Source organism: Panthera onca, chromosome D3 (assembly GCF_046562875.1).
Source record: "Panthera onca isolate mPanOnc1 chromosome D3, mPanOnc1 haplotype 2, whole genome shotgun sequence".
Lineage (NCBI taxonomy): Eukaryota > Metazoa > Chordata > Mammalia > Carnivora > Felidae > Panthera > Panthera onca.
In genome coordinates, this window is record NC_138350.1 from 10390048 (window position 1) to 10459863 (window position 69816).

Below are 69816 nucleotides of genomic sequence, written 5' to 3' on the forward strand. Positions count from 1 at the left end.
TATCCAAAAACACAAAGAAAACGTAGGCACACACAATCCTGCCGCTGTTATTGTTGTGTCGTGCACATGAACAGTGGTTTTCGTTCCCCTCTATGCTCGAATGAAGGCCGTTGCATTCAAGACGACCGAGAAGCTGCTGGGCACGGCGGTTGTGGCGTCTTTGACTTACAATGTATCTTAAATACCCCTTGGGGCAGAGAGAGGGAGACACAGAATCCGAAGCAGGCTCCTGGCTCTGAGCTGTGAGCACAGAGCCTGATGCAGGGCTCGAACTCACAAACCGTGAGATCATGACCTGAACCGAAGTCAGACCTCAACCTACTGAGCCACCCAGATGCCCCTCCAGTTTTGCAGAATTTTAAAAAATCATGACGAATGTCCCAGAAAATAAGTACGATGCACATTCCCAATTACTTCCTTAGGACCAAATTCCTCAAAGTCGAATCATCAGATTAACTGATTGGCACAATTTTAGGGCTTCTGATATAGTTTGCCAAGTTCCCCTCTTAAAAGGTGTATCTATTTTTTTTTGGGGGGGGGGGTGCCTGGGTGGCTCAGTTAAGCATCCGACTTCGGCTCAGGTCATGATCTCATGGTTTGTGAGTTCAAGCCCCGCGTCCGGCTCTGTGCTGTCAGCTCTGAGCCTGCTTCAGCTCCTCGGTCCCCCCGTCTCTCTCTGCCCCTTCCCCACTGGTTCTTTCTCTCTCTCTTTCTAAATAAATAAATTAATTAACTTAAAAAAAGAGATGTATCCATGTTCATTCCAGCCAACAGTTTCTGGGATTTCTTATCTTCTCATTAGAAAATCGGTATCATTATTCGTTAAATATACATTTGCTAACTCAATGAATAAAAGTTACGTCTCACTTGCATTTCATTGAGGGAAGTCTGTCTTTCCAGGCATTTATTTAGCATCTACTACAGTAAGCACTTTACTGGACATTTCTATAGATCCCACCCACTTAAAGTTCACAACAGTCCTTTGAGGCAGGTGCCCTTATCCCCTTTCAGTGAAGGAGGAAGCTGAGGCTCGGGTAAACTGAGGGTCCCTGCTGAGCTCGGCCACACACCAGCAGTGAGGCTGGGGGGTGTTCCCAACCTCTCTGAGCTCAAGAATACTAACGATCTGAATCTCTGTGAGTCCTGGCGATCCTTCCGGTGATCCCAGAACTTTTGAGTCTCACGCTCACATACCCCGTGTTGGACCAGAAAGCCAGGAGGACGCTGTCCCACTCCTCTCTCAAGTGCAAGGAAGCCCCACCAGCTCACAGATCGAGACTGTCCTCTGGGAACTAGCTGGAAAAGAGCCTAACACCATGAGTAGGCGCTCAACGAGGAAGGGTGTCTACCACATAGGGTGGGACCTTAGCAAATGCTCGTTGAATTAATGAATATAAAGAAGGTCATCACTACCCACTCATGAACGCACGGCTCCTTCCTTCATCGCCATTTCTGCCTCAGGACCTTTGCACAAGCCGGAAGTCCCCTCTGCCTGAAATGCTCCTCCTCCCAACTTTTTACCTGGTTAATTCCTACTCAGCGTTCAGGGCTCTGCTCAGAAGCCACCTCCTCCAGACCGAGTTAGGACCCCTCCTCTTACCGTTTTGTGACCTCACGCATGCTGCCTTCGACGGTCTTCCTGCCTCTGCAATGCACTGATTTTGCAGATGATCACCTAAGGGCTGTTTCTCTCACTGGACCGGAAGTTCCAGAAGGATACAACCTCTGTCGTCTTGTTCACTACTGGGAACATATTGCACACGTCCAGTCCAGAGCAAATGTCCACCAAATACATTATGGGAACAGAGCAATTTACATCGCGTCTCCTGACATCTACATAATGATAAAACTACACGAATATTTAGATAGGACGACCTTAACCCTACCAATTCGGTGAGAAGATCCTCGGTAACCATTGTTTGGAACCCAAAGCAGTTCACTTGCATCCGTTACGGAACGAGATGTCCCTTCTCTGATTTATGAAACTTGCCCCGAACATGTTTTTAGTGATTTTCCAACGCCAGCAACTATTTGAGTGCTGTGCCCAGGGAGGGGGCTGGTGGTGTGAATTCAGTACTCTTGTGACGTTCTTGGGAAGAAATAAGACTGACTGCCTGCCTTGTACAGTTGGGGAATTTGTTTGGGAGGCTAATTTTTCCAAAGGCAACCTTTTTGTTTCTTTCTTTCTTTCTTTCTTCAGAAGAAATACCTATTTAGAGCACAATCAGAATTTATTCGGCGAAACTTCACTAATTCATTCTCTGCAGGGACACGAAGGCCACGGACCTAGTTTGTCCGCTGTACCTAAAAGAAGCTGAATTGTCATTTCTGTACAATTAATTCACGCTTCTTGGGAGTTCTCTGCCTAGGAAAGGTTGGCGGGGGGTTGGGGGGGGGGGGGAGTATGATTAAATGAATAATTTGTAATCAACAATCTAATCGTTCCTGTTTCAAGGGGATGTGATCTCTTTGATGGTTCTTGATCATTTGAAAGGCGCAGGCATGGAAATTATAAACGTTTTTAAACATTGCGCCGTGAATTCACTCGCGAGTCTGTAGCTCTGTTCTGCCTTATAGGTATTCTACAGGAAGAACTCACAAATCCTCAATGTGTGCGTTTTAAATAAATATCCGTGGAAGCCCCACAAGGTCGCTTGCATCGGGACCTCCGGAACACTCGCTTCCAACAATTAAGGTCAAAGAAAGAGATCCTTCCGAAAACTCCAGCACGGGGTGTTCTATGCGGTACGACCGATACTTTTGATCAGCTGGGATTCCTGACGATTTTTCTTGTCCGACGTCGGCACGAATTCAGTGCAAATCAATTAACTCCATTCCAGGGACACAGGCCAGTGGATAAATATATTCACAGCTCCACCACACTCACGTACGAGATCCCACACAGTTCCTGAGAGCAGGAGGACAAAGAAAACGGGACGAAAAACGCACCTGCAAGACAATTTCTTCCTATTTCCTCCACCTAACTTCCCCTCTATTCAATCAGCAGAGAGAACGAGGAAAATAAAAGGGGGGATCCAAGTCCCTTATACTTTTTTAAGCACATGGTATTTATTAGGCATTAATTGGCGCACAAATACACGAAATGGTTACTTAATTCTCACCCCACCCCCGTAGCAACATGAAAAGACGTAATCGCATGAAGACACTCACGTACAAACATACACACTCGCTCATACTTGGACATACTTAGCCTCACATATTACCCTGTTCTCTTTATTAGGGTCAGTTTAAAAAAAAAAAAAAAACTTTTTTTTTTTTTTTAATCAAGAAAGCAAAGCACATTCGAAAGAGAAAAAAAAAACGCAAACTTGGTTTTGAGTATTCATAAAATTAAAAGCTCTTGGCCAGCTCCCATGCTGGATTTCATTTCATGTTATTACTTAATTAGAATTCCTATTTATAAATAAATAGTACCAGTAAAATATTACATCTGAAGAACCCTGCAATAACATTTTACTTACACGCTTATTTTTTTTTTTTAATACTGTTTTCTGCTTTCAATAACCACAGTTTGGTGTCGGCATCTGGCGTTGGTATGATCGCTTTGGAGAAAACCAATCGGCGAGCACGTCTCGCCCTTTCTCTAGGAACGGCGGGCCTCGCGTGGCGTCCGGGCCGGGTCGACGGTGACGGACATTTGGAAGCTTGGGGCTGGCTTTGTGTTTTATCAGGACGAATATTTGCTTTGGCCTTTTTGCAACGCTTGTCGGCACAGAGCTTGCTCCTGGCTTATCACAGTTCTGCCCGCGTGTAACCCAAGGCTTTTTAAGTTTTTCAAAGCAAGCTTTCCGGTCGGGAAGCTATAGGCCACGTCTTAGCGACAGACGGCTGGAAAGACAGAGCTGGGACGACGGGAGGGCTGAGTAAGATAGGAGGCCAGACGGAGTGCCACGCTATGCTGACTCCGCTGGTAAAGAAGGGCCAAGCGGGGCTCCGCGAGGCCCGGCAAGGTGGGAAAAGTCGGACAAAGGCCAGGACGTAGGGAACTTTCTCGAGAACATCACGTGGCAGAGGTAGGTAATTTCTTAGTCAAGGGCAGGGTGGCGAATCTCCGGTTCCGGCCGTGGTGTACGTGAGGGGAACCCCCACAAGTACATACAGGAAACACACTTGCCTCAGACCTCCCCCCCCCCCATAAGGGACTGGGTCCCATTAAGAAAATTGAAAGAAAAAATATATTATTATTTATTATATAACAACGTCAACATTAACACTGAGACAGGAAAGACTCCAGCCACACCTTTAGGCTAAAACCCTCGATAAGGCAAAGGCCTTTTGGAGGCCAAAAGAAGGAATCACGGAGGACTCCCGGAGGTGGCGTGAACATGGCCGGCCGACGCGTGGAGTGGTCGTGGCAGGTGGGGCGCATCTTGGTTTTTTTTTGTTTGTTTGTTTGTTTTTTGTCTTTTTTTTTTTTTTTTAAGTGTTGAAACAACAAAGTCACCTTTTCTGAATTGTGGTTTCGAGCTACTGATTAGATCAGCGTCCAGGGCTCTCGAGGGCAGACGTGAACACTGCAGAGGAGAAACGCCTCCCGCGGGGGTCCTCTCTGCTTCCGTCTGTCTCCCGCTCTCTCGCTCGCTCTCTCTCTCTCTCTCCCCGGCCAACGTCCGTGACGAAACAGCCCTCCCTTTAGCTGTTCTCGCTCCACTCTGGCACCATGCCGACCCCGTGCACAGGGTGGTACTGATGTGGGGACAGGGTCCTCGGCACGCCGTGAGGATACAGGAACTCGGACGGCTGAAGGCCGCCGGGGGACTGGAGGCCGGTCTGAGGCCCGCACTGCCTGACCGCGGGCTGGTGGGCCGCGGAGGGCTGGTGCTGGAACATTCCCTCTCCGAGCTGCGGGGAGCCGTGGTTGGCCACGCCAGCCAGCCGGGGGACCAGGGGCCCCGAGGTGAAGTGAGCGGAGAAGGGCTGGTAGGGTAGCCGGTCCATGGGCTGCACCGTGGTGACCGTGCAGCTGCTGTAGGAAGGCATGCCGGACCACGTGTTGCAGCTGATGTCCTCCAGGCTGGGCACCGGCTCGCTGGGGGGCACGGAACTCGCGTACATGCAGGCGTGCCGCTGGGCCGACTCTGTCCTGTAGGAGGCACTCAGGGCCTGCTGCTGGGGGTAGCCGGAGCGGTAGAAAGGGTCCTCGGGGCTGGGCGACGTCTCCATGTAGGGCTTCTTGTACGGGTGGTCCGTGGTAGAACATTCGTCATCTGCTAAGACAGGAGGAGAGAGACCAGTGAGGCCCCGGGACCAGCCACCCCTCATTCTGAAGGCGGAGGGGGAACCTCGGGCCCAAGGAGCGAAGAATCAAGTCCGGGAGAGTCAGCGCCAACCTCCTCTCTGATTAAAAAAAAAAAAAAAAAAGAAAGGAGGCGCCCGGGTGGCTCAGTCGGTTAAGCGTCCGACTTCGGCTCGGGTCACGATCTCGTGGTATGGGAGTTCGAGCCCCGCGTCGGGCTCTGGGCTGACGGCTCAGAGCCTAGAGCCTGTTTCAGATTCTGTGTCTCCCTGTCTCTCTGACCCTCCCCCGTTCATGCTCTATCTCTCTCTGTCTCAAAAATAAATAAACGTTTAAAAAAAAATTTTTAAAAAAAAGAAAGGAAAGGAAAGGAAAGAAAAGAAAAAAGAAAAGAGGGAGGGGAGGCGCCTGGGTGGCTCAGTCGGTTAAGCGTCCGACTTCGGCTCGGGTCACGATCTCACGGTCCGTGAGTTCGAGCCCCGCGTCGGGCTCTGGGCTGACAGCTCGGAGCCTGGAGCCTGCTTCGGAGTCCGTCTCTCTCTCTCTTTCTCCCTCTCAAAAATAAATAAACATTAAATAATTTGTTTTAAGTAAATAAGAATGATAAAATAAAATAAAATAAAATAAAATAAAATAAAATAAAATAAAACAAAACAAAACAAAATAAAATAAAGAGGGTAGAGACCTCGAGCAAACAGGCTGACCTTTCTGAGCTCAGTTTCATCTATAACATGGAAAGGACAGTAACGACATGCTTCTACTTTTCCACTTTTCATGGTGAAGGGAGGTGTTGAGAAGGAGACGGAAAAATACAGATTAAGCAACTTAGTCCAGAGCTTGGTACAAGAAAGAAAAAAGAAAAAAAAAACAACACCCAATAAGTAACAACTATCACTATTTCCTTCCCTCCGCTCCGGCGTGTATGTTCCATGAAGGCGGGACAGTGTCCTACCCATCGCGATATTCCCAGATTCCGGGACATTCTGCATGCGCAAAGAAGTAATAACACCGTCAACAACAACAGTAAAAACAAACGCCAGCAGCGTTTCCCCTGCCTGGTGCTGTTCCAAGCTGTCTCCGGAAGGTACCCCGTGACGTGGGTTCTGGGATTATCCTCATGCTGCAGATGGCAAAAAGGAAGCACACAGAGGTTCGGAAACTCGCCCGAGGCCTCACGCCCGTGGCTGATCAACCGGGGAGCGAGGGTTGCAATTCAAGGGAGCGAATTGCAAGTCTCTGCCCTGCGGTACTACGCTACCCAAAAAGCCACGCGCTAAAATACCCGTGCGACAGATGGGAAGGACAGACAGACACGTCGTGCACACACAAGGCTGGGCGCTCGGACGCCTCCCCAGCTCCTCTCCCGATGCCTCCGTGAGCAAGGCTCAGTTAACATCTGCAGAGCTGGTACAACGTAATGTCAGTCCACTCCCTTCCCCAGACACCAGTCCCCGGCGTAGGGCAGTGGAGGTACTTCGGTCCCTGGAAGAGGGTCTCCCTTCGTGACTCTGGGGTCACTGCCTCGTTTGGGAACAAAAGTGCGGGGCTGTGTCCCGGAAAAATCCACTGAAATACAAAGTTTGGAAAACGGCACGTGCCTGGCACAGCTTCGCGTGCAGTTTGCAGAGCTTCCGGATCCCCTAAAATCCAGACCCCGAGTCAAGGAGCGGAGACGTATCTGAGTTTCGATCTCGTTCTTCTGCTTAATGCCTGTGTGACACCAGCAGGGCGTCTGCCCTCTCGGAGACTCGTTTTTAGCGTCTCTGAATCCGAGTTAATGCTACTTACCTCACCAGGCAGCTAAGAATTAAATAAAATCAAGCATGTAAATCTCCCGATAGCTTTCGTCAAGAGCAGCTCTTGTTGCAACGGTAACACCACCAGTTGGTCCCTCGGCAGACCTGAGGTAGATTAACACGCCTCCAGGTGTTTCCTTTAGGGAGGCAATATTTGAGAATTTCTACCAAGGTGTAAACCCCAACACAGATTCATTCATTCCTTAGCTGGAATTTCAGCCCCCAGCCCGGAGATTTTCCGTCCTCATCTTCCAATCTCTTTCAAATCAATAAATGTTAAGAAATCCTGTCGTGGGGCGCCTGGGCGGCTCAGTTGGTTGAGCGTCCGACTTCGGCTCAGGTCGTGACCTCACGGTTCGTGGGTTCGAGCCCCGCGTCGGGCTCTGTGCTGACAGCTCGGAGCCTGGAGCCTGTTTCGGATTCTGTGTCTCCCTCTCTCTCTCTGTCCTTCCTTGCTCGTGTTCTGTCTCTCTCTCTCTCTCAAAAATAAATGTTAAAAAAAGAAAGAAAGAAAGAAAGAAAGAAAGAAAGAAAGAAAGAAAGAAAAAGGAAGGAAGGAAGGAAGGAAGGAAGGAAGAAAGAAAGAAAGAAATATGTCTGTCGTTGGGGGGTGTGAAGAAGAAAGAAATACTGGAACATTCCTCCCCCTCACTGTGATGGCCGACGGCCTGGCGGGGAGGGCGAAGAACAAAATGGGAGGAGATACGAGTTATTATTTATGTAGCACGCCCTAAGTGACCTTACCCTAATCTCCCAGTAATTCTTCAGGGTGGCTGCTCTCCAGCCTGTCTCAGCGGCAGAAACCGAAGCTTGGTGAAGCGACCTTCCCGAGGTCACGCAGGGAAGGGGCAGAGGCTGGACTCGAGGTCAGGTCTGGCTTCCTTGGCCAACCACACCTTGCTTCCAGTGCTCCAGATTTCTCATATCCAAGGCCACTCACCCAGTCATCCAACAGAGATGTACTGAGCCCCTACCAAGTGCCAGGCGGTGGGTGGATAGAGAGGTCCATAAACAGTCATGGTCCTGCTCAGCGCACATGGCGGGGGTCGGGGTCGGGGGGGGGGGCCCTCTCCAGCCCACCCTGAACAGTGAAGGTGGGAGGCTAACAGCCTGTGAGCCCGTGCACGGGGGGTGGTCCTTGCTAGAAAGCTCCAAGTGACTCATTCACCCCACAGGGAGTCCTTTGGTTTTCCACTGGATTTTAAAACAGCTCCCCAACTCGGATGGGATGGCCTGAGTTTAGGTTCCACCAAACACTTGCCCTGGTATCAAGCTCGGGAGTGACCCTCACAGGTAAGTAAAAAAAAAAAAAAATCTCCCCAATCAAAACACATCTACGCTGGGATCGTACCCGCCTCACAGCAAGCGCGTTAATTGTTAGCTAGACTCTTTCTGGGACACATCTGGGCCCCAGAGGACGCCCACGCCTGTGTCCAAAAGAAAGGGAAAAAATGCGGCCGCTCTTCCAGGTGCTTTATCTACATCATGCCAACCGTCTGAATGTTCGAAGCCATCCGGATGAGCCGGTGGCCCCATTTCTCACCTTTCCACGGGGCATCTCTCTGGCATCTTGAAGACATTGTTAACACGCAACCTTTTCTGTCCTCCCCACCTCCTCCCTTGGTCCCATCGTGCCTCCATGCTTCCTTCCAACCCCACCCCCACCCCCGCCGCCGGATCCATAAATCTGAATGTTTCCATTGTTGCTAGAATCATAACCTTTGGGTTTTCCATTTAACCAGGGCGTTCCCGTTTTCAATAATAAAAAGTACAGCTGCAGGGTACCCTTGGCAAGAGAAAAAAAAACAAGGCAAACTAACCATTCCCGAGTTTCTGATCCCCTTCCAGATTTGTTACAAGTAAAAAAAAGGAAGAATAATATGAAAAAGGCCGAGGCGCATTTTGGAAAATCGTAAAATTACACATTCCAGTCTTTAATAACCCAAAGATCTGATGCAGAGTCCTAAGGAAAAGCAAAACGCTGGCTTGTTCATGAAAGCGGGTCCTGAACATTCTCACATTCCTCTTGGACCTCATCACATTGTCGAGAAATTCCGAAGCACGGATCCAGATTTCAAGTGGGTCGCGATAAATGGTTTGGATGTGATCCCTGTGTCCTTTTGGGTTACGGCTCGATTTCCTTCTCTTTCTTGGGAGCCTGATAACCAACCGGTCAACTGCAAAGACCTCTTTCCCAGCCAAGCCTACTTTCCACGGCCCGGGAACGCGCTGTAGGCAGGCATCAAGTCTTCCGTGAGACGGGTCCTACAGCTCAGGTTCAGGAAGTTGAAGAACAAGAATGCTCAGTTGTAGTCCACCTGTCCTGAGCCCCGCTGTGTCTCCTGAATTACGGGAAAGCTCTTACGGGATGCTGAGCACCCATCACCTCACTGCCCCGTGAAAATACCCGGCCCCTTGCGTCTTTCTGGCGGCTTTTGATGCTGGACCACGTGGCTTTGATGATAAATCCAGACCACAGATTTTAGGGCACGGTCACATCTCTGACTCTCCCTCAGCTATGTGACCTTGGGCAAACCACTTTACCATCCCAATCTCAGTTTTTGACTATATAGGAGGCTGATACTTAACTTTCTTGTAGGAATGCACGTAAGAAGTGTGCTTTAGTTTCTATCCTCCTTGCCCATCATGTGTTCAAATCTTAGCTGTCCAGGGACGACGGGTCTACTCTCCTTTCCCTCTGGAAGATGGGACAGATGGCCCTGGGAAGGCTGTCCCATGCTGCAGGGTGTCTGGGTGGATTCGAGCCGGAAAACCCACAAGCCTGCTTTGAAATCGCTATTCCCGTTAAGGACATTTGTCACTGTTCCCAAACAGGTCACTTCCCTCGCTGACTGGGTTCACTCGGATGAAAGACCATGGTGACCAGCCACTCCTCGGCGGAGTGACCTTTAGCAAGTCAGAAGCGGAACTATAGTTCAGTCCCTCCGGGTCACAAAATCGTGCTCTTTCAGACAGAGGGCCTAGCCTTTCAGCTTTCACGAAACCCACTGTGTTCAGAAAATACGAAAGGGTGGTAACCTTGACCTGGATGGATGGGTGGGTGGATGGATGGGTATAGATGGGTGGGTGGTTGGACGGATGGATGGACAGATGGATGGATGAAGAATGGTGTGTGTACCCATAATGTTAGCTCTTAGCCCAATGTGGAAAGGACTGGAATGGTACTGTAGGGAGATCCTCAACTGGGAACCAAAAGACCCCAGTCTGCCCCTCACTTAACCACCACCTGAAAATCATAAGTTCATCCACTTGATTACTATCTGTCTCCCCAATGACAGTACAGGTTTCGGGAGAGCAGGGACCCCGGTCACCTTGCCCCCCCCCCGGCTTATCCCCCATATTCAGCACAGTGCCCCGGACAAGTAAGTGCTCAACTGATATTTCTTTCACGAATGCGTCCCCGATCTGCCACTCGCCAGCCCCGTGACCTTGGGAAGCGAACCCAACCTCTTGGTCCCCTGTTGACCCTGCAAAATGTTGAGCCCCCTCCCCGCTCAGGGGCGACAGCGCGGGTCCAAGGAAGGAAGCGATGTGAAATTCCTCGAAAAAGCACACAGCGCCGACAAAATGCACCCTGCAAAACTATATTCCCCGCCCTTCCTCCCACCTCTGACTTGCCTTTGAAGAGCCAAGGCAGTATATGGCTTTGCTTTAAATCTTTATTTGGGTTGCCTCTGATATCTAAATGTGGGAAGGCGGGGGGTGGGGGGGGGGCTGTCAGGGTGGGAGGAGGAACAAGAGACAGACAAGTGTTCTCCCAGGCCCCGGGGTCCTGGATTTGATTGAGTGGCATTGATAAAAGACCTTCCCAGCTCTTTTGGTTCCATCCATCGGGAGAGATAGTTGGGAGACAGCTGGGTCCAAACACAAGAAGCCCTCTGGCCGGCCTGGCCCTTTGACATTTCATTGGGCCTGCCTCCTGGGCTCCTTGGAAAGGAGACAGACAATGAAGGGAAGTCAGATAGTGGGGCAGGCAGGGGGCCGGGGGGGGGGGGGGGGGGGGGGCGGGGAAAGCCACCCATGGAGTCACCACTTCGCGGGACTCCCAAACTGGAAGGAAACCTGGCTGATTCCTTATCACCTTACAATGGAGGCTGATGATGAATTGCTTTTTGTCGTCTCTGAGGCACGCAGGACAGACAGAGCTTGGCTGGAATGCTGTCCCTGGGAGCTCCCCTTTGCGGGGGGGGTGGCGGGGGGTGAGAAGGGCAAAGGTTTCCCGCCCCCCCCCGCCCCCCACCCACGCGTCACAAGCACCAGCACTTTGCACATCTCCTCTGCAGCATTAGCCCACTGTGGTCATCAGTTATGTCACCACGCGGGACGACATCCGACCCCCTCGCCACCGTGAGCTTCAGAAGCGCAGAGCGGCGGCCAGCTAACGGGCACTGTGCCCTTAGACCATCTCGTTCCATCTCACCGCAACCCTACGGGGGAGGTGCTGTTATCACACTTGTCGTTTTGCAGAAGAGGGAGTTAGGGCTGAGAAAGCGGGGGGCTTGCCCGCAGCCGGAAAGCATCAGCTGCTGTGACCTCCTACCACAGACTGGTCGCCACCCCACTGGCTTCGCCCGTGGCCATCTCAAGCTGACCCTGGGCTCACCCGAGGGCCCCACCGAGTGCCCTGTGCGGGTCACCTGCTCCCATCACGGGAGGGGGTCCATTCCCCCCGGCATTCAAAGCCTTCCGACTCCCCCCGCCGCCTCCAGGCGAAAAAGCATTGACACGGATGCTGCTGTAAATATCGAGCCTTAAAAAAGTGCCTTGATTCTTTTTCACTTCTTCCTCCCCTTCTTCTGGTCTGGCATTAATTTAATCGACCGAACTCCCTAATTCAAACCCGGTGAGCTCTTCATCCGTGTGTCTGACCCAGTCTCGGTCTCGAGATGGGTCTCTAGCGGAGGATGGCGTTTTGAGATCGTCGCTGATACTGCTGACCAAGCATGGGTTCAACTTCTGCCCCCCGGGAGCCTTCGGCACGTGCGTTTACCTTTCTGGGCCTCAGTTTCCCCACCTGTAAAGCGGGTGAATAACCGCACCTACCTAGCAGCGTTGTTGAAAGGTCGCGGTGGAGAGCCTGGGCGGGGCACCCTTACACAGAACAGAGAACAGGATCTCCGTGCAGGGTCCTGCGCCCCAGGTGACATCCTCAACCCCTGCTGGGGCCTGAAGAGGCAGACATTTTTGCACCCATCTGGTCTCCAGGCCACGCAACAGCGGACACACTGGGAGCCGGGCCAGGGGGTCTGTTGGGGTGATATCATTGTCCCACCCTTTGGGATCCAAGGAGCGTGGATGGGCTTCAGGTTCAGCCTGGAAAACAGCCTCACCCGGATCAGCACCCCAGCCCCGGGCTTGAACCAATGACGGCCTTTCTCTCCGTCAAACTGCGAGATCGGTACACGTCGCATAGTCAAACCGTGCGACTTTCCGCAAGTAACCTCAGCTCAGAGAACACTGCCAAAGCATCTGTTTCCATCAGTTCTCGTTAGTGAGTTGATACATTTTTGTTTTTAAAGATGTTCCAGACACTGGGCTCTGGAATTCCAAAGGCATTGAGTTGGCTACAGAGTCTGGGAGACACATCAGGCCACACTGGGCCCGCCGGAGCAAACCAGTGACTGCTTATTGGGTCCACCTTGTGCTAAATATGACAAGCACGAGGGGCGCCCGGGTGGCTCAGTCGGTTGAGCGTCCGACTTCGGCTCGGGTCACGATCTCGAAGTCCGTGAGTTCGAGCCCCGTGTCGGGCTCTGTGCTGACAGCCCGGAGCCTGGAGCCTGCTTCCGATTCTGTGTCTCCCTCTCTCTCTGCCCCACCTCCACTTGCACGGTCTCTGTCTCTCTCAAATAAATAAAATAAAACTTAAACAATATATATATATACGACAAGCCCAATTTCATGACATCTTCACACCAAGCCTAAGGGACAGGTGTAATCGTGAGCCCAAATCTATAGATTAGAAAAAATAAGGCTCAGAACAGTTAAGTAACTTGCCCCTAATCATAAAAATTTGCAACTGGCAAAGGCAGGATTCATCCCAATTGTATGTAGTCCCCTCCGTCCCGTATCTTTCTCGAAGCTTCACTGGGACGGGAGCCTTACCACCTCCCCCTCCACAGACACACTTCCTAGAGCGACAGCCGTAACCAGAGCCAACACCTGCCGGGTGCTCACCGAGTATCAGGTGCTCTCGGGAACTCGGCACCATTTACAAAGCGAGAAACTGAGGCACAGAGACGCCAGGACACCTGGCTAAGGCCACACAAGAAGCTGGCGGCAGAGCTGAGACTCGAGCCTGGGTCCTCCAGCCCCATTGCCCACGCTGTCCCCACCGTGCCTGTCTGCCACTCACATAAGCAACGGTTCCAGTAAAGCTGAACTCAGCCGCACACCCCCCACCCCATGTCAACCACTTTGATTCTGGCTCGAAAAATATGCCACCAGAAATTCCCTTCAGTGTGATAGCCCTAGACTCAGATGACTCAGGAAAAGTCCCCATTTCTCATTCGGCCAAGAACACTACGCAGCGTCTCAGACAGAGTTCAAACCAGATTTAAAGACAAAACGCGAAGGAGAGAAAAACACCCCGTTGTGATTTTTCTTTTCTTTCTTTCTTTTTTGGGTGTTGGTTTTGATCTAGAAAGGCAAGAAGACGAGCTCAGAATCCACCCACCCAAGAGAAACCGTAGCACATAAACCAAAGCACATCCAACTGTAAGAAAGCTCCCTGCAGCATGGCTCGCGGGAGACAACGAAAATGCTGGAAACAACCACCGTGTCTGCCAGTGGGGGGTGGAAAAGCAGACGCGGCTTCACCCTTTGGGGGCAACGCTCTCCCTTCGGCAACTAAAAAGCACGAGGCAGCTGTAGGCTCGTGAAAAGATCCTCCGCGGCACAGCCTCAAGTTTAAGAAATGCACGTTGCGATATTCAGACGGCATAATATCAGCCGTTAAAAGCAAAAACAAAACCGTTTTCGTGTGCTTGCGCGTGCGGGTGCAAACGAATCAAATAAGGCTGGACGTTTCAAATACATTTTCCCCAAGGAAAGGGGCCAGAACTGGAGGAGACATGTCAAGTTCTACAGATAATGGTTTGAGTTTCTTACAACCTCTGTTGAGTTTTTATATTGCTTACGTTTTTTAAATAAACAAATGCAGTTGTGTGTACTTTTCTTCCCCCAAGGAAAGGAAGGAGAAACAGAAAGGCAAGGTGGGCAGGCAGGGAGTATCACACTCACCTTTCCTCTTGGTGCAGTGATAAATCTGGCTGTGCTCCTGGGGCAGTGGGTATGGGTTGGGCGGGGGCAGGAGATCCTGGGAGGGGCCGGATACACCATTCTCGCACTGGTACTGGGACCCCAAGTTGGACGAGGAGGACAGAGCTCGAGGCTCACTGCTGAAAGGACTGTGGTTGGAGGCTACTTTCTGTCTTACTGTGCTCCTGGGAACCACGGGATATTCTTTACTGAAAGAGAGAAGGTGAGAAATACTGTGGATCAGTGCCCCCGATGCAGATCCCCCCCCCCCCCCCGCTGGCTGAGCCACGGGATCCAAGAATCCACCAGAAATGTGTCACAGCATAAGAAACAAAGGCGTCTTTGATGAGTGAAGCGGTCCACTTGTACTCAAGTGCATCAAATAAACAGACATATATATTTAGGCACTAACTTTTCATGCCTTATACGTTAGGCAAGTGGGTTTACGTACAGTTCTGTATGTATACCGAAAGTTACATGAGCTCCACCGCTGAGGAACCCTCTTCATGATCAATGAACACACAGCGTCTTGAAACACTTCAATCTGCTGCGTATGTCTTTGAATTCCCTAATTCAAAAGCTAAAAGAGCTGAGTAGTCGGGGTCACTTAGGCTTAACTCCTGGGTTTCCATCTTTAAAACGGCGCTCAGGTCTTTGGTCAACATTAGGAAAAAGGTAGTTGACCCTCTAGAATAGTCAGGAACGATCCCCGGCTACCCTAATCTGTGCCTTACAATTTCCTTTTGAGCTGTTCTACTGGTCACCACTGACATCATATTTAACTTCTCCTCCGTGCCTGGGTTGTCCCATCTGTGAAACAAGGATAGTAAAAATCCCCAGTTCAAAGGGTCGTTGAGGGAAAAAAAAGAAATTCATACGTGTGAAAGAGGGAACAGTAGCTGGCACAGAGCGAGCGTTCAACAAACGACGGCCGTCATCATTACTGTGGTCGTTTTGAGAGAGTAAGGAGAGAGAAAGAGAGGAGGGAAGGCAGAACAGGGCCAAAGGAAACAGAGAACAGAGCACTGGATCTAGGACTGGGCAGGCTCAGGTTCAGGCCCCCCCTCCAACACTTATAGACTGTGTGCCCCTCTGAGCCTCAGGCGTCACATGGGGAAACCGAGCAGAAGAAAATCCAGTGACATCCTACGAAGAGCATCCTCCCAGGTGCTCAGAATCTGGTTTCTCACACTCGTCTGGCTCACATGCACCACATTCCCTTGCCTTCAGCTTTCACACCAGGAATTCCCACTCCTTTCCTCATAAGAGCTTGGGAATTTCACCAGGAACCTCCCCCCGGGAAGGAGGGAGCCCCACAGGAAGCTGGGTGGGTGAGGAGGGTCAGAAGAAGAGTCTGCAGAGGAGTCGGGAGGAGGGGTGGCTCTACGATAAAAGGGAGAATTGAGGGGCACCTGGGCGGCTCAGTCGGTTAAGCGTCCGACCCTTGATTTCAGCTCAGCTCACGATCTCAAGGTTCGTGAGTTCGAGCCCCACCCCGGGGTCCATGCTGACCGCACCGAGCCTGCTTGGGATTCTCTCTCTCCCTCTCTCTGCCCCTCCCCTGCTCATGCTCTCTCTGTCTCTCAAAATAAATAAATAAAACTCTTTTTTAAATTTTAATAAATAAATAATTTTAATTTTTTAATGTTGATTTATTTTTGAGAGAGAGAGAGACAAAGCATGAGCAGGGGAGGGGCAGAGAGAGGGGGAGACACAAAATTCAAAGCAGGCTCCAGGCTCCGAGCTGTCAGCACAGAGCCAGATGCGGGGCTCAAACTCACCAACTGCGAGATCGTGACCCGAGCCGAAGTCGGACGTTTAACCGACTGAGCCACCCAGGCGCCCCGATAATTACTTTCAAAACAGGGAGAACTGAGAGGAGCATCTGTGCTCATAAGAAGATTATAGTCTGACCCCCAACGTGTGCTCATCCATGCAGGGAAGGGGGCTGCTGACATCTGGAGTGGGGAGAGGAAATCGGGGACAGGAAAACCACAATCAGTGTGCAGGCTGATGGAGGGGTGACCCATCCCATCCTTACTGGAAGGCGACTGGATGGCATCCCTTTTTTTTTTTTTTTTTTTTTAATATACAATAATGCAGATCCCGCAATCCAATTACGACGAATTTCCCTAAGAAGTTGACCAGGTCAGTGCGCAAAGACATAAGCCTGAGGCTTTTCCCTGCAGCCCAGGGAAAAACTAGAAATGGCTGAAATGCCCTCATTAATGGCTAAGTAAACTTTGACAGAGCCAAGCAATGGAATATTACACAGAATTGAAAAAGAATGAGGAGGGGCACCTGGGTGGCTCGGTCGGTTAAGCATCCGGCTTTGGCTTTCGGCTCAGGTCATGATCTCTCGGTCCGTGAGTTTGGGCCCTGCTTCAGCTGAGCTCAAGCCCCACTTCGGGATTTTCTCTCTCTCTCCCCCTCTCTCTCTCTGCCCCTCGCTCACTCACGCTCTCTCTTAAAGAATTAATAAATAATAAAAATACTTCCATCACTGTATTTTAACACAACTGGTTTTCTTCTGCAATCCACACAACTGCTACGATGCGTCGAATCGTGTTACTCTGAGAAGTGACACGTCAGTTTCATGAGGCCACCAGAGAGACCCATGCCACCAAACAGGCTACGACCGCCTCCCGGGAAGAAATACGTATCAGTAAATCCCAAACTCAGCTGTGATTTTTGCCATAAACCAAACTCTTCTTTTACGGATCACGTTTTTCAATCCGTTTTTCGCCGAGTGCGTTCAGCCTCACTCTGAGCGACGAGATCTGCAAAGCGACGGCAACTGTAGAGGAACTGAAATAAATACTCATTGAACTCAAAGAGGGGCGCCTGGGTGGCTCAGTCGGTTAAGAGGCCGACTTCGGCCGACTTCTGTGCCGACAGCTCGGAGCCTGGAGCCTGCTTCCGACTCTGCGTCTCCCGCTCTCTCTCCCCCTCCCCCACTGACACTGTCTCTCTGAAATATGGACAAACATTTAAAACAAATTAAAGGGGCGCCTGGGTGGCTCAGTCGGTTGAGCGCCCGAGTTTGGCTCAGGTCATGATCTCACAGTCTGTGAGTTCGAGCCCCGCGTTGGGCTCTGTGCTGACGGCTCAGAGCCTGGAGCCTGCTTCCGGTTCTGCGTCTCCCTCTCTTTCTGCCCCTTCCCTGCTCATGCTCTGTCTCTCTCTGTCTCAAAAATAAATAAAAACATTAAGAAAAAAAATTTTTTTAAATAAAATAAAAACAAATTAAAAAAAATTTTTTTTAAACTTAAAAAAAAAAATAAATCTACGTTTGAAAAGAGCGCACGTGAAATCATGTCACGTCCAAAGAGTGCTGCATCTAGCACATTCTGAAGGGTGGGCTGCATTGGCCCTCTCCATCCTTTCTGTGACCCTTAGGAAGTAGGGACTGGTTTTGTCCCCACTTTACAGATTAGGAAACCAAGGCCCTGGGAGAAGAAGCAACTTGCCGCCCCTGGTCACAGAGCTAGAAAGACCCACCACCAGGACTCTACCCCAGGCGTCCCCTAACGACTTCTCCGCAGGCTCCTGATGGTGTCTTTCCATTCTCAGAACACAGTATACTTTTAGGAGAGCAGGGACCGGGGCCCAAGATTCCTCTCCCGCTTCTCCCACCCTTCGGGCGCTGGAATGATCTCCACCCTGGCCCCGGACTTTGTTTGTCACGCGAAAGCACGTCAGAGTAGCCAGGCAGGGGACGCAGAGCATCCGCCAAGTTTCCATGAGGGCACAGAACCCTCACGACACCCGGGGGTCCCCTGGCAGAGCTTTCCCGTGCTATGGGCCATCTCAGAACCCAAGCTGGAGCCGTCCTGAGCAGCCACAACACTCAGAACTCCCCCCTGGGGCCAGAGGCCTGAAAGGAATAAAATTAGCTTTATGGTCCTCTCTTTGAGGTTCCAGCTACGTAATGGAAAAAAAAAAAAAAAGAAGAAGAAGAAGAAGAAGAAAAATTAGAATAATAATAAAACATTATAAAAGTTGTCAACTCTTGCTGGCAATTCTGTTCGGGTCTGCTTAGTTCCAGAGCTGGGCTGCCAGAGCTCCGACAGGAAGGGGGAAATCTCTTTGGGTCGTATGTTCTTAATGGGGAAGGTTATTTTTTTTTTAATTAAAGAAAACAACTCCCAAAAAATGTTGGCCGCGGGATTTTACAAGAGAATGTATCAATGGACTCCATGGAATTCTCCCCTCCAGTGCTGCCAACTTGCAAAACAACTCTCTGCAAAGGCCAAACCCTGCTTTTGATTACTAACACTCCCAGAAGTGGGAGAGCCACATTATCCCAACAGCCGCTTGTCCCTCACAGCTTGTTTCTCTGCAAGGCGCTTGAGACATCATCCCCACCGTCAGTCAGGAACACCTCCCTCTCGGCGCCTGCCGTGCAACGTCCCCAAGTCCATCTGACAGGTGTCAAAACAGGAGCGTGCAACGGCGAAGCGTCCCCTCCATCGGTACGGGGTCGACACAAAGGGGGGAAAGCGCCGGCAATCGACCAACACGGGGGGGATTTTCCCCGGGCTCCCCAATGCACCAAAGGAACGCCGTCAGTAGCAACAAGACAGCGTCTAACGTCCTTGCAGCGGGGAAGACAAACTGTCTTCCTCTACAGCTCGAGAGCGGCAGTGAGGAATCCAGCGCGCTTGGGGCGCCTGGGTTAGCCTCCGACTGCGGCTCAGGTCACGATCTCGCCGTTCGTGGGTTCGAGCCCCGCGTCGGGCTCTGGGCCGACAGCTCGGAGCCTGGAGCCCGCTTCGGATTCCGCGTCTCCCTCTCTCCCCGCCCCACCCCTGCTCACGCTCTGTCTCTGTCTCTCAAAAACCGAATAAACGTTAAAAAAACAAAAAGAAAGAATCCAGGGCACAAAGGGGGTAAAAGTAAAACGGTGAAAAGCCCTTGTGCATCTAGGAAGAGGGCAGCAACACAGTGCTGGGGGTTTTGTTTTGTTTTGTTTTGTTTTGTTTTTTTCCAGCCTTACCCTCATCTTCCGGGCGATGAACTGAAGCTTTACCCTCATTTGATCCGGGCGATATGCCCACCTCACTGGTAGGATTACATGCACTTCAGAGGTAAAGAAGCTGAGGCTCAGAGAGGTCAAGCAACTTTCCCCAGATGGCACAGCACAGGATAAAGCCGAGCTTCGTCCCGGCTCAGTGCTATTCCAAAGCTCTTGCCAGCTCACTTACACTCGATCGCAGGGAACTGTTGCCTTCACAACAACAGCCTGGGCAACACAGCCGCCCTGTTGCATAAGGCATCCTGGTGGCAGCAGCTGGAGATGGGCTGCATCGGGCAACATCAAGTTCTGATCAACCTGTCAATCCTACCGTTTGAGCGGCCTTGAGTTTACCGAAGGGCACCCCCCGCCCCCACCCCTGCTCTCTGCCGGCCGCGGCCACATCCTCAAGGACGGGCTGTGCTCAGTCCGGGCTCGCCCGACACAAGCCGGGGTCCTCAGCCCCTCCGCTCGCCCTGGGTGCCGGCGCCCCGCAGAGCAGCTTCTCCCCGGCTCGGGCCCCCGCTCACATTCTGTTCCACGTGAGCGAGTGCAGTGAATGACGCCATTGTCACCGGGTCTGGGCTGTAAAACGTTACAAGGGAATACTGCGATCCGCGGCCAAACTGCCCGCCGCCAGCTAATGAACGCCCCCGAGAAGGTCTTCCACTGCAGCCAACTGAATCGGCCTTTTCACGGGAGCAGGTGGCAGGGGTGCTGGGTGCTGGGGGGGAGGGGTGTTGTCGCTCCCCCCCGCCCCCCGCCCCCAACCCCCGCCAAGCCCGGCGAGCCCTTCTCAAACAACCGAAGCGGCTTGCTGGGGCAAGACTGGGATTGCAAAATCCCTGTCCCCGAGGAGCAAATCCCTCCTCTGCTGGTACCTTAATCTGTGATTAAAATTCCCACCATCCCACAAGGGCCTTGGCGATTTATTCACTCTCTAGTACGCTCAGGGACGCTCTTCTGATCTCACGTGCGTGGACGCTTGGGGGGACCGGGGACAGCTCAGCCCAGGCAGGACGGAGCTCAGCACACAGAGGGCTTTGCCATTATTTTTATGACTCAGTTCATGCCGCACCAGCACGCTGCAGGAGGCACGGTGAGAACCGGGCGCGCTAAGAAGTTGGACACCCTCTCCCACCGCTGGTTCGACAACCAGGGCTGCAGGATTCGAGGGGGCACCAAGAAGTTCAAAGGCGCCTCTCCCTCTGTGGCTGTGAGCCCCCACCTTACGGCACTTCGGTTTGAGAACTCGGGGCTCCCCGGCTGAATCTCCGGGTAACTGAATATCAGGGTGGTCGTGTGGAGTCGGGGCTCTCAAGTCAGGCCTCGCGGATGTGCCTCACCAGCCACAAACGTGGCCACGGTGGAGCTGGCTAGCTTCCACCTTTCTCTGAGCCTCAGTTTTCTGTCTGTAAAACGGGAACAGTAAAATCCACTGCCTCGTGGGATTGTAAAACAATACGATGCGTGGAAAGGCTGAGCCCGTCGGCGGGACACACAGCTCGATGAGCACCAGCTTACAAATCGCCCGTTACTCGATTCTGAAGCAGAGATACCTCCCTTGCCCGGGCTCTGATTGGTCTAGGAACCCCCCCTACTCTGCCCAAACATCAGATATTTAGAATTTGTCAATGTTTCCAGGGAGAGGGTCATTCTTGTTATCACCTCCTCAAAAGCGGTCCAGAGACAGCTCTGGGATCACAGAGAAAGCGCGAATAGTTTCATGGACCGCTGAGGACATCAATCTTCGCCTCAGTTTCTCCACTCGCAGAACGGGACTACCAAGGTCCACGTCGCATAGCATAGCTGTGAGCCCCCAAAGTAAGGGCTAGGATGTGAGGCTACAGACAGGAAAGGTCAGTGCAAACGAAACTTTCGATGGGGCTCACGGTAAGGGTACAATCCGCCTCGGTTCAGTCTCCTAAAACTATCAGTTTCAACAAGTTTAACCATGTCTTTGCTTTACTAGCTTTTTTTTTTTTTTTAATGATTTTAGACGGAGGATGGGAAGGTGGAGGGGACTTTCTGAGGTCCGGCCGCGGTCTTTCTGGAAGCCGGAAGACTGGGAGGGCCCGGACTAACAGATCTTCCTCAAACTGCTTCCTCTACCAGAGGGGATTGTTTTGAGGCTTTTGTTCCGAGGGGACGCACGCGGGGGCCCCTCGGTCATGCAGAAAGAAGTAAGTCAAGGAGCTGCTGGTGACCTTCAGTTCGAACAACGACCTTGGCAAAGCCACCCAAAAGCAACCACTTCTGCAAGAATGCTAAATGGCCTGTGTACTAATATAAAAATCTGTCTCTCCCCCTAAAAACAGACACAAACACCTAGGAGGGAACGGGTCTCCAGGGAGACAAACTTCTAATGTGAGAACATGACTGGGATGGGGCAGCTGAGATACAGGGCTTAGAGTGAGGATGGCTAGAGATTGGAGTGGGTTTCAAGCTTGGCTGCATAGTACTACCACCTGGGAGAATTAAAGGGAAACAAATGTTCACTCCGGGTGAAATAGTAAAGGAGATTAAGAATGCATTCATTGTGGGGGCGCCTGGGTGGCTCAGTCGGTTGAGCGTCCGACTTCGGCTCAGGTCATGATCTCGCAGTTCGTGGGTTCGAGCCCCGCATCGGGCTCTGTGCTGACAGCTCAGAGCCCGGAGCCTGCTTTGGATTCTGTGTCTCCCTCTCTCTCTGCCCCTCACCCACTCGCATTCTGTCTCTGTCTCTCTCAAAAATAAAAATAAACATTAAAAAAAAATGAATGCACTTATTTTCATGAGCACTGAACAATATATCGAATTGTTGAATCACTATCCTGTACACCTGAAACCAATGGAACACCATGTATTAATTATGCTTCAATTTAAAAAAAGGAAAAATTTCAGCAAAGAAAAGAAATACTGACTCCTGAGTCCACCCCACCCCCCACCCCCGCAAGAGTCTGATGTCATTGTTCCATGGTGCAGCCTGGACTTAGCGATCTTAAAAAGCTCCCCAGGAGAAAGAAGCCTTATGCAAAAGAGTGCACGCTGTAAGCATCCATTTATACCAAATTCTGTAACAGAAAAAACCCACATTAGAAAGGAAATAAAAGTCGAATTGCTTCTGGTGGGGACGTGGGGGCAGGAATTAATTGGGATGGGGCATGAGGGAAGTTTCTGGGGTGGGGGAATGTTCTATATTACGACGGGGGCTTGGGTTTCACAGGAATGTGCGTTTGTCAAAAAGCGAACGGTGCCCTTATGGTTTGTGCATTTCACTGTATGTAACTTTACCTAAATAGAGATTTGTGAGCAAAAACGGAGTCTTAGTTAATGATATGCATGAAATATAGAGGAGTGGAATATACTCGTGTCTGCCACTGCCACTCAGTATGAAATGCATAAAAAAATAAAATGGATGGATGGATGGGGTGGTGGATTGATGGACAGATAGATTGGTGGGTGGATGGATGGATGGATGGATGAAAAGACGGACTGGTCAATGAATGGATGGGTGGATGGATGGATGGATGGATGGACTGGTCAATGAATGGATGAGTGGATGGATGGATGGATGGATGGAAGATGGACTGGTCAATGAATGGATGAGTGGATGGATGGATGGATGGATGGATAGATGGACTGGTGGATGGTGGATGGATGGATGGATGGATGGATGGAAAGACGGACTGGTCAATGAATGGATGGGTGGATGGATGGATGGATGGATGGATAGATGGACTGGTGGATGGTGGATGGATGGATGGATGGATGGATGGAAAGACGGACTGGTCAATGAATGGATGGGTGGATGGATGGATGGATGGATGGATAGATGGACTGGTGGATGGTAGATGGATGGATGGGTGGATGGGTGGATGGATGGATGGAAAGACGGACTGGTCAATGGATGAATGGGTGGATGGATGGATGGATGGATGGATGGATGGATGGATGGAAAGACGGACTGGTCAATGAATGGATGGGTGGATGGATGGATGGATAGATGGACTCATGGATGGTGGATGGTAGATAGATGGATGGATGGATGGGTGGATAGGTGGATGGGTAGGTGGATAGATGGACTGGCCGACAGATGGATGGATGGATGGAAAGATGGACTGGTCAATGGATTGATGGGAGGATGGGTGGGTGGATGGATGGATGGATGGATGGGTGGTCAGATGGCTGATAGGGCAAATATGTAACAAAATATTAACTGTAGAATGTAAGCAGTAGATTTGTGGGTGCTCACTGTACCCTTCTTCCACGTTTTCTGTATGTTTTACAGTTTTCATAACAAAACACTGGGGAAGCACTGCGGGTACTTCTCACGTTCAGCCAAAGTTGAGCGCTTACAGCAAAGGGTTAGGTTTTACACAACAGCCCAGCACACGGGATCTATTTCCAGATCTATTTCACACATTTACCTGAACACCCTTGCCCGTTCTGTAGAGCCAGGGGATTACCCAGGTGCGAGCAGGGCACCCCTCCATCAGAAAACATGCCAAAGGGCCGTTTCTGAGCCCTCCCTAGAGCCACCGATTCAGAACCTCCGAGGAGGAAACCCAGAAATCTGCTTTTCTTAACAAGCCCCCCACCCCCAGGTAATTTTGATGTCTGCCAAAAGTCTGAGAAGCGCTACTCGCACGTGAATGAGTGATGTGCCCACAGACACTGTCCCTGAAGAGAAGGTATGCCGGAGGGGGGGGTGGGGACAGTGCTGCAGATGAGCAAGAAAAGGTCGGGGGGGGGGGGTGTTCTCAGCATCCATATCCCTGCCGGTCAACCAGGAGCCAACATGGGACCCCCTTGGGACAAACCTCAATTTCACAACTTAGGCCGGCTTGGCTTCCCAAACACAACCCCCTCTTATTTTCCGTAAGTTCACACTTCTCTGGGGGAAGCCGTGTCCAAAAGTACAGCAAGGAGTGGGGAGTTCATGCCGTCTCTGGAATGTTGTCTTGCAAATCACTCCTCATTAACCGGGCATTCCGATTACCTTTAACCACGAGCATGGGGTTCCAAGAGCACTAAGCCGTTTGAAAGTGACCATTTGAGGTTAAGGGCTCAACATTCATTTAAAATCAGGAAGCCGGGGCTGGAGAAGGAGGGAAGGTGCCAACGGAAGGGCTTTAGCCTTTTAGGGCGGCGGTGGGGGAAGGGGGGGGGGGTGGACACCTGAATCCTTCGAAATCGTTTGCAAATGTTTTTTTTTTTTTTTCTATTTGTATCTTGTGAGTTGTTCAGAGAGTCCCTAGCTTTCATCGGATTTTCAAAAGGGACCCTGATTAAGAAGCCCAGCCCTGGAGAAAAAGATGGAGGGGACTCTAAGGAGCGCAGAGGCAGGTGACAAGGGTTTCCAGCGTGGGTGGGCAGAGACGGCCTGGGAGAGACAACAGGAACCTACTGGGTGGAGCTGGGACATCCTGGGCCCTAAGCTTTCCTAGCCGCTGGCTGGCTGGGGGGCGGGGGGCTCCAAATCCAGGCCAGCAAAGCAGAGCCTCAGGGTGTCCCGGCTCCAGACCGGCTCGGAAGCCACCACCGTCCATCGAGTGTGACAGACCCCAATGACGCTGCATAAATGGCCCTCTGTGCAAGGTGACCCAAGAAGCGTGGGGGAAGCGGTGGGGAGCAAGGGGGAGTCTCTCCACCCTCAAGGGGCCGAGCTCACAGCCAGGCCTCTGCGCCCTGACTCGCCGCGGGGCCCTGGGCTGGTCAAGCCGGCGTCTGGCTTCACGAGGGCACGGACCCCGTCGCAACGTCGGCCTGACATCAATCCAGCCTCAGTCTGGGCCCCATCCCCTGCCAGATGCCTCCGTGCATGTTGGGGTGGGCTTAAAACACGCGGACACTCTCTTCAACTCTCCTCCCTAGAGGGGGGATCCCTGCGCCTCAGATCGGGCCCCACCCCAGTGAGTCCCGTGCAAGCCACAGAATGCGGCAGGAGTAACACTACGTGTTTTCAAGACCCGGTAAGCAAGAGTCTCACGGCTCCCTCCTGGTCCTCTTGGGAGCAGCCGGCAGCCCCGGGAGGAGTCTGACTTCGCGGAGTCCGCCACGCGGGGCGGGCCGCACGCACCGGCTGAGGTCCCAGCCGAAAGGCAGCACCAGCTGGCGATCACAGCTGCGTGCCATCCCGGACGCCCGGACGCGTGACTTCAGCTACCTGCCGCCCCAGCCAACACCTGGCTGCAGGCGAGAAGTGCCCAGACGAGCCCTTTCCAAGTTCCCGACCCGCAAATCACGAACGAGACGAGCGGGGTGACTTCCTGCTTCGCCTGGCACACGTGGCCGCCAGCAATGCCTGGTCTTTTCAGCATCAGTGCTACTGACGAGCAGCACCGAGCGGGGGCCAGCAGATGGGCACTCTGAGGTCGCCTGCACTTCCTTGGCCGTTTAGCGGGCCGTGGTGGCACAGAGCAAGCAGGGTCTAGCGCTCCAGCTGTCCCGGATTTAGTCACACACACGGAACAGAAGGCATAGCCTTCCAGCCCGTCCCACCGAAGCCTGGGCGTCACCTGTTACCTTGCAAGAGCAATCAGGATGCGCCCATTATCTCATTCACCCAGGCAACAGCCCCGGAGGTGGGTTCTACAGTCACCCCTCATTTCACAGAGGAGGCGGCCGAGGCTCAGTGGAGTAGGGGAGCCCTGGAGCCACTCCATGCGGTAGCCCCGATCCCAACTCCAGAACTTTCCCCCAGTGGACCCCGTCCCCCGGGAGATTCACCTTTGCATCCTCAGGACCCGGCGTCGAGCGAGCCCTTCACAAATGTGTGTTCGCTGAATAACGGATCGACAGATCAGAAACTGCATGGATTAATGAGTCTCTGGTCCTCAGTTTCCCCTTCTGCAAAAGGGAGAACACTGGGGGACAGGCTGTCTCCTGTGGTCCCTTCTGTGTGGAGCATCCTATGCTTCTTGGAGCAGCTGTGCCCCCTAATGCCACCATGTCACCGGGCCACCCCGGCTGGCTTTCAGAGAGCTTCAGAATGTGACCCCTACTCTAGACCCCAAGACTTGTAGATCACTGCCCACTTCTACCCTGATCCAACCCAGAAAACCCTTGTTCCCAACAGGGCAAACGCCACTCTTCCCACAAAGCCTGACTCCCACCCGCTCCTTCCCCCATCTCCCCTCCCCCCAGGGCCCCCACCTCCTGCCCCAGCGGCCTTGGCCTTGGTCCCCAGCACCTGCTGACTCTTAGGAAGTTCACAACTTGCCTGAACACATCTTAAAGACTGGAGCAAAGTTCAAAGAAAGCCATGTTCTATGGGAAACCAGGCTCTAGATCATTTCAAACAGCAGTGAAGCTCCCACACCTTTCTTGTTAGGATGCGCATTTAGGGGTATTTCCCAAATTTCGGCCATTTGCATAGGACCTTGACAAGTTCGACAAACGTTTACTCCAGCTCTACTGCTATGTAGTTAATACTTTCCCTTAAATAGGGGCGCCTGGGTGGCTCAGTCGGTTAAGCGTCCGACTTCAGCTCGGGTCACGATCTCGCGGTCTGTGAGTTCGAGCCCGGCATCAGGCTCTGGGCTGATGGCTCGGAGCCTGGAGCCTGCTTCCGATTCTGTGTCTCCCTCTCTCTCTGCCCCTCCCCCGTTCATGCTCTGTCTCTCTCTGTCTCAAAAATGAATAAACGTTAAAAAAAAAAATTAAAAAAAAAAATACTTTCCCTTAAATAATCAGCCTTCGCCGTCCCCCTTCCCTCCCCCCTTCCTCCTTCTTTAGAAGCAGCCTCATTCTAAGCAACAGCAACTATAAAATCAGCCTGATGTGCTTGCGTCCGTAGACCTTCTAAAATCATCCATCTGTCACCAGGGGAGGGGTCCTGCAATTGGGGAAATAATTGGTTTTTAGGGGAAGATGTTGTTTAAGCCGCAGATTAACCTTGCAGAATAACCTTGGCATTATTTTAATCAGCCTGCTAAAAGGCAGGATTGTAAAATAATTGTATCGTCCTCTTTGTGCTTTTCCCACAGCTCTCCCATTTTTTTTATAGTAAGCGGTCTTCTTTCTGGAATTAGAAATCGTACACGGACGTCGCAAAACAACTAAGACCATCTGCGTTTTCAAAAAACACCGAGAGCTGGGTGAGAAGAGACAGCGGGGTGAGTGCCCAGACATTTGCTAAGCGAACGCGGACGATATTTATGCGGGCTAACTGTGAGTCAAGGTCCGGCCCTCTCCCTTCTTCCAACTGCTGGAATTAGAGGAAATGTCATTCCTCCTGCTTTCCCCCCCCCCCAACCCCAAGCCAGCTGTCACCGGGTGTGCAGGGGACAGGAAACAGGATTACAAGACGAACAGGGAGCCTGCCGTTCCGGCCTGGCTATTATCACAGCCGACTCCGGACAGCCATCTTCCCCACTTGTCACTGGGAGATGGGACCACAGCCCAGAATAACTGCTTAACGAGGGCAAAACTGGGAGTAACGGAGAGTCTTCCCCCAAATCAGATACGTTATATCGAGCGTGGACTAAGAACCAAGTACCCTGTTGACAGCCTCTCATATGGCACTTACAAGAACCCTGGAAAATGGAAGCTGTATTTGTTTATACCCATTTTGCAGATGAAGACACTGAGGTTCTGCGAGGTTAAGTCACTTGCCTGAGGTCGCATGCTGATAAATGCAGAGCGAGGATCGAACCCGGGTTCGTCTGACTCCCAAAGCCTTCTGTTGGACCCGCTCTGCCCTACTCTGTCTCCTTCTCAGGGACCACGTCCACAGTGCTGGGCCCATGACCGTGTCCACTCTCCCAGCCTGGTTCCCCGGTGCGGCTCCTAACACGCCCACAAAGACGCACGCGGTTCTTGGGCTGAGAGTTCCGATCCAACATGTCAGTTACTGAGTGCCTACTGACTACGGGCCACCCTTTCCCACCTCTTCTGCAAGTACTTCCCCAAAAAGGACCCTGGGACGACCCCTCGGCGAATCTGCAGTACCTGGGGGACGAAAGGGACAGCCAACCCAGACCAAAGTAGAGTCATCTGCCTAAATATCTAACCAGCTGTGTTTAGAACTTCAGGACAGAGTCCCCTGGGGTCACTGACAGTGAAGCTCTCAGACACCTGTGCTTCCCCACCTGTCTCTCCTTTCACGTCTATCATCCAGCCCATCAGCTTCCAAAGCGCAGGGCCCTGGCCCGACGCAGGAAAGCGGTGAGGGGTCCTGGGGACAGACATACACGGTCTGTGGCCAGGGGACACCTCTTGGAGGAAGGGGCAGCTCCAAGGAGACCTAGTGATGGGCGGGAGAGGGTCAAGTGGGGAGGAAGGGAGAAAGCCTGAGGCAGACCAGACGTGCTGTTCGAGGGGCCAAAAATAATGGGAAGAATACAGGTGTCGAGCATCCCCTTCCGCATGACTGAGACAGAGCGAGGGCACTGGAGGGGGACAGAGCTAGGGAGGAGTGGCCAGGTCGGACAGGAAGGGCGTGGCCCTCCACAAGGAGTCTGGACGACCTCATCCTGAGGGCATCAGGAAGCCTGGGAGTGTTCTAGGCTGTGGAGTAACCTCGTCTGATTCGCGTTTTACACAGATGTCTTTGGCAGCTGCCTGGAGAATGTCCTAGAAGGGTCTAAACAACTCAGGAGGCTGTGGCTGCTGGAACCGACAGCCTGGCAGGAGAAAGGGGGGGTGAATTCGGACACATGTTAAGAAGGCTGCATCGACGGGACCCGGTGACTGGGTGCGTGTGAGGGGGTGATTTGCAACACCTTCGGTCCATCATCCCGTCTGCTCTTGACTTTGTGGGAAGGAGGGGAGATGTGAGGGAAAAACCCCTGGTGTGCAGGCCGGAGCAGGGTGGCTTGCATCCAGTCCCTACCTGCACGGCCTAGAGCCTCACCCGCAGGCCTGAGGTGAGACTCCATCAAAGACTACAACGCCGTAAAGGAAGCCGACAGGATGGCGAGGGCGTGTGGTCGCCGTGCAAACGACAGCTTGGCGCTGTGAGCCCAGGGCCACAAACAGGTTGACCCCTCCCGGCCTTATGCGGTGCTTACTGTCAACTTTTCCGCTGACCGTGGACTTGACCCACCTCCAATTTCCAAAATGCAGACACTCGACGCCAACGTTTTCTAACAATTTAAGAACTGGGTTCTCTTAGCCACAACCACAAAAAATCTCACTACCCCCGCGATCGTGAAGGACCCCAATGATAAAGCGGGGTGGACGTGTGCGCATCTGAAGGTATCGGTGTTATTCACTTTCTAAAAGCGTGCAAAATCACAGCAGGCAACCCCACCAGCTAAACACGGTTTCTGTGGCACGTATTTCCAAACGCACGTGAAAACCCCAGCGCTGCGGGTTCTCCCTCTCCCTTTCTTAGATCCCTTCTGTGTCTTTGAATGGGTTTGTCTGTCCATCTGCCTGACTCACCCTTCTCGTGTCTTCCAGAGAGGATAAGGAAAAACTTCCTAAATGACCTCATTTTATTTTGAAACACTAAACCCACCAGAAGGGGTGCGGCGGTGGGGGCGGGGGGGGGGGGCGGGCGGGGACAGAAACCCCTTCCTGGTCAAAGGAATCAAGATGTATTTCTAATTCTCTCGCCATATGGTAAGTTATTTTGGAAGCGTATCATGAGGTAAGAGAACGTTTGAGAGACTTGGCAAGGCTTGTACAACCCTTTCAAATCAGACCAAATTCCCACTATGTACATTTGCTATAGCCCCTTCTATTCATCATATCAGCGACCGTGACCACAGGATATGTAAAAATACCGAGCAATTTTTATCACCAGCTTCCAATCCCCCCAGTGCCCCGGACCACCACATGGTGTCAGGTTTGTCTGTATTTCACCCCCAGGAAATCAAGTCATTAACTTCCCTTTCATTTACGGAGAGCTGTTGCCAAAAAGAAAATCATTCATCGGCTGTGACTTATGGGAAGAAAGAGAAAGGACTGACTTCACGGGAAGGTGGGCGACAGCAAAGAAAGAGGGGAGAGAAAGTTCTTGCTTTTGTCCCCCCCCCCTCCCCAGGGCAGATGGAGAACATCAAGTTCCCTCGTGCCTCCTCCCCGTCCTGCCCCCCAAGGGGGCACACGCCCCTCCCCCCAGGCTGTCCCATCCTTTAAGGTTTAAGCCGTGGGTGGCCGCTTCTCCCTTTTCTGGGTGGGGACAAAGGAGCCCAGAATTCCAGCTTCTTACCTTTGCATTCTTGACATTCTGTGTAGGTCCATGTCGTCACTGCCCCGGAATCCTTTGGCGAAGGGATTATTCTCAATCTTTAATTGGGTGATCTGAAGGAAGGAGAGAGAGAGAGGGAGGGAGAAACTTGGGTTTTCACTTGATGGCTGGAAACGCAGCCTCTGGCAACCAAAGGCGGCAAATTAAGCCAGTCACGTCAACGGAACCCACCACTTCATTCGAGAGGAGGCTTTGAAAAATGTCCTAGATCAGACCGCTTGGAAAAGGGGAAAAAACCTGGTTTCGGTTTGCCCATTAAGTGGAGTCATACCCCGCATCACTCCAGCTGCGTTTGTTTTTTAATCCTGCCGTGTTGTGCCCCAAACACGATCTAGGCCCCTGACACTCGGTGCGCCGACCCCCCCCCCCCGACCCCGCCTGGAAAGTTGTGCGCGTTGACACGGTGTCGCTCCCCCCGCAGCGTGGCGGCGATCGCCGTTTGGAAAAACTCGGCTGCTTCCAAAATTCTGTTCTGCCTCATGCCGGGTTCATTCAGCTTCACAGACAAGGGTTATAGCCAGCCCAGGTAGAAGACGGTGTCTAATTAAATCAATACCAAAATACAGAATGGTAACATACATGATACCTGTCAGACCGCTCCAAACCCCTTCAATCTTCTAGACAAAGAAGCACGATCCCTGTTCTTGGAAATTTCGGTTGTAATGTACAATACTCAGTAACAGAACAGGGGAAACAGTCCCACCGTATGGACTTTGCTAGAAGTACTTCTTAAAAGCTGTGTGTGAATCGCATGTTTATGCATCAAATCCCTTTTTTTTTTAAAGGAGACTTTTTTTATGTTTATGTGTTTACTTTTTAAAAAATGTTTTGATTTGTTTTTGAGATAGAGAGACAGAGTGCGAGCGGGAGAGGGAGACACAGAATCCGAAGCAGGCTCCGGGCTCTGAGCTGTCAGCGCAGAGCCCAAAGCGGGGTTCGAACCCAAGAACCGTGAGATCATGACCTGAGCCAAAATCAGATGCTTAACTGAGGCACCCATGCGCCCCTATGTTTATCTTTGAGAGAGAGAGCGAGCAGGAGCGGGGAGGGGCAGAGAGAGAGGGAGACACAGAATCCGAAGCAGGCTCCAGGCTCCAAGCTGTCAGCACAGAGCCCGACGCGGGGCTCAAACTCAGGAACTGCGAGATCATGACCTGAGCTGAAGTCGGCCGCTCAACCGACTGAGCCACCCAGGCGCCCTCATCAAATCACCGTTACAGCCAGCAGGGCAGATTCAGGGACACTAGCTTCACCTTTGTTATCATGATTGTACCCTATCTATACGGCACGCGGGTCTGCTTAGTATCGTGATCTCAGTCAAAGCACTTCTTGTTTACGTTTATTTTATACTTGTAACCTTCTCTACGCGTCAAACCAGAATCACCAGCTATTCAATAAAAGGAAAACTATTGTATCAAATTCTCTCTGCTGGCACCCACAGAAAGTTCTAAATCCAAGGCCCGCCCTCACTTTGTTGCGAGGGGAGACGAGGCACTTTTCGAGATGAACTTACACAAATTGGTTCTGTACTCTCTCCCTGATAGATGAACGGAAAGATCATCAAAGCGAGAACACTTTTTTCTCTTTGTGGTCACATCATATGCCAAGTGCACACGAAAAACACCTCATCTACCCCTCCGTAGCAGAGCTGCAGAGAAACTGAGAAACTGTTTGAGAAACTGAGCAAGTTTCTTTGAGAAACCAGGAGTAATTAGTGAATGCACCCATAATTCATCCGTGGCACATCCGGGGGGGGGGGGGGGGGGCAGGCATTCTGGTATGTTCTGTTTTCCAGAAGAGATGGCTTTATAAGGTTTCCTTCCCACCCCAAGACTCTATAATGAGCGTGAAATCACTATATTGTGTATGTGTACATGTGTGTGCGTTTGCGATGAAAAAACAAACATATAAAATTAACGTTTTTAAGATCTGGTATATGAATCCAACCATAGGACATTTTAGAAAGGCAAAGGTCAATGGTGGCCAGAAGTTGTGTGGGGAGGGACGGATGAAAAGGCAGAGCCCAGAGGACATTTAGTGAAACTATTCTGTGTGATACTTAACGGCGGACACACGTCCTCACATGTTTGTCCAAACCCACAGGATGTACGACACCACAAGTGAACCCTAAATTAGACTCCGGGTGATTACGATGTGTCAATGTGCATTCATCGATTGTAATAATGTCTCACTCTGGTGGGGGATGTTGATGGTGAGGGAGCCTTTGGGAAGGGTCGGGGGCAAGGGGTCTATGGGAACTCTCTATACTTTCCACTTAACTTTGCTGTAAACCTAAAACTTCTCTTATAAAAACAAAATCTATTTTAAAACTTTTAAAGTAGGTGTGGGTATTTATGTGTATACACATTCCTTCTCCCCTCATTTTTTTTTTTTTTAAACCATGCCCATTCGTACAACTTCCTGATCTTGACTTGACTCTTCAGAACGAGTAGAAAAGTCTATAAAATCTCTTAGGAAAACAGTCTTTAACATGTGCACTCCCGAAGCCACTTCTGTTTTGGAGTCCAAAGACCCATCCCCTCCTGGAGCTTTTTTTTTTCCCACTCAGGCTGTGTCACAATAAAATGCAACCCAACTGACCATAAATCACGTTTTTGTTTTTGTTTTTTAAAGGAGGGGGAGAGGGGCGCCTGGGTGGCTCAGTCGGTTAAGCGGCCGACTTCGGCTCAAGTCATGATCTCGCGGTCCGTGAGTTCGAGCCCCGCGTCGGGCTCTGTGCTGACAGCTCAGAGCCTGGAGCCTGTTTCGGATTCTGTGTCTCCCTCTCTCTCTGCCTCTCCCCCGTTCATGCTCTGTCTCTCTCTGTCTCAAAAATAAATAAACGTTAAAAAAAAATTTTTTTTTAAATAAATGAAAAAAAATAAAAAAATAAAAGGAGGGGGAGAGATTCTCGATATGCTAAGTAAATATTCCATCATTTAAGAAGGGAGGGAGGGAATCCTTGCTGCACTCCACGCCCCCAATCCGCCCCCCGCCTTCAAGTGACTGAAGCCAGTCTCTGGAAATATTGAAGACAGTCAGGGTGTGGTATCGGGGCTGAATTAATGCCTGGTCCATGATGTCACTGTTCCTCCAAGCGCTCAGGACAAACAATTATTATGCGGGGGGCGGGGGGGGGGGGGCAAGGGGCGGAGGAAGTCTTTTATCAGCAAAAATCTTTTTCCCTGACACCACTCCTCACCAAAAGGTTTACTGCTTCCAAAAACCAAAAGGTTTTTAAGCTTCCAAAAGTATGATCGCATAGGACAAACACAATCTGCTACACGTACCCCTAGGTAGGTTGATCTTACACACATCTGGCTTTGTAGACTGAGTCCAGACGCCCGTAGGTTATTAAGAATTATCACCCTGGAGAAACGTGAACCTACAAGCTTGGCTGAAGGTGGCAAAGTCCACCTTGTTCTGTACAACCGCCTCTAGGATACGTCCTTCCTGACACACCGCCGCGTGCTGTGGCTCGCTCACTCACGGGCACACAGGCTGATAGAGTCAGACGTCTGAGTTCCACTAAAAGGCTCCACTGAAACTGACTTCCCTCCAAAGTCAGCATATAACCGGACATCCGGGGGAGGGGGGGTGGCGGTGGGGAAAAAAAAAACAAATATAAATGCCAGCTCGGACCAGTGAGACAGAGGTTGTAAAAATTAATGAGAATAATTGTTGGGAATTCTTGCTTTTGAAAAAAAAAAAAAAAAACACCCTCGCGAGGGCCAAAAATCTTAATTATGTCTCTCTATTAGGGGTTCATTTCCTGGTCCCAACCAGAAAGCTCATACCTCATAAATACAGGCTCCTTACACAATGATTTAAGCAGGAAGAAAAAATGCCTCTTAATGGCGAGGTAAGTTAATATCGGGGGGACGGCCGCTTGCAAACACAGCCATTGTTGCGCGAGCAGAGAAATGAAATGCCCACGTGACCTTTTTTTAACACCTAAATATTTCTAGGGATCGCTCTGGACGCTGCTGACAGCTTCAGTGAAAACCTTACAAAAACGTGTTTCACAGAGCAAACGTCGTTCTGGACGAGTCGAGTTTTTAAATATCTTTTCCAAGCTGTCAACCATCTGGGGAAATAACTCCCAAATCCAGCTTGGGGATCACAGCTGGGCTGAGGGAATACGTCTTGTCATTAGGAGCCCGGCGGCGTGCGGGTGCGTGACTGCAGCCCAACGCGTGAACCCTGCCACGCACCTGCCTCCGCCTGGTACCCACATCCAAGCAGAGAGAGGGCATCGTGAAGGCACCGGGCCGTTGACATCAAAAATCAGCGGCTCGTCAGTGTCCCGAACTGTCCTGGCGATTTAATCACGCGGACGGCTTTTCTGTCCTTGTTCATTTTTCCAAAGCATAATGCGGGGCAAAGAGCCCTTGAATGGATGGCATGTTCGGGGAATGAACCGACTCAACCACTAAGACTAATGTTTGTAGCTGTTGTGCAACCACAGTAAGAGGAACTTCTTTAAAATCTCAGTTTTTCGGAACCTAACGTGGCCAGGGCAGGGCAAAGGGTTTCCGAGCGTGTGTTCTGGAAGGAGCTGCCCTGTTGCAAACAGATCGGTTGGGCAGTAAGTCAGTGACTTCATCACTAATCGTGCTTACTCTTTGCCAGGCTCAGCACTACGAATTTTCCGAGGATTATCTCGTTTGGTCCTCACAGTGATGAAAACAATGCTTGTGTTCTCCCCATTGTACAGAGGAGGAAAACTGAGTCCAGTAACTATGCCCAATCAAATGGACTTCAACCCAGGCAGCCCGCCTCCAGAGTCCCACCTTAACCTTACGCAACGATGAGTGGCAGCTCAGGTGGCTTCTGCCCAAGAAGTCAGGGGGTCTCAACACCTCGCCCAGGTGGGACCCTAAGGGAGCAAGACAGAGTCCACAAACCGCACGCAGGTTGGCCCTCTTAGTCAAGTCACACGTCATACATCCATGCAGGGAACGTCCGGAGGGGCCCTGGACTGGACTGGACTGGAAAAATGTACTGCTTTAGACTACCTCCTGATAAAAATGAGTGCCTTTGGTACCTTACCACTAAAAAGTGGGGGAAACCTCATATGGGAGAGAGTGACTGCAAGTTCCCTCCGATGGAATCCCTCTTCTGGGTGTCAGGTGGGCTCAAAAACCTTTATGGCCCAACCAATTAAAAAAAAAACAAAACCCAGGGGCACCTGAGTGGCTCAGCCGGTTAACTGTCCAGCTCTTGATCTCGGTTCAGGTCATGATCTCACGGTTTCTCGAGTTCCAGCCCACATCGGGCTCTGTGCTGACAGGGTGGGGCCTGCCTGGGATTCTCTCTCCTCTCTCTCTGCCCCTCTCCCACTCATGCTGTGCCCCCCGCTCCCAAAATAAATAAACATTTAAAAAAAATTTTTTTTTTAAATTCCCACACGGGAACCCTATCCATCCAGATTCACATTTGGAGACACACATTTTTAGACCCATGAGCATTTAGATACACAATCCCCTAGACTGTGCTCAAACCTCACAAAGTACACACCCTGTTGGGCACACACTCCTTCAAGCGCACGGATCACTAAATATATTCACCGGGGAAGATACCTTTTTAAAAACAGAAATCTGGAAAAAAAAAAATTGGAGGGGGGGGCGCCTGGGTGGCTCAGTCGGTTCAGCATCCAACTCTTGGTTTCGGCTTGGGTCATCATCTCAGTTGGTGAGTTCGAGCCCTGCATCGCACTGTCAGCACAGTGCATGCTTGGGATTCTCTCTCTCTCTCCCTCTCTCTCTCTGCCCCTCCCCTCCTCATGCTCTCTCTCCCTCCCTCAATATAAATGAACAGACTTAAAAAAAAAGAAAAGAAAAGAAAGAAAGAAATAACAGAAACCTGAGCGTGTCAGGTAGATTCACAAGAGGTCGTGATGATAGTCTTGTGGGTATAACATACCTGTCAAATTGGCCAAACTGTATGCTTCATATATCGCAGTTTATTGTTGGGCGGTTATGCCTCAATAAAGCAAAGAAAGAGACGGAAAGAAGGACAGAGACAAGAGTGTGCTCATGTTCCCCAGATCTAGCCAGGCTGGATGGGCCCTAAGATCCTAACTACGCAGAGCTTAGGGATCTCCCCCCCCAGGACCTACTCTCCAGCAGGGTGAGTCTAACACTTCCTGTCCTTTCTGTAGGAGCCTGGGCTTTCTTAGAGGAAAAGAAAGAAAGAAAAGAAAAGAAGATCTGATATATCTTTGGACCCTCTGTCAGGTGTGTGTGTGTGTGTGTGTGTGTGTGTGTGTGTGTGTGTGTAGATACGTATGTGTAATACATGGCTGTATGTGCATATGTATGAGAGAGAGGGAGGGAGGGAGGGAGGGAGACTGAACGTCCTTGCTACTATTTTTTCCAATTTTTTTCCCCTGTGACTGTCACTGCAAAGTTAAACATAGATTGACAGCAGCCATAGAGGAAACAGGTTTCTAACAGCCAGACTCAAATTAGCCTGAAACAGTTTTGCAATTTTCAGGGTATTTGGCCTTAATGTTTTTTGCTCTTGCTGGTTTGACGAGTCGGGGCTTGGATCCCAGAAAAAAATCCTTCTTCCCCTTTAAAAAGTCATTGCACTTTGGGGAGAGTGAGTTTTCTTTCTGGAGGGAAGCTCTCTCAAGACCTGGGGCCCCGAGGCAGGCCTTGTGGTCTAGAAGGGACCATCCATCACAGCTTGGCCTGGTGACTAACAATCTGAATTTGGAGATTACTATCTTGTAAGTGCCCTGGCTTCACTGGGGCGAGTGGGGGGTCACTTTCTGACACCCGGCACGTACTGGACTGACCTTCCCGGGGTGACCGGAGGCTTTAGGGTGCTAAACCCACCCTTCACCCTGCCCTGTCCTCTCCCACCTCTTCCCAGTCCCTGTAACTTCCTGCCACCCTTCCTGGCAAGTGGGGACAGGAGCTGTGGAGAGGGAGGACATTACCATGCCCCCATCTACTATATCCTCGTGTTGCCCCAGGGACCTGCCCTCACTGATCCCCTATGGGACCTGCTAATTTCCCCTTTGCCAGTCCTCCAATTAAACCACTACTTAATGCTAACAACCTGCACCCCCACAGTGCCTCCCCCTCCCCCCAGATTCTATGTCTTTTCATAAGTAGGTTTAAGAATCATTCAGTCCTGCCCTCCGGCCAATAAAACGAATCCAGAGGCACTCAAGTGTCTAAAGAACAGAAATGACCCAAGACAAGTCAAGACGAGCCCTTTCCCCTGGGAAAGAATAAAAGATACTCCCCCAACCTGCGGTTATGGGGTGCCCTGTTCACATATCATCGTCCAGCTTGGAAACACCCGAATCGGGGCCTGGATTTTGAACAGCGTGGGGTCTGTCGTTGACAGGACCCATGTGCACCCTTCCCTGTCTACACCACACTGCAGCCGGCTTCCTGAAAACAAGGTATCCCTCCCCTCCCCAAGCGGTGGTTGTGCAGGGTCTTGCCTAACTAGAGAAGGCATCTTGCAAACCCAAGCCCAAGGCTACTGGCAACTTTGTCCCAATTCAAGTTGAAATGCACCCAAAAGACAGACTGGAGGAGAGACCCCCAACCCTCCCCCACCACCAAAAAAAAAAAGCTCCACGAAGGGTACCACCGGGCCCCCACCCAAGAGCAGGGAGCCACGTACAAAAGTGACCTTTCTCCTTGGTGATCACTTCATGAGTCCAGAGAGATGCTTTCTTGTTGCATTTGGACGCATGGGCACCTGCAGTTTGATAAACTTGTGTCTGACTGGTGTGTGTGTGTGTGTGTGTGTGTGTGTGTGTGTGTGTGTGAGACACACAGAGACAGAGACAGACAGAGTGATACAAAACACGTGAACATAGTACAAACAGCTGCAGTCCTCGATCTGTAGCTTTGTCCCGCCTCAGCCCGCAGCGAGGGAACGAAGAATCCCTTTAAAGTCTAAAGGTTCCAGCACGAGACCCCTGCACAATTGTTTTCATGCAAACGAACAGACAGTCCCAGAGCTAGCTCCCAGGTTTCAGCTTACCTTGTGGTTCTGGTAGGAAGTCACCGCAATAAAGGCAGTCTCAGGAAAGACGTGGGTGCAGAACGCAGTATTTTTTGAGCCAAATCCATTATTTTCATCTGCTTTCACGATGTGTAATCTGGGCTGGTATTTGTGCATGGAATTTAGAATAATCTAAAAATCATAAAGAAAACGAAATTGTAAGAACAATCAAAACCCCTTTGTTTCCAGATAAAACCCCACTTTCCACCCCTAAAATTCGCCTCCTTGTACAGGCTCTCAAAAAAAAAAAAAAAATGTCTGATTTTTTCCCTCCTGTTTTGAAAAGGGGTCAGTGATTTCATTAAAAAGAAACATTTCAAAAATGACAATTTCCAACCAAAAAAGCCCCGGTAACATTCCAGGAATCTACCCAAAGCACACACGGCAGTAAATCAGAATTCTTAATAAAGTTTGCTTAATAAATTAACTCCTGCATAAGGTACTTCCCCCCCCCCCCCCACCCAAATGGGAGGAAAGCAAGTCAGGAGCAGGGAACTTGTGCCTGGAGTTGGGGCGGGGGTGGGGGGAGATGTCTAAGCATCAATTTTGGAGTGAAAGGGGAGAAGACACAAACAAACAAACATCCTCCGCCCTGCCCCACCCCCCATAAACCTGCGAGAGATGGAAAAAGAAGAGACCAAGCAGTTTGCAGAACTGGAATAAAAATCACCTTTTGTTTGCAGACTGTGCAAAGGAGCATCAATGAAAAAAAAAAAAGAGGATAATGGAACTGGGGGTGGGGGACCTCCACGGATGGCGAGATTGGGGGGAGGAAGCATCTCCTTGTCACCCCCCTCCCATCTCACCCCCCAGCAGAGGAGGGCCTGCTTCCTTCCAGGTTCCCTTTCTATAAGGTCAGCAACATTTCAGGATCCACGAGAGCCTGATCTCCAGATTTGGCGGGACACAGAACGGCTGCATCTGCTTTTTGGGGGGAATGCGCTCTTTCTCCTTCCTTTCTACCTTCTTCGTGTTTGGGGAACGCCCCCGGGGAGGGGGGGCACACAGGGTCTTACCGCGGTAGCTGTACCGAGAATCCAGCTACTATAGTCAGTATGGCGGGGAGGGGGGGGGGGGGGCTCTGCTGGAACAGGGCTATTCCTAGGAGATGAGCATCTTTACTTGGAAAACCGGCCTGGCTGCTTTGAGGACGCCGGGTTTTTGATGATTTCGGGAGGCTGTGAAAGCCAACACGCATCAGGGCGATCGCTGCGCTCCACGGGCTGGATGGAACTCGGGCCTGCTTTCTCCCCAGGACAGCCAACTGGAGCGGCCCGAGGCTGTCCCGGTGTCTTGGATTATTTGCGTTGATGACCCTGGGGCAGGGTCCTTGGGCCAACCCTTGAGACCCGCCCGGAAGAGGGGGAGGGGAAGCGGAGAAGGGGCGCGAACCCGGGGCCCCGCGGCTCCCCGACCCCGGGCCGCGCGGCTCTAATCTCCGGCCCGCCGCGGTCCGGCCGCCTCCCTGGCCGATAGCGACGCCGGGCTGGGGCGGCGTGGCGACAGAGAGACGCAGCGGGGCCCCGCGCGCCGCCGCAGCCCCCGGCCGGCGCGGCCATCGTCCCGGCTTAGCCAAATTGCTTTGACGGCCGGGGACAGTGTCGAGACATCAGCGCGAGGGCGATCTAATGACTCCTAATTTCATTAGGGCGGCTCTGGACCCCAAGTCCGGAGTTGGGGGGTGGGGGAGGGCTGCGAAGGTCAGTCCAGGGCAGCCCCGAGCACCCTCCCTCTTCGGTGCCCTCGGGAGGACCAGAAACGCTCCAGGGTGCGGGAGCCTGGCTGCGGGGCTGCGAGCCTTCCCCGGGCGCCCAGCCCATCGCGACCACAGAAGGCACCGCAGGGGAAAAGCTAGGCGCCCACGTGGGGCCGGAGCACGGTCCCGCAGCCGCGCACCAAGGTTCCACGGAGACCCCCCACAAAAGGGTCCCCCGCACCCAGCCCGCGGGAGGCCGCCAGCCAGGCAGGAGTAGCACGCGGGACGCTTACAAAACCGTCCCGCTTCTCCCCAGCGCTTAAGCTAAAGTCTCGGTCCGGTGCCCGCAGGTGCGCGTCACCCTGGCCGGCTGACCGCCCACGCACGCTCCACGGCATTTCTGTGCAGTGCACGCTCCGGCCTACGGGCCGCTGCGGGCAAACTGCCTGGTTGAAACGGAAAGGAGGCCGGGCGTTTTGTCTAGAGACGCCCCTCTGCACCCCCTGCTCCTTCCCACCGCACAGGAAGGGAATGGGCCTGCCTTCTCTCTTCCCCAGCGGCCAGCAGCCAGAGGTGCAAGCACTCAATGTCCCCTCCCCACCCCAGACCCTGGGGGCTCAGTGTTTTAGCCCTAAGGCCCCACGGGACCAGAGTCTCCCATTTGGACCTTCCCAAACCGTCTCCCCTCTGGATCAAATCCTTGCAAACCCAGCTCCCTCAACTGGGTACCATGTGTTTGTTGATTTTCCCTAAAGAGACCACATGGCAGGACAGAGACCACCCTTGGAATTAGATCAAGCCTCAGATCTCTGCTCCCACATACAAGCTGCATGACCTTGGGCAACTCCCCATCCCTCCCACATTTCTGTCCTCATTTCTAGGCTGCCATGAGGGTCAAGTGTCCTAAGACCTACCAGCCCATTTTATGGTGGAATCAGCAAGCTAAGGGTTTTGAACACTGAATCCGGAGACCGTGTTCTGTCTTGGTGATTAATTATTGCCAATGAAAAGACCTAGAGACATTTCCCCCAAAATCGGCGTTTTGTTCTTCATTTGCTTTTCGTTGGTGAAGAGAAATCTACTCAAAGCTAGAGAATCCACTAAAAGCTACACAATTCTCTTGGAAGGTGGGGAGGGGGGGCAGCACATGCAATGTCCTGCATGCAGATTCAGGGGGTTCACCAAGGCTGCTCTCTCCAACCAGACTCCAGGTTTAGGACCCTGGTCTAGGTGTGCCTGCTGTGGGAATTGGTGCCCAGCCCATCCTGGGAACTGGGGGTGAGGAAGGCTAGAAGTCGGGGGGGGGGGGGGATAAACATAAACCCTAAAGTATCAGCTAAAAGGGTATCAGGGTTGGTCTCTGGCAGCTTGGCTTCCCCATCCGTAAAAGAGGGAGCAGGTGGCCTGGGGTCTCCCTCTCAGCCAGAAGGTCTCAATAATAAGGCAAGATCTGGAAGCGAGTAGGGAAGGTATCTATGGCTCCCACCACGGTCCAGCCTTTGGGCAGCGGGTGCTGCGTACCCACTGGGCTAGAGGGACCGTGTTTTCGGAAGATCTGAAACGGAACCGCCACCCCTAATCACAGATGGGACTGGGGGCCAGGCCAGGGGTGCGCGCTCCCCTCTCCCCAAGAGCCCGGTTCTCCAGTTCCCCGGGAAAGGTGGTCCCAGAGCAAGGAACAGCAGACCACAGAGAAGACCGCGCAGGAGAGAGGTGGAGCCAGAGGGGAAGAAGGTGAGAGAAATCAGAGGAAAAGGAAGAGAAGGGAAGGCCGGAGCCTGGAGGAAAAGACTCAGGCGGGTGGAGTGGAGCAAGGGAAGGAGAGGCTCGAAGTGTGACGAGGCAAGAAGAGAGAGAAACCCTGGGAGGAGAGAAGCGGGGACAAGAGAGACACACAGACGGACAGAGAGAGACTGGGAGCAGGGGCGGACCGGAGGAGCCCTCCTGGTACTTACGTGCCCGAATGGGTCCAGGTGGTTGTTGGTGAGCTTGAGTTTCTGGAAGGAGACCAGCTGCCGCATCCAGTGTGCCCCAGTGGCCGGCGAGTCTGGGTGCACGTAAAGGCGGCCCGGCATAGCGGGCTCTGCTTTGCCCGTCACAGACCTAGACCGAGATGGGGCGGAAACCCACCCAGACTTAGCGGCCCCGTGGTGCTGGCGAGGGCAGCTGACTAAGAGAACGATCTGGAAATGTCCTGACCCTCCCCTGGCATCGACAAGCCCAGGCGCCCAGAACGCCTGCAGCCAGGCGAGCCCCCACCCGGCTCTCTTTTCTTCCACCTCGCTCCTTCCCCTGCACCAGGGGCACCGCAGCCTGGCGGCCCTCAAACAATCGGTGGGTTCTGGAAGCCTCTGGACAAAAAAAAAAAAAAAGTCTAAGAAAAATCCTTGAGGGCTTTCAAACGGGCCTTCCTCTTGGAGCCTCCGTTCGCTGGGCAGCCACGGGGAGCAATCCACCCAAGGAATGGACCTCTCCTCTCTTGCCTGTTTGACTCAAATACCACGGCCCGACTTTGCAATTTCATAAAAAGGCATGTTCAAAGCAGGTAACTCATAAAAAATGACTGTAAATGGTTTTATGCCCCCAGAAATACCTCCAGCGCTTGGAAACAATACCCTTTTGAAAAATCCACAACCCGCGGCTGCAGCAACAGATAACAAGCCCTTTACCTCCCGTGAGCCTCAGTTTTCTTGTCTATAAAATGGGGGCTAAGGGCTGCTGTTTCTTTCTCTCGGGGTGGTCCGGAGGATGCGTGGGGATAGCAGCAAGAGCCTCGAAGGCACAGTAGGAGTTCAGAAGATGTTGCTTCTTTCGGTGCGGGGGGAGGGGAGAAGGTTTTTTCCCCCCACTTTCCTCCCTGCTCCCCCGCAACTGCCCACGCCGGGGCCTACCATTTATTGTCTGCGAACTTGTATCTGTGGTCATCCGCGGGCACGATGTCCATGAGGAGGATGTATTTCGTTTTGGGGTTAAGGCCCGTCACCTTCACTTTGTAACTGGGAAACATCCGCCTAGGGGAGACAAGGAGGGAGACCCAGAAAGTCAGAGACAGAGACAGAGACAGAGAGAGAAAGAGAGAATTAATGCCAACGTTTTAAAGAGCGCGTCCCCACATTTTAATGGAAGAAGCTACAGTTTTAGAAGCGCTCAGGGGAGAAGTGACCCCCGCTCCGCTCCTGCCAAAATCCACTCCGGGTTTCCCTGCGAGTTCTGGGGAGGAGGAAGGCCCAGAGGTGAGCTGGAGGCTGGTGATTATTTGTAACCGGGAGGAAAATAGAAACCTGGAGGCGAGGGCTTCTAGAGAGAACCAGGGCCTCCATCTCTGCTCTTTGTAAATGCTCTTTTCAGAGCCAGAGACCTGGTTTTTTATCTAGGGGCAGAAGGAGCCTTCTTAGGCGAAAAGCTGGCCTCCTCCGTGCAGGCAGGTGCGTTGGCCGCTATGCACCCACATGCGGGCACCGAGGTGTGTGCACACCCGTGGGCACCCGTGTACCTTCTGTCCGGGCTTCGGTCCTCCACCCCCAGCGTAGAGCTCAACTGGTGACCTTGCCACGAGCCCCCAGCCGACATTTATTCCTCAATCCCACCCCTCCCCCGCCCCCCAACTTCTCCAAGGCACCTGGTGCTCTTCCTGGGAGAGTCTAAGCCCTCCGGCCCCGGCAAAGAAACTCAAAACCCATCCGGGTTTGGTTTTGGAGACACCGGGGCCTGAACCAGGATGGGCTCAGGGGCAGGCGGGTGCTTCGGGGGTCTGCAAGGCGCTGTGCCCCCGCTCCCCTCAGCGCGCACGGGCGGGCTCCAGTTTCCCAGCCCTCCCGCGGAGGGGGATGGAGCGCTCCCCAGAAAGCCAGAAGGCGGGTTCGAGGCTGGCCGGGGCAGAAGGACGGGCTGCTGGATCCTGGCTCACCCAGGGATGGCAGGAAGGGGTGAGTGAAGGGAGGCCTTGGAGCCGAAGCCTGGTGGTGTTTATCTGCCTGAGCTCCGCGCCTGCAGGCAAGCTCGAGGGAGGCTTCCCAGGCCTTTTATAGTTAAATCCCCTCAGCTCAGGCTGAGGGGGAGAGGGGGCCCGGCCGTGTCTTTCCTTCCAGAACAGATTGGGAAGAAGAACTCAGTTCTTCAGTGTAAACAGAACGCGCCTCCTGGTTCACTCAGGCCGAGCGGGGGAGCAAACGTTGTTTAATTTCAAATAATAATAAATGTCACTGTTGTCAGTTTATTGCGGGAGGCTCGGGCTGGAGAACCGGGGGCGTCTGGTGAGGCGGCTCCCCCCTCCCCCCCTTCACACACTCGGTGGCCGGCTTCACGAGCCTGTCCGGGGCTGACTCCGGACTTTCTGCCCTTGGGACACGGAGGGCCCCTGCGGCACCGGGAGGCCTGTGGTGAGGACGTCCCCAGGCCCGGGCTCGTGCACACACAGTCGCCCCTGGGATACAGAGTTGCATGACCCTCCAAATAGCTTCCCCCAGAAGTTTAGCGTTTCTAGCAAAAAAAAAAAAAAAAAAACCCTGCGAGCTTTTAAGAGGAACTCTGGGGTGAGTGTCTTGGCCAAACTGCCGTGTTTATCGGTGTCTGTATATATAGAGCCCGGCCGAGCCCCGGTTCAGTTTCAAAGGCTTCTCCCGCTTTCTATAAACAATGAAAGAGGTAGCGAATACATTCAGCGATTCGGAGTTTGGCAATCGGGTGGGACTCTGGAGCCGCTCCAAGGTCAGGGAGGGTGGGACGGAGGGTGGGGGCCAGGAGTCAAGGCTGAGAGCGGGTCTCGTCTCCGTGCCGACTCCGCACCTCCCCGGTTCCCCGTTCTCTCTCCCTGCCCGTCCCACTTTCTCCCACGACCAACCCGTCCACTTGGTATGGCCCCCAAAGCTCTGGATTCTTCTCCTATACGAGGTGGGAGAAATGCCCTGTTTCGGAGGTGAATCCAACAGGCGTTTCCTCCACCAGCCATGCAGGTCAATGGAGGAATTCTCCAAGCATCTTTATCCAAAATCGGGTCAAACAAAACACATTCGTTCTCTCTCTCTCTCTCTCTCTGCTCTGCTCTGCTCTGGTCTCTCTTTTCTCTGCCCCCGTCTCTGTCTCTCGCATCTCCGAGACCTTCCCTCCTTTGTCTCCCCCACAAGTTGCCCAGGCGCCCCCCACCCCACCCACCCCAGCAGAGGTGGCCAGCTCACCTTCCGGCCTTGGTTATGATCATTTCTGTGCCGACTTCGTGAAATTTCAGCCACAGTTCTCTTTCGTGGAGAAACACCTTGATCCCTTCCATGCCCTAGAGAGAGGAGAGAAAAGTCACACGGACCGGCCCCAGGAGCAGTGGGCCTTCCCTTCCCCCCAGCTGCCCCCCAAACACAGACTTCTCCTTCCCTCCGGAGCCTCTGGGCTCTGAGGCTGAGAACTGCACCCAGCCAGCTCTGGAGCACCAGCAGCCCTGCCCAGGAATCCCTGTACAAGCTCCGTGTACCTCCCCACGATGCCCTGTTGTCTCCTAACGCCACCAACACAAGGCTAGAGAAAAGTCCCCAACCATCAGGGTCCGCTAGTGCGTCCATGAGAACAGACTTTAAAAAACCAAAACAAAAAAACCAAAAAAACTGGGGCCAATCGCAAACCCTTTTAGCCAAGAGGCAACTAAAAGACAAAAGCAAAAACAAAAACACTCCACCTCAAAAGGCCCACTCAGAACATTCTCACGTAGCCACCCCCATGGGCACCCACAAACACACAGACGTGCAAACAATGCATATATGCGTGTTGAGTCTCGCGGTGGTGCAAATATGGCCGTAAGAGAAAATGTAAACTGAAAAATGTGTAGATCGTATAAGAGGTTCCCACGGTCCAAAAAGTTAATCCTCTGACGCCTCTATTAACAAACCTCCTAGGTTCTCACACCCAACTTCATTCGCTTCGAGCTGTTTTTTGATGACGGGAGCAGCCGAAACCGTTTAACGTTTCCGCTATGCAGCTCGAAGTTATTTTACCGAACCGACGCAGAAAAATTTCTAGACGAAACCTTCGTTTTGCAATCATCCGCAAGTGTCTTAATAAGCAGATTTGCTTTTCCGGAAAGAAAATCGAAGTCCCCCAAACCGTGTACCCACTGTGCTCTACAGCTATTCACGCATTTTCCTGAGCCGGGAAGGGGAAAAAGGAGAGTCAATGAGGTAGGCAGGAAGGACGTCCATGGAAATCCCAAAGAAGGGCTTTAGCTACGTGCAAATATCTCTTCGGACCAAGTCACCCCGCTTTGCACCAACTGACACCTTATTTAAAATTATGGGAGGGCTCCAGGGGCCGCCTGGAGCACCCAGAGCGCTGGGGGGAACAGGGCACAGAGCACGCGGCCTAGGAGGCCTCTCACCCTCTAACTGGATGGCCCAGCTTCCATCCAGGGGAGCCTGAGGCTCCCTGCAACCTCTTGGCACGGCCCGGCGCTCCCCTCCACCGGCCAGAGCGAGCCAGCCCTCCAGAGCCCGGCCCAAGACAAATAGTGCAACTCGAGGGTCTGGGCGGCGGCTAGGGGAAGGCGGGCGGAGGCGAAGGCTAAGGAAGATCTGAAGAAGGGTCAAGCCATCGCTCACGCCGGCCTGAAGCAGCCGCTGACCCAGCCCTTAATGAGGTGCTCAGGGCTGAGCCTATACCTAGTGCAGCAGCAAAGGAATGATCTGGGCTATTGTTAGCTGGCCCCAAATAGCCAGATAATGAAGGCTTCTCTATAACAACTTCAATGTATTTCCAAAATCCTCTGGCCATAAAGATTATCGTCACAATAAAGTGGATTGGAATATACTGGTATGGCGGGGGGGGGGGATGCAGGGCATAGGAAAGTGGAATGAGTGGAGATAAAAAGGAAAAGGGGACAATTATGAGCAACGGGCAATCCACCCTCCTCCCCTCCCCCACAGGAGGGCCTTTGGTTTTTGCAAAGGGCTTCTAGGCTAGCTGTCTTCTTACCTGCTGGGTGAAGGCGGCCTGCGGGGATGACGGAGACTTGTTGGGGGCCCCTAGCGTGCTCTCGGGCTTTGAGTCACAGGGTAGATCCTTCGAATCAGGTTCCAGGGGAGTGTGTGCCAGGCCAAAGCCCTCGTCTGCGTCGGCCATGGTGTGCCTGGCGCCCTGTGCCCGAGCAGGGTCCTGCTCTGAGGCCAGGAAACACAGAGAGAGAGAGAGAGAGAATGAGAGAGAGAGAGAGAGAGAGAGAGAGGTTGGAGGTACAATTCTAGTGACAGGAGGGCGCAGCTGGGCCCCAGTGTCCAGCTACCAGCACCTCGGTTCTCAGCTGAAGGAGGCTGTGGAAAATCCCGTTATTATTATCGTTGTTATTACTCTATGACCACGCACAACCTCTTGCAAAAGACCCGGGTCAGGCTGAGAGGAGGCGGCGAGGCTCGCATCTCCCCTGCGCAGGCTCCCCCACGATAAGCCAGCTGCCCGTCAAATTTGTCTGGACTTCTGGAAGGGCCAATAAAGATAAGGCCTGGGTATTTTTGGAAGCCATTGGGCACGAACCAAAAACAAAACAAAAACCTAGTGTCCTTTGGAGAACTGTTTTTCTCCGTCAGACTTACAGAAGGACATCACGGCTCTGTGTATTAAAAGTCACAGGAGGCATATTCTCCTGCAGCAGGCAAAACGTCTACAGTAACCCGCCTCTTGCAAAACCAAGAACCTAGAGGGGGAAAGATACGCAGATCAAGAGACCCAGCCCCAAGGAGAATTCGCGTTCATCCTTTATCAGTTACAGGCCTTAAAATGAAAAGTCCCTTAACAGTAAGAGTCCTCCCCTTTCCCCCCACTTTCAGCAACGGTAAAAATTAAAAGTAGCCAAACGGAAAAGGCAGGAGAGCGGTCGCACAGCAGTGGGGAGGCAGGAGCGCTGCTGGGCGCGGCAGGCCAGCGCTCTGCAGGCCGCCGGGGCTGCGCGATCTCCAGGCTTTCCCGGCTCTCCAGCCCCGGACGGGCATTTTGACGAGCGGCCAGGCCGAGGGGAGTTTCTCCGAGCTTCAGCCGGGCCTGGCTCGCTGAAAGTGCAGGCCCAAGCTCCGGCCGAGGAGGACAAAACGGGTCCCGGACAAATTCTGCGCGGCAGGCGCTGGATCCAACTCGGAGGTCCGACGCAACGGGGAGAATGGGCCGGGGTTGCAAGCACGTAAAGGAACAGCTGCAGAACTGTTCAAGCCCGGATGAGCCTGCCTCCCCGCTCTGATCGCTTTCCAATCTCCTCCACGTTTCCAAGTAGGGATCTCCTCCCCCCACACCCGGCTGCACTGGGAAGGGGGCGCCAAGGATGCCCCCCCCCCCAAAGCTTCCAGCCGCTGAAGCGAAAGGCTGGGTCCCACCCAGGTCTGCGGTGGCCGAGACCCGGAGTGGGGCCGACGAGGACGGCTCGCGAGGCCCGACTCCCCGGCAGCTCCCCTCACCACACCCTTGGGGCTTGGGCGAGGCGGTGATGGGAGCCCCGCGGCCGGCTGGCAACAAAAGAACGCGGGGCTGGCGTCGCCCACGTGCGCTGCTTTCCGCCGGGGGCCGCGGGGACCGTCCCCTCGCGCGCCCCGGTCGCGGTCGGCGGCAGCTCGGGGCTGGCGGAGGCAAGCTAGATGCGCTGTGACAGAACCAGGCCGCGCGTCCTGCAAACCTCCCCGCCGCTCGCCGGGCCGCGCGCCTCCCCGCCTGGCTCCACGCGCCGGGGAGCTCCGGGCCGCGCCACATCCCCCGCAACGCCGGGCTCGGCGCAGTCCCGGGCGGGGCCGGAGTCCCGCCGCCGTTTCGCGCCTCCCGGAGCCCGCTCGGCCGGCGGGCTCCCTCCCGAGCCTCCCGGGCCATCTGCAGGGACGGTTACCTCGCTCGGTGAAGCCGGTGCATTCACCACATCCCTTCTTGCTCCTAGCAGGGAAGCTGGCGGCGAGGCGGGGGCGCGGGCATGGTGGCTCCGGGTGGGGGGTGGGGGGTGGGGGTCTGTGCCGGGGACGGCTCGCCCAGACTAGCGGCTACCGCTGCCTACAAAGGATCGGCCACCGCTGGAGCCTGCCCACCTCCAACACACACCTCCTCCGCTTTGCGCTCGCTCGCTCTCCCTAAAGACTTCCAAGTTGTCCGGCGCCAGAAGGGCTCCAGGGAACGCAAGCGGCAGCCTCCGGGAGCACCCCCGAGGGTAGAACCTCAGGGCCCCCTGCTCACTTGCACCCCTCGGGAGGGAGAGTTGGGAGACCGGAGGGAGCTGGGAAGTTGGGAATGGCCAAGGTCCTTTCTGAGCGCCGCTTTCAGGGTTAAAGTTCTGGAATCCAAAGAAAAAGGGCCTCTCTCCCTCTCTCTCTCTCTCAGAAATACAAGCCGACTCAGCTGAGCTCAGTGACGTTGGGCTGCCTTGATGCTTACAAAGTACTGAAATTGCCTCTCCAACTAGCTCCCATTGCATGCAGCCTGCCTCTGCCTCTTTCCCGCCCCCCCCACCCTCTCTCTCTCTCTCCCTCCCTCCCTCCCTCTCTCTTCCCACTCCCTCCCCCAACCACCTTTTCCACTAGATTTCCCGAACACTCAAATCACAGCACTAGTCTCAAACCCAGACCTCGAGATCACCCCTCCTCTCCACCCCCTTCCCAACCTCCATCCATCTCTGCTTCTCTGAGCTCGGCTCGGTGGCTGCAAAAAAATCCTGCACAAATCATCGCAAACCCGGTCGGCTTCTGCCCGGGAAGTAATCTCGGTGACACGGCTGTGCAGAGAACGGAGTCTGAACGCGCTACGCTGCACACACACACACACACACACACACACACACACACACGCCTTGCGCCTCCTCTGAAGCCTGGCCCGCGTTCTCCCTCCAACGCTGACCTCAAGACAGAGCTGCGTGACCCCGCCTGGCCCGGCTGGCCGCCGACGGCCGCCCTGACATCTCTCCCCCTCCCCACTCACCACCCGGGCTCTCAGCGACTCCAGGGTGAAGGCAGGGTGAAGGTGCATTGGGGATGGGGACTGAGATCAAAGATGCCAAGAAATTGCCTGGGGCTCCCACCCCCGGGGCCACCAGACCTCCCGGGCTGGAGATGTACGCGGCAGTACCCAGTTTTATTAAAATAATCAAACAGTCATTGGAGACTGGCTGGGGTTTTCATCTCCACTGGGCCCCTCTCCCTGCCCTCCCCGTCTCTGAAATGTATTATTTTGAGGGTTGAAGAGGTCAATAGAAGCGTAAACACAGCGAGCAGGTCTTAGCCTGAGCAGACCCAGTCTGGAGCACCAACCATTGAGGCTCCGAATAAATGTCAGGGTTCCCTTAGTTTCCCACCCTCGTCTCCTGTACCCCCTCGCCTTATTCTTTTCTGGGGCTCTGGTTCGAGACTTGGGCCTGCAGGCCAAGGTCTGGGGAGAGGCACCCAGAGGGGAGAAATGCCCTGAAGAGATCAGCGGCCATCTGGGTGTAACACATCGTTGCCAAATTACAAAGTGGACTGTCCATCCCTAAAAGTGGGGCTACAAGGGGTTGGGTGGGGGGGAGAGAAGGACCAAGCCCAGCATTTGCTACGGTTCTCACTCCGCCTTCCAGGTTTGTTTGCAAACAACCTTTCACCAAGGCGGTTTATTTATTTATGAACACACCCTCACCCTTCCAAAATGTCAGCTCAGAGGACTTTGGGCTTGCTAAGGAGGGGACCCCTGGCCAAAGATGGAAAACAAACGTGGTTTCAGGATGAGCCTAAATCTCCGCATCTCTGGCAAAAGGAAGGGGAAATATAGAAAGACCTCTCCAATCCCTTTAAATTCTCAGAGATTTGCGGATAAAAGAATTTCCCATAAATAATTCGGAGGCCCCTCCCGGGAGGGCAAATCTGAACTCCCCCAAGTAACTGCCTAGTGGCCACCAAGAGAAACTGGGATTTGGAGACCTCCAAAGGGAATCTGTTCTTGCCAGGTGACACTCCAAGGCAAAATGCAAAGAGTGCATTCTCATTTCCACGGTGAAAAACAGCATCTCTGGGAGGGGGGTTCAGCAGGGCTGAGTTGGGGCGAGAAGGCAGGGGGCCGTAGGCAGGTCAGGTGCTGAGAGAAAACTACCCCCCCCCCATAGCTGTCCAAGGGGACACTCACCTCCAAAAATCCCACCTCTTCTTTCCAGCGCAGAAGCCAGCAGTGGCGCCTTGCTGGGGAGTGGGGGGGTTCAGGTGAAGACTTTGCAAAGGACCCCCAAAAGAGACCCCTTTTAGGCCAAGCCTTCTTCCAGCGTCTGTCAAGAGTACTAGGTACCTCCCAGCTCGAGGCTGGTTTGTGGTCTTCGACAAATTAAATATTACTATTTATTACCAGGCATACCCCAATAAAATAAAGAGGCAACCAGGCGATACGGACTATCTCACCAGCCGCTGCACCTATAGGACTTGGAGACGTCACGAGTCACGCAACCGGCCCGCGCGCGCTGTCACGCTCGACTGGGGGGCAGCGGCGGGAGGTTAATTTCTGTCCGTCTTCGCCTATCAGCCCCGGGTCTGAGCAGCCACAAGTCCCAGACGCCTGGGCCGCGGGAATAAATAAAGAAATAAACAAACCCAGCGCTCTCTGGGGGAAATGGGGGTGGCGAACATCAGGCACAAATAGAGCCGAGATCGATTTTCTTAGGGAGGGGGAGGGGGGCTCTTGGCGAAGGGAGGTGGGAGCCAATCTCAGCCCACGATTGGGAAGAAATCAAATTGTTCCGAGGTGGAACGAAGTCCCTTGGAGGAGGCACGAGAGTCCTCTTATTATTTAAAAATTATTTTTTTCCGAGGAGGAGCTCTAGGCAAACGAATATCCAGGCGCCGCTCTAGCTGGTTGTGTTTGGGACGCGATAACTCAGTGCCTGCTCGCAGACCTGCATACAAGTAATTACCGGGTTATCGCGCAGGGGAAATGAGACCAGGGCGTTGGGGGGAAGAAAGAGGGTCGTCCGCAATGTATCTCACTGAGAAAAAAGTCCATTCTGCGGGAGCACCTCTAGCCGGGTCCGGGGACGCAACTCGTCCCAGCGCGGCCCGGCGGGGGCGGGGTGCGAGTAGGTGCAGGGGTCGGGGTAGAGGGGGTGATTCGTGCACAGAAAAAGTACAGCGACCGGGCCTGCAAAGGGTGAGGCAGAGGCTCTGTCTTGTTCTGGAATAACGATTATCATTATTCTTGGTCTCCTCAATGGGCATAACGCCTAAGCGCCCCGTGGAGGATATGCGCTCGAGCTTTCGCGCGCAGCTGGAAACGCGCTGGGTGCAGTTGGGAAACGTACTGCGTAGACGCCCCCGGCGGCGCCGAGGGAAGAGCTAGGCCTGCCCGGGAGCAAGCGAGCGAGCGTCGGGCCTTCCGCAAGGGTAAGCTCCCCGCCGCCAAGGGGCCCAGAGGGAAGCGGATGTCGGGATCTGGCCTTGCCCCCAGCTTCGGGGGTTCCATCCCACGTTTCGCTGGCCCCTAGCCCCCCTGGCTTTCCGAAGCGCGGCCTGTCTCCAGGTCCGGTCCGTCTGGGGCTGGAGCGGCAGCGAAAAGTCAGGAACGCAGCTGACCGAGCGGCCCCGGGAGCTAAGGTCAGGCCCGCGGGGAGAACGGGCAGTGGTTTCCAGCGCTGGACGCGGGCGCCCGGGGCCGGCCGGGCCGCAGACTCTGCTGTATCCAGCAGGCAGGACCCGCGTCTCTCCTCTGGGCCAGGCCGCAGTGACTTCCCCCAGATTCTCTTTCGTTTCCCAGATTATTAGCTATTATCTTTTCCCCAGTCCGAGGCCCTTGGGGGCGAAGCGTTTGCTCCCAGTTGCCCAGAGTGCAAGCCGAAACCCTTCGCCCGAGGCCTGCGGATGGGTTCCCATTTGATCTCCAGGCTTAGATGGGCCGGAAACGGAGGCCTGGGCCCCGCCGGAGCTGGAAGGAGAAGGCGAAGCTCTGAGCGGGGCGAGAGTTCCTTTCCTTGTGGCTCCCTTCCCCCGCGCTCCCGGCGCGGGTCCCCGCAGCCCCTCGGACGCGCTCGCAAAGGATCCCGCAGCCGCGGCTTCCGGGACCCGCTGTCCCAGACACTGGGGAGGCCCGGAGCGCGGACCGCATACACTAAAGACCTCCCCCAGTTTTGAGCGTCTCCATTCTTTCCCCCGGTCGTTGGGCGGTTAAGTTCCAAAGAGCAGCCGCCCCAAGCAGCCTCCCTTCCCTCTTCGGGAGGATCCGCGCTTTCCTCGACCTGCTCCCAGCACGGTCTCCACCGCCCCCCCCCCCCCCCCCCCGCCCACCCCGCCAAATGCATTTTCCTCAATTTTGCAAAATTCTGGCCCTGTTTTTAATATCACCGTGGGTAGAGGAGTAGAGGGTCCCACTTAAAAAAAAAAAAAAAAAAGCCCGAAACAAAACCAACAAGGGGAGACCGCTGTTGCTCTTTTCTCGATTCTGCCTCTCTGTTTTAGGACAGTTGAGTGTTTCTGAAGGAAAGACAGACCACCGTCTCTTTCCTCTCAAAAAAATGACCTGGCTTACGAAGACACCATCTTTTCCGCTTTTTTTTCCCAACGCGTCCCTGCCTGACTCGGGTCTCGTCTCTACCGGAGTCAAAACAGGAGGGAGAAAGAGCAGAAAAGGCTGGGAAAATGAGGAAGGATTCCAGCAACGACAGATAACGACAAACCAAAGTTGGGCCGACTCATTTTGCAAGAAAGGGAGTCGGTCTACAGGGGAGAAATTCCCTCGTTTTCTCAGGGGGTCATTTCCCCTCTCGCCTAGTTAAATCTGGCTCTGCTGTATTTTTTCCAGGACCTCGCGGTATCTCCCTTCCCCGTGTTTTAGCCCATTCCTGCCTTTCTTCCCTTCTGACCGGAAGCATCTGGGGAGCATACTGGCTATGGCTATTATTTTAATATCCCATATTCTCCTCCAATATTTTCACCGAGAATTATTACTGCCACTGCTCTTATCCAGGTTGTTCTTCCCTGTGCTTTGGAAACATTCCCCCCCCCCGCTCCCCCAAATTTGGCGGATGAAGCCCCCCGCCCCACCCCATCAGGGCAATAAAATGAGATCTGGAAGGTGAGATCTTGATGCTAGAGATGTGCAAGCTCCCAAGGAGCAGAGAAGGTGATTGGGGTGTAAACGGGGCATCTTGTTCTGGCCCCTCCAATTTAAGCAGTCTTCAGTGGAGGAGAAGGGTGAGTCTCGAACTGAAGGGGGCCTGGAACCCCCTCTTACCCCAACGGGCTGCACTGCGCCTGAGAACTCCATCTGTACCTGCAGCCTAGAACCTGTAGAAAGCCCCCCACCCCACCCCGTGCAGTCAGCATGTGCCCACAGCCCCAAAAGCCATGGGGGAAATATATACTAAATTCCAGGGCTCTGACCCAGTAAGATAGAGACTCTGGCTAATACCTCCAGGTCTGGCGGGGAGCCTGTCTGGATACCCCCCTCCGTCAACTGGAGGGTGCTGTGGAAACTTGGGAACCCGCTGCTCTCCAGGGCTCTGGAAAGACAAATTTTCTTTGGCAAAGGGAACGGTGTCGTGCTGTCGACAAGGCAGACTATTTTTCTTGTTCCCTCACAAGGGGGGGGGGGGAGAAAAGAAAGCGAGAAAGAAAGGGAAATTAAATCCACACGTGTTAAGCTTGCTCAAAGGGCCGGATTCAAAACCAGAGACGAAACCACGACTCCAGTGCTGGCTGCCCGTGGGCCTCCTTCCAGCCAGCCCGGGCCTCACAGAGCAAGACGTCCACGCCGGAGAGGACTCAGTCTGATGTTTCATAAACCGCTTTCTTTAAGGGGGAAGGGGCATGGTTCCTGTCTACGCTGCAGAGGCAGAACTCGGGAGCCGCAAAGCAAACAAAGGAGATAGTACTTGGGACACTAACACCACCCTCCCCCCCCACACACACACACCCCTTTAAGAAAGTTCAGCTGGATACCTCCTAGTCAAGCCAGTGATTCAGGCAACATTGACTTTAGAGCCAAAATGAGCCAGGCCGGTGATTTTGGAAATCCCTGAGGTCTGACCTGGCTTTCAGACTTGGACCTACCTGGGTCAAGAGAATCTAAACCGTTGTTTTACTGACCCTGGAACAGCCAGTTTGATCATCTGCATGGCGACACCTCACATCCCTTGCTTCTCTCTTTGGCCGAGAAACTTGCCAGGGCAGCGGCCACAGGCCCCAGCCCCGGGAGGAGCTCGGCACCCGGTGCAGGGGAGGTGGGGGTGAAGGACAGAGCGGCCATGCCGCCGGGGAGCTGCGAGTGAAAACTCTAGTAATGACCTTGAGGAGGTGAAGGGACACGTGTGGGGGTGTGGGGTGACAAGGGGGGCCAGACCCCAAACTGGAAGGATCCGTCACCAAAACGATTGCTTGGTCAAGACCTCTAATTTTTCTTCCCTTTCAGCCCCGGGCCTTGAGCGCCGCAGCGGGTCCCCCCTGGCCTCCTGGTGCTGGGTTTCTGGTCTTTGGGGGCAGCCTCGACAGAAGGATCCGGAAGCAGGGGCCTCCAGACGCCTAGCTGCTGCCGCGCCATCACACCCGGAAAACCCTGGGGTGAAACTGACCACGGCTTGTCGTGGGGTGCAACAGACAGAGGTTGGTGGCAAAGAAAAGTTCCTGGTGACCGTTTGGGGGGGGGGATGGGCTTGTTCCCGGTCGCCATGGCGATCCAGGAGTCCCGTCCAACACTCTCAACAATGGGGCACCCGCAGGACCATCACAACGTTCCGAGGTCTTCGAGGTTCTTCTCCCACCCATCACTCTGGGGCTCTTGGCTTTCCGGAGCCTCCTCCACAGATTCAACACGGCAGGGATTGAAAAACCACCCCCTTTTGGAAACGGAGGAGAAAATCGAGATTTAGTGCCGTCTCTGCGGGTGGGCTCAGGTCTGGAGCAAAAGCCCCCACTTGGAGTTGACGACCGTGACCTCTGAGGGGTGCGTACAGGGATGCTTTCGCCCAAGCCCGCAACCCCGGATTTTCAGCCAGCGGCCTGGGACCGGGTCAGCGACCAGGAGTGCTGAGTCTCTGTCTCCTCACATATACTATTCACCCCGAACTCTGCTTTCGAGGCTCCCCGCATACATGCACGCCACCCTTTCGCCTGCCTGGATTAACGTCTCAGTGCAAGGAGGAAAGTCAGGAACTAGAAATTTGTGGCTTTCGTGTGGGCAAGGCCTTACTGAGAGAAAGAATACATTATACTCCTTTTAGAGGGAACATTTTCCATTGTGGGTGTAATATAAACAACATTAAAATAGCACGTTGGCCTGCATTGCTTTCTGCTTGAACCTGCAGCGGGAAATACCCATCTTTCTTCTGGGGGTGGGCAGTGCACAATACAGGCGACTTTTCCGGCTCCATTTTTCAGGCAGCAAGCTCCGAGAAAGATCCAGGGCACTGACCGGCTTGGAGGCCATGGAGGGAGCTAGAGGGAGAGAGAAGGCCTCAAGGAGAAGGGGGGGGGCTGAGACCTAGGGCCTTGGGTTTGGGTCTCAGTGACTCCTCCTCTGGGGTCCTCCCTTCTTGGTTCGCTCTCTGCAGGGGACGCCACCCGTCTCCAGGCTGGTCAGGAAAGACAAAACTTAACTCCTGTCTCTCAGCTTCCACGGGGGGCATCTGATGTCCCCCAAAGCTCCCGGCTGGCTCGTCAGTGCCCCCATCCGCCTCTTTCCAGGCTGAGCCCCAGGCGGCTGCCTCTCTTTCCTCTCCAGCATCTTGTGTTAATATTTTCAGAAAAGTCCTGCTCGAGTCCCCCAACCCCCGCCCCTGTCCCGTAGCCACGATGAGAAAAATGTGGGTATTTGAGGCTCAAAAATCTAGCATTTGAGGTGTTGACAGTAGCTAACATTTACAGCAGGCCAGGAGCTGTCGTAAGGTGGTTTCACTCACACATTATCTCTAAAAAGCTCAGTGAGGAGGTGACTCCTGGGGGTCTGGCCACAGCGTCCCTCTGGTGGGATTTGAACCCAGGCAGTGTGACTCCAGAAGCCGGGAGCAACTCTCTTACGAGACAGGAGGAAGGGAGGAGGCCCGTTGTGGGAGCATTTTGACGCATCTGAAAACACATTCAGTCAAACTAAGGCGGCTGCGGAAGGCTTAGCCTTTGGGGTAATGGCGCTGATCTCCGGCACGTCTCCACCCTCTCTCCTCCCTCCCTCGGAGGAAGCAGAAGAGGGTCTGTGTGGGCATCAGACCCAGATTCCCCAGAACTGAGCAGGGTGGAAGAGAGAGCACGTAGAGGTGCGGACAGTCTCCTCCTTAAACCTCAGCGTTCTGTTCTCCGTCCTGTTCTGTCCCCAGACCGTGGCCCCGTAGCCTCAAGCCAGGACCCACTGGAGGGAAATAGGGGTGCGCGGGATATGGGGGAGTGGGGAGGGGAAGAGATGAGCACGACTCCGTTTAAAAAAAAAAAAAACGAAAACGAAGAATTAGGTTCAGAGAGGGTGAAGGCTTGCTCGGGTCACACAGCCTTTGCCGAAATGCACTCAGCTCCTCGCCAGTGTCTAGGCTCTGTGCTTTCAGCTGGAGCCCGAAAGGGAACCCCAGTCGCTTCCCCAGTGCACACGAAGCGAAGCGGCGCCCGCGAGTGCGGGGCGGCCAAGGGCGCCCCTCGAAGGCAAGGGCGCGGGGACTGCAGGTGCCTGGGTTCCCCTCCCAGGCGCTCAGCCCTCCCTTCCCTCTGTGCGTCTTCCCCGCTGCACCTCCGGGGTCCCACCGGCGGGTCTCAGGAAGGTCCCAAGCCCTCTCAGGGGCTCCAGATCCCAGACCCCGAGACCTGATGTCAGTCCTGAGGCCTCCCCAGAGGTGGCCTTTCGCTTTTCCTTCTTCTTCTTGCCACCTGCTTGCCCCTGTACCCACTCCTCCCAGGCAAGCCCCTGGTGCAGCGCTGGCTGCCCCAAGTTAGGAAGGGAAGGACTTCTCTAGAAGGTAGGGACTCGGAGAGCCAAAGCCTGAGAGGAGCGCCCCAAAGGGAGGCTCAAGGGGTCCCCACTCTCCAGCTGTCACTCTTCAGTTTCCTCCACCTGGCACCTGCCGGCCCCTTGGCCATCCAGGGACTGAGTCTTCCTGCCCCCCTGCACAATTTGCTGTCTGGGAGATTGCCACCTCTCCGGACCCCCCTGTCTCCCCCACCCCAGGATGCTGGCAGACAGACTGGGTCGTTCCCAGTTCCTCCCAGACCACTCGGAGGCCAGGTCCTCGCCACCAACAGCTTTCCCAGGGTCCCCATTTGCGGGCTCCTGGTGCATCTTGGTGAGTGCCCAGGACCCAGGAGTGAGGGCCTGACCCCAGAGCACCTGAATCTGAGCACCAGCCAGGACGGCCAGGACCCAGGACGGATCCTCCTGAATTCCCGACCCCCTTCCAGGCTCCACCTCCTGGAGCAAAGCTGGAGGTTCGGGGGTCCACCTAGGGGCACGGGCTGTGTGTCTCCCTCTGTGTGACTGAATAGGACGTCACCCTCCAGTCTCTCTGCATGACCGTGTGTCACCTGAGGGGAAAGCGTGTGCATCTCTCTGCTGTTGTGTCAAACATCACGACGGGTCAAGTGGTGTCCTGGGCTCATAACCCAGGTGACGTTCAGCTCCCCTCCATTTTTATTGACCACTTTTATGATTATTATTTTTACCAACAGCTCTAAGTGGAGGCCTGCGGGCCTGGGCCCCCTGGAAGGCAGCTGAAGTTCCGCCATTCAGCCAGGAGGCCAGAGGGGCCCGGCCACAAGGTGGCTGGGCCACCAGAGTCTATATTTGGAAGCAAATCCCACAGGCGTTTCCTGGGAACCGGGCATAGCCCTGCGGACACCGGGGCAGACTGGAAAGGGTGGCAGGGTGGCTTGCCCAAACCCTCCCGGGCCTGGGGGCCTGGGGGCCTGGGGGCCTAGGGGCCTGGGGTGGGAGCACAGCGCTCAGCTCACCGGGGCTGCTGAGCCAGGCCTTCTAACGGCCCCATCCCCCTCCAGCCCTAAACGTAGTTTCTGGCCCTAAAAGCCACTTCTGCTCCATGGTGCCCGGGGGGGGGGGGGGGGGGGGGGGGGGGGGGGGGGGATTCAGCTTTCCCCCGAGCCCAGTGGCCTGGCCCCTCAGTGATGCCACTCACTGGCAGGGTATGCCGTCTTCAAGAGGTCACGCGTAAGGTGTCCCAGGCCCAGCCACTTGGGAGTCACTCACAGCACACACACACACACACACACACACACACACACACACACACGGCCTTGCACGGCCAGTTACTGCGGGTACAGGTAAGGCAGTTCTCTCCCACGCACACACACCCACACGATCACGGGGGGGGGGGGGGGGGGGGGGGGGGCCGAGCCATCCGCCTCGCACCTGGGGCCAGTGACTGTCGCACACATGGCCCTCGTCATATCTGCCATCACACATTCACGTGCACATCCTCACCGGTTCTATCTCACACGCGCGCACACACACACACACACGCCTGTTCCGTCACACGGGCCCAGTCTCCCGCTCGTTGCCACGCACAGACACACGCTCGTGGTCGGTCACCCACCACCCCCCGCGAGCGCACGTCTGCCCCTGCGCGGACGTGAACTCAGCCGCACGTACGACGGCGAACGGGGCCCACGGTAGCGCCCAGAAAGCCACACACGCGATGGCAGTCCTTCCCCCCTGAGTCACACACACCAGCCCGCGGGGGCCGGGGCGCGCCCGCTCTCACCCACAGACGCATTTTACCTCCGCTCGCCCAGGATTCGCACCCGGTCCCCACGTCCACAGCCCACCCCGCTTTCCCCGCCCCGCAGCCTGGACCCTCGCGTCTCCTCTACTGCGGTCGGTCTCAGTCTCGAAAACGGGAGCGCTCAGAGGCTGCCCCCCACCCCCGCCCCCCACCTCCAGCCGGAAGACATACTTGGGTGGGCACCACCATGGATCATTCTCCGAGGCCTGGGGAGGCTCCACTGGAGGGAGCCCTTGATGCAACAGCCCCACCCAAGCTGCGGTCACCAGTTCCGGAGGAGGAAGGACGGGCAGGTCTTGAAGCAGGTGGGGGGGGGGGGGAGAAAGGAGAAACCCATCTGCAACCCCCTCTTTCCCAGCCACCCTCCGCAGAGCCCCCAAGGTCTCTGCCACAGACCCATCACGGTCCGCCCTCTGGACCCTCTCTAGTGGGCCCTTCCTGCTAACTAGTCCAGCGCTAACTTTACACGTGGGGAAACCAAGGATCGGGGCTCCCGGGTGGCTCAGTCAGTTAAGCGTCCGACTTCGGCTCAGGTCACGATCTCACGGTTTGCGAGTCCGAGCCCCGCGTCGGGCTCTCTGCCGGCAGCTTGGAGCCCACTTCAGATCCTCTGTCCGCCCCCCCTCTTTCTCTCTGCCCCTCTCCACTTGCACACGGACGCTCTCGCTCTCTCTCAAAAACAAATAAACATTAAAAGAAAGTCTGAGGATAAAACACCAACTCCTCATATATTTAAGGCCTTGCACGAGCCTACCCCTGCCGGCCCCTCTCACCTCACCTCCTGGCCCCCTTTCTTCCTCCACATTCCATCCCCCTTCTTCTTTGTTCTTCATTTGTACCAACCTTTGTTTCCACCACAGGGCCTTTGCACATACCATTCCCTCAGGGCCTTTGCACACACTATTCCCTCTGCCCCCAGCTGGCTCAAGGTTATGCCTCCTATCATTTTTGTTATGTGCCTGTTCGTTATCTGTCTTCACCTTAGACTCTAAGCTGCTGAGGACAGAGATCATGGCGCCCACCCCATTCACATAGTCGATGCTAGATAAATACTTGCTGAATAAAGTATATGAAGGTATTAAAGACCCAGAGTCAAAGATGTGGAGGCATAGACAGAAAATATACAAGGTATCAGTCAAGGGCACAGGACTGTCTGCTCCATGCCATAAAATAAGGATGGGGCGCCTGAGTGGCTCAGTGAGTTGAGCGTCCGACTTCGGCTCAGGTCACGATCTCGCAATCTGTGAGTTCGAGCCCCACGTCGGGCTCTGGGCTGACAGCTCGGAGCCTGGAGCCTGCTTGGGATTCTGTGTCTCCCGCTCTCTCTGCCCCTCCCCCACTTGCGCTCTGTCTCTCTCTCTATCAAAAAACGAATAAACGTTAAAAAAATTTTTCAAATAAGGATAGATGTCTGAAGGGTGGTAAGTTTACAGGTGGAATAAAGCCTGCAACATATTCTTGGCTTTTTCTGAGCCTTGAAGCCCCGAAATGCTTCTTCTCCCCCCCGCTCCAAGTGCCCCCCACACCGACCCATCCCTCCCTTGTCCTCTGGGCCTTCTTTTTGTCCACCCTTCTATCTGTTCCCAGGAGCCTGGAGAAGGAGCCAGCAGAGTGAAAGTGGTCTTTTTATAGGCTGATAAAAACCAGGCTTATCTAGAAAGCTTTGTCCTGTCTCCCCAAGTGTCCCTAATTGGTCCCCAATGCCCTCCCCACTGGGGCTGCAGACACCCTCCCTGCCTTCTGGCCTCTGCCCCGCTCCCCACTGCCCTTCCCTTCAGTGAGGGATGCCTCACAGGAGACCTCTGTCAGGAGGACTTTTGTGGGATCAGGGGGTGGGCGAGAGGAGATGGGGACCAGGGATGCTGTCGGGGGAGGGGTCCGGACTTCTCCAAGTGGGTTTGCTATGCAACTATTTAATGATGCCAAATATATTAAATCCTATACTCTAGCAGCCTCTTAAATCCGTTTACGGCCCATGCTAGACCCTGGGCTATAATAATAATAAAAATAAAAGAAAGGATTTATGTAGCCAGGGTGCGGGGCCGTCACCGACAGAAAAGAAAGAACCGTTTCTAGCTGATCTTGCTGGCCGGTCGCCCACCCTCTGACCTCCTGTTTTTCAGGGCAGGGCGGTGACAGGGGTGGGGAGGCTCCCAGGGGCAGGGAGGAGGAGAGCCGGGGTCCTCGTGGGACAGCGTGAGGAAGCCGAGGGAAATGTCCACTTAAAAGAAACATATGCCGGGCTTCTCTCAGACCCATGTTTCCAGACCCATCTCTCCATTTCTCTCTTGGGCTCCTGGAGAAGGACTTTCTCGTGTTATAGAACAAGGAGGAACAGGCACTGGAGTTGAGGAGACAGCAAAGATCTGGGGTGGAAAAGGCCTCCAGAGGTCCCGACCCTGCCTCTTTGGAGTCGTGTGAACTGAGCAAGCCCCTTCGCCTCCCCCAGCCTCAGTGTCTCCGACTGTGCAATGGGTCTCATAAGAATACCAGCCTCGGTGGTTGTTAGGAGGGAAAAAGAAATGATATAGACAAACGTCTGGAGGACACTGAGGTTTCTGGGGCACAGGACGCAGGGCCAGGGCAGGGGAACGAGGTAAGGACGGCTCAGGGCCTGGTCTGAAGGGCCCAGAGAGCCCTGGCCTCAGTCCCCGGGGGGAGGGGAGGGGAAAGACAGCAGTCGTTCTTTGGTGACTTGAGTATTCGTGAGGCGGGGGCCCTCCCTGTGCTACTCCAGCACCCCCTGTGACTCTGCTAAGGACCCCCCGTCGTAACCATTGACTTCCAGGCCCGGTTCCCCTAGGAGACAGCCTTTCTGTTCATCCCCCAGCTCCCAGAACAGGAAGAAACGTCCACTGTGAACGGCCGAGAGACTGGATGCAGCCGGACCCTCTGGCTTTGTGGTCCTAGTTTGGGTGTCGATGAAGACCAAGGCCCTGGGGCTGGGATTGAGGGCGTCCCGCTTCTCGGATAGCTGGGGTACAATGCTTGCTTCCTGGGAGCCCCCTCATCAGGAAACTAGAAGAGATTGGGAGCTTATGGAAGCTTGATTGCTTTAATGACCCAACGTATTTTTATTTTTTTTAATGTTTATTTTGCAGAGAGCGCGAGGGAGGGAGGGGCAGAGAGAGAGGGAGACGCAGAATCCGAAGCAGGCTCCAGGCTCCGGGCTGTCAGCCCAGAGCCCGACGCAGGGCTCGAACCCACGAACTATGAGATCATGACCCGAGCTGCAGTCAGACGCCCAACCCACTGAGCCACCCAGGCGCCCCAATCACCCAATTTAGCGCACCGTCCTGTATTCACACCTTTGCATGGCTGCCTCCCGCACGGGCTCCGGGCGTGGCCTCTGCAACCTGCTGAGGCCAATGGCACAGCAACACAACGGACACCTTGTGGGTTTCTGCTCTCTTGTCCCCCTGCCATCTCTGTGCAAAGGCAGGGCTCGCCTGATAGAGGATGAGACGCACTGCTAAGTTAGCCAGCTGTCCCAGCCGGGGCCCTACATGAGTAAGACAACCCAGCCCAGACCAGGAAAGCCACCTCGTCGGCTGCCACTGACCACAAACACCTGCACGAGCCCCACCCGGCAGACCACCCAGAGTCACAGCTAACCCAGAGTCACAGAAGCCTCCGGCGTGGTGCTCCCTTGTTACGTGGCATTATCGTGGCAATAGGTACCTGATACACAGCCCCGATCTGAATCCAGCCCCGACTATCCCCACCTTCCCGTTTTTGCCCAGGAAAGGAGTTTTAAGGTTCCGGCGGCACGGTTTCAGGTTCCGGGTTCAACGCCCAGGGGTGGTTATTTAAAGCATCAGAAATAGATTGGCGCTTCTGGCTTCAAACCAGGGAGACTGGTGTGGACAAAGAGTGAGGGAGAATTGCTTAAGGCCAGGTGGAGATCGAACCAACTTCCTGGTTCATCAAAAACACACAGACCTGGGGCGCCTGGGTGGCTCGGTCGGTTAAGCGTCCGACTTCGGCTCAGGTCATGATCTCACGCTCCGTGAGTTCGAGCCCCGCGTGGGGCTCTGTGCTGACAGCTCAGAGCCTGGAGCCCGTTTCAGATTCTGTGTCTCCCTCTCTCTCTGCCCCTCCCCTGTTCATGCTCTGTCTCTCTCTGTCTCAAAAATAAATAAACGTTTAAAATAAATAAATAAACACACAGACCTGGGCTAAGTGAGGCAGCAGCCGTGAGCTGCTTCGGAGAAAAACAACGGCAGGTGCTCCCTACCACAGCTTGCTGGGCCACAGAGAGCGGCAACCCCTCCTCTGGCTCCAGGCCCCTGGATTTCTCTGGGAAATAACCCCCTTCTTCACGCCTCTTACCCCAGAGGCGGCCAATCAGCATCTTCCATCTGTCAACCACAATGATTGGTTCAGCAACAGGCACGTGTCCAAATTCTATCCAATCAGAGGGCTTTTGCCGGAAAGACAGGGAAGAGGCCTTTTTCTACCCACCGGCAGGTGCGAGGGTGGAACCCTACTGGCCGCGATCACCACCAGACAAGAGCCTGCCCAGAGGGGCAAGTGCCCTGACATCTCCGGGCCCCCGTTTTCTCGCGTGTGAAAAGCGGATAATTATTGCGTCCCCTCATGGAATTGTTGCGAGGGGTTAGGGGGATCCTCGATGAAAAGCACCAGGCGAGGGATCTGGAAACGTTAGCTGTTGTGATTACTTTGGTGCAGTCACTGGGCCCGATCAGGGTCTGATATTTAACCAGTAACGAAAAATGAGCAGATACCTAGACGTGTCTCTATGATGCTTTCCATGCGCACGCGGATGCCGGTAACCGTCTTGTACAGCGTTTCCTCCCAGAAGCGCCAGTAAAAACGCAAGGCGGTCTTTCCAAGCCAAGAGAACCCCGACCCTCATCAGGCGTGTTCTTTGGCTGGCTCTCGGGACGGGAGTTTGAAATGAGTCACCCTGAACTCTCCCTGGCCACCAAAGGCACACATGTGGTCCCTGAAGGAGTCACTGCCCTTGACCCTTCTCCAAGGCTGGATTAGTTTCCTACGGCTCCTGTAACAAAGCACCACAGGCTGAGTGGCTCAAACAACCGAAATTTATCATTGCCCAGTTCTGGAGGCTTCTCTGAAATCAAGGTGCCAGCAATGGTGTTTGCCTTCTGTGGTGTTTCTGTGTCCAAATTTCCCCTTTTTGTATGGATATCAGTCATATTGCATTAGGGCCCGCCCTAATGACCTCTTTTAACTTAATTACCACCATAAAGACCTCCCTCCAGGGCCTCCTGGGTGGCTGCCAGTTAAGCATCCGAATGAGGGTTGGGGAACCAAGGTCACAATCTCAGGGTTTGTGGGTTCGGGTCCCCCCCCCCCCCCCCGACGGGCTCTGTGCTGACAAGCTCAGAACCCGGAGCCTGCTTCGGAGTCTGTGTCTCCCTCTCTCTCTGCCCCTCCCCTGCTCACGCTCGCTCTCTCTCTCTCTCTCAAAAATAAATAAACATTTAAAAAATTTTAGAAAAAAAGTAATTTCAGGATTCCCCTTATCATATTAAGGAGATAGTTAAATGACTATCTAAATAATATGTGTCACCTACAGGGGCACCAGGGTGCCTTGGTCAGTTAAGCATCTGACTCTTGATTTCAGCTCAGGTCATGATCTCACAGTTTGTGAGATCAAGCCCCACCTAGGGCTCTGCACTGACAGCATGGAGCCATCTTGGGATTCTTTCTCTCTCTCTCTCTCTCTCTCTCTCTCTCTCTCTCTCTCTTCCTGCCCCTCCCCCCCAAACAATAAAATTTTAAAAATATGTGTCACCTGCTCACAGCTAAGTAATACATATCACCTACATTCCCTGAACCCACTGAATGCTCAATAATCGTGATTCCTGTCGCCCCATCTTTCCCCCTTCAGGCTTCCTTCAATCTCAGTTTTGCACAACAGCTTATGTACGCGTCCACTATGGCATCCATGCTCAGAGCCCCGTTGCGCAGGGCAAATTACCCAAAATTTGCTGCAGGCCGCTCGACTCCAGTCTCGAGGGAACAGTTGGACACACTTCTTTGGAAGGCGGCGACTTCCAGACGAGACGAGACATCAGCTCGTGCAGCATTCCCAAAGGAAGTGTCTGTAAAGGGGCGGTGAACCAAGCTGAGAGTGTAAAATGTCAAAGCCCAAAAGCGAGGGTGTGGGTTCAACAAACACCCGGAGGTACCTAGGTGCCGTTTAATGACACCACAGCTACGTGCTGCCCCGGTTGAGCTGTTCTATCACCCCCCCACCCCCCACTCCCGTGCCTCGATTTATATGAGGAGACAGTGAGTGAATCTGTGCTGACCCATCTGCCGTGAGACATCCGTAATGCGCTGGGAGCAACTTACATTTTAACGAAAGAAGATGTTTGTGCAGCCTGCATAGGTCACAAGGACAACATCCTCTTTTCCCCAGATATTAAATGTCTCTGTTTATTTCTATCAAAGCGCTCTATCCTCTTCCACACCCCTAAAAAGAAAGCAAACGGTAGAGGGGTCCAGTAGACCAAGAGGCCCCCAGGAGGCTAATGAGCAGGAAGGGGGCAGCCTTGCTCGGAGCTGACTTCACGGTTCTTCTCCCGCCGGATTATGAAGGCAGATCAAAGCGTGGCCCGAGAGCCAAAGCGGCTCGCTTCACGGTGGGCAAATCTGACATGGGGCTGGGTGGCCAGAGGGTCGAGCTGGGAGTCAGTCGCTCACACCAGCCACAGCCCGATTTCCACATCTCAGTAGCCCTGGACAGTTGCCTGGAAGGCGCATTCACGTGACCACTCATGGATTCAGCGGACATTTCTTTAGACTCCAATATGGCAACGCTTCCATGCGCTGCCTAATGTCTCCTTTCATGGACATTAAGGAAGAGGGATAGCAAGAGGTTGATGTGAAAACAACCCAAGGACCTCCTGGCCAAGGGCTCGTTGAGGGACGGCAGGGGCGGGAAAAAGACTCTTAATGCCAAAGCATGTTTGCAAGAGAGCTCAGTAGTCAGATCCCCTGTGAAAGGCATTCGTGTGCCGTGGTCCAGAGCATAGACAGGCCGACTTGGGTGACCACGGGTAAGTTACTAAACTTCTCTGTGCCTCAGTTTCCTCTTCTGCAAAATAGACACGCTAATACCTCCCTTCCAGGACTGCCAAGTGGATTAAATAAGATATTCATGTATAACACTTAACACACCATTGACAGAGGGTTACCAGATGTAACAAAATTACCGTCCTTCCTCTCTGTGGTCCATGTGTAGAATTGAGAAAACCTGCTTCCCTTAACCCACAACAACGTGGTCTGGCCTCGAAGAGGAAAAGAAAACCGATACTGAATAGGTTGTTCCTCAGCCTCCACGACTTTATCTGAGATGAAGCAGGGAATATCCCGCTTGTAGGGCTAATGCAGGGGTTACACGTAAGGCTGTGTGAGTGCCTGGCATCTCGGATGAGCACGATCGCTACAAAATTGGGTATAATCGAAATCCCAAGTGGCGAATCAGACCGAGGAGTCTATGGGACTGAATTTACCAAGCCTTACTTCATGGCTGTTCTTTAACACCCGCCCCCCCCCCATTTTTAATTAGTTAATTTATTTTCCATAACACCTCCCCACCTTTAGCTCAAAGGTTGGCACTCAGTTGTTGTCCCACAGGTGTAAGGCTGAGTTTTCTTTTCCATCCATTTCTCTGGACCCACCAAAAGACATTTCATAGATGTACATCTGAGCTGTACTTGGAACTCATTTAAAGTTCTAACCCCACATTATTCTAAACTCAACCTCCAAGGCCACCCAACAGGGGCTTGTAAGCTTTTTTTTAATGTTTATTTATTTATTTGGTGGGGGGGGGGGGCAGGGGCAGAGAGAGGGAGAGAGAATCCCAAGCAGACTCTGCACTGCCAGCTCAGAGCCCGACGTGGGACTCGATCTCACGAACTGTGAGATCATGACCTGGACCGGAATCCAGAGTGGGACGCTTAACCAACTGAGCCCCCCAGGACCCCCCAGGGGCTTGTGATTTAAATAAATATCGGCTGAGTGCCTACTGTGTGCCCAGCACTATTCTTGGAGCTGATGTTACAGCAGTGACCCAAATCCCTAAGCATCTCTGTCCTCAAGAAGCTCATTGTCATGCCGATCTGCCACAAACGACTGGGGGGCTTGCACAACTCAGTGTCAACCACATCATCGCCAGCTCTCTCTCACTTGATCTTAGCGAAAAGGCCGAGAAGTGATACCAGCTCTCTCTCAAATGCCGGTCTGGAAAGGAACCTGCAGGTCCTTCTTTTCAAAGGAAAGGGTGGAATCTACCCACATGGAGAGGTGAATAGAGGTACATACGAATACAGCGTTGGAGATACCAAAACCTATTTGAGCACGGACGCATTACTGAGGTCCTTGATCCACATCTGCCTGAAACCGACATGCCCTCGAACTTCCCAGTTTAATGGGCCAATGAAATACGCCCCTTTTAAATGTGTTTGCTTATGCCAGCCATTAAGCTAGGTGAGTGGAGAATCACACAGGTCCCGACAATTATTGCTACGTCATAGCGTATGACCACTCTGTTGCGGGCTCCATGCTGGGCAACAGGTATACAGCAGGGGGTGAGACCCAGCCCCCAGTCTTAATGGTCTCACGATGGTCTAATAAAACGGACAGGTGACAGTCACAATACAATGCCGTCTGATTTTTCCCAACCTCTCCTCCCATCCAAATTCTCATCTCACCATGGCCCGAAGGGGCCAAGTGCACCCTCCTTCATTGGCGACTGTTTCCATGGGGATCATGCCCAGACGCACCCACCTGGGTGAGGAAAGGTATACGCCAACTGCATACCCTAGCTCGCCAGCTGCATACCCTAGCTCGCCAGCTGCATACCCTAGCTCGCCAGCTGCATACCCTAGCTTGCCAACTGCATACCCTAGCTTGTGGGGGCTGGGGTGTGTTAACACTGGTACGTGATAATCATCAGTAAACGTTTCGGGACTTCATTAAATCATATAAGTAGTCTCGTCGGCGACGGGAAAGGCATATGGTGGTGAGCGGGGGGCTGAGTGACGCGCACCAAGACAGAATAGCTGGAAAGACATTCTTAGATGAGCATCCCTTCCGCGGGCCTGTGAGGCCATTGGAAACATCTGACAACACACACGGAGTCTCGAACCGTACATCCGGGCCAGAAGCCCCTTAGCACGCGTCACCCTGATGAAAAATGACTGCGGTTCACCGAGGCCTAGGATCTATACCTAGAGATCACAGGGGGTTCGAATCCCTGGAGCTTAGTCACCCTCCTCGTGCGATAACCACATTCCTGGATGACAGCATTCCGATGAAAGTGCCAAGAAGGCGCAGCCTCACTCTAGTTCCCGCTATTATTTCTTGTGGTTTGCGTCATCACCTTGAATCAAAATAGAGCCATGCGTGTAGATGGCTAACCACCGGGACCATTTGTATTCTGTGCGTTTGTATTCTGTCTGCTTGAGACTCGTAGGCCAGAGCCACCCTAACGACCTACTGTAGGGCTGAAACGGCAGAAGTTCATTTTCCCACAGCTCTGGAGGCTGGAAGGCCAAGGCCAAGGTGCTGGCAAGCTTTGGTTCGTTCTGAGTCCTCTTTCCTTGGCTTGTGGATGGTCTCCCTCTCCCTGGTCATCGTGGGGTCGCCCCTGTCCCTGTGTTTGTGCCTATGTCCTAACCTCTTCTTCCGGAGCACCAGGCATCACACCCTGGGCCCACCTGAACAATCTCATTTTACCTGAATTACCTCCTTGAAAGACTTATCTCTGGGGCACCCGGGGCGGTGCAGTCGGTTAAGCCTCCGACTTTGGCTCAGGTCATGAGCTCACCGGCTCATGAGTTTGAGCCCTGAGTCAGGCTCTATGCTGACGGCTCAGAGCCTGGAGCCTGTTTCAGATTCTGTGT

General features: G+C 53.6%; 1 protein-coding gene and 2 long non-coding RNA genes across 10 annotated transcripts in view; 2 read left to right on the top strand and 1 right to left on the bottom strand.

Annotated features, from left to right (window-relative positions):
* Positions 1-3486: 3486 nt before the first annotated feature.
* On the bottom strand, positions 3487-51468 carry TBX5 (T-box transcription factor 5). 8 transcript variants are annotated; one of them, XM_060612394.3, is made up of 10 exons: positions 49865-50311; positions 49103-49260; positions 47218-47402; positions 45441-45535; positions 43158-43277; positions 42222-42369; positions 38550-38702; positions 30495-30586; positions 14317-14543; positions 3487-5231 (listed from the first exon to the last, which is right to left on the bottom strand). In XM_060612394.3, the coding sequence occupies exons 3-10, from the start codon at positions 47362-47364 to the stop codon at positions 4654-4656; spliced, it is 1560 nt and encodes a 519-aa protein (XP_060468377.1). In that variant the 5' UTR covers positions 47365-47402; positions 49103-49260; positions 49865-50311; the 3' UTR covers positions 3487-4653. The 8 variants fall into 8 exon arrangements, with proteins under 8 accessions (XP_060468377.1, XP_060468378.1, XP_060468379.1 ...); XM_060612395.3 differs by lacking the exons at positions 49103-49260; positions 49865-50311 and adding an exon at positions 51352-51468; XM_060612396.3 differs by lacking the exon at positions 49865-50311 and having other exon boundaries at positions 47218-47397; positions 49103-49732.
* Positions 51469-51803: 335 nt separating this feature from the next.
* LOC144613908 (uncharacterized) lies at positions 51804-56466 on the top strand. The gene is made up of 2 exons (XR_013551368.2): positions 51804-52592; positions 55612-56466. It is a non-coding gene; the product is annotated as an uncharacterized LOC144613908 (long non-coding RNA).
* A 7711-nt stretch (positions 56467-64177) lies between these two features.
* LOC132665396 (uncharacterized) overlaps positions 64178-69816 on the top strand; it is an 8178-nt gene continuing 2539 nt past the window's right edge. Inside the window, exon 1 of the long non-coding RNA XR_009604115.3 lies at positions 64178-64440. This is a non-coding gene — a long non-coding RNA (uncharacterized LOC132665396). The remainder of the gene's footprint in view (positions 64441-69816) is intronic.

What these genes read in the sequence shown, in the direction of transcription:
- TBX5 (XM_060612391.3), bottom strand. Translation starts at nt 48,972, where the DNA reads ATGTGGCGCGGCCCGGAGCTCCCCGGCGCGTGGAGCCAGGCGGGGAGG. An exon ending in AATTTTTACCGTTGCTGAAA is followed by an intron (nt 47,403 to 48,059) that starts GTGGGGGGAAAG and finishes TCCTGGCCTCAG; the next exon opens with AGCAGGACCCTGCTCGGGCA. An exon ending in ATCATAACCAAGGCCGGAAG is followed by an intron (nt 43,278 to 45,440) that starts GTGAGCTGGCCA and finishes TGTCTCCCCTAG; the next exon opens with GCGGATGTTTCCCAGTTACA.